At 42.2% G+C, this 72,089-nt stretch overlaps 2 protein-coding genes across 2 annotated transcripts; one reads left to right on the forward strand and one right to left on the reverse strand.

The window, feature by feature from the left end:
* Positions 1-5,224: 5,224 nt before the first annotated feature.
* On the reverse strand, positions 5,225-26,503 carry mrpl27 (mitochondrial ribosomal protein L27). The gene is made up of 4 exons (XM_079261271.1): positions 26,444-26,503; positions 25,222-25,350; positions 23,624-23,691; positions 5,225-5,686 (listed from the first exon to the last, which is right to left on the reverse strand). Exons 1-4 carry the CDS (start codon positions 26,499-26,501, stop codon positions 5,480-5,482), a joined length of 462 nt encoding a protein of 153 aa, XP_079117397.1. The 5' UTR covers positions 26,502-26,503; the 3' UTR covers positions 5,225-5,479.
* Positions 26,504-27,423: 920 nt separating this feature from the next.
* On the forward strand, positions 27,424-50,179 carry eme1 (essential meiotic structure-specific endonuclease 1; the record flags this gene model as incomplete). Its single annotated transcript, XM_079260641.1, has 9 exons — positions 27,424-27,446; positions 28,628-29,301; positions 29,438-29,565; positions 29,669-29,755; positions 36,832-36,953; positions 41,169-41,307; positions 46,423-46,538; positions 46,615-46,804; positions 50,003-50,179. Exons 2-9 carry the CDS (start codon positions 28,647-28,649, stop codon positions 50,177-50,179), a joined length of 1,614 nt encoding a protein of 537 aa, XP_079116767.1. The 5' UTR covers positions 27,424-27,446; positions 28,628-28,646.
* Positions 50,180-72,089: the final 21,910 nt, after the last annotated feature.

The raw sequence follows: 72,089 nt of genomic DNA on the forward strand, positions 1-72,089 counted from the left end.
TTAACAGCATGACTTAGCTTTAGCTCGCTTACCTCTGTTAGCTGGTTAGCTCCTGTTAGCGCGGTTAGCTATTAGCTACAGGCAGGTCGGAGTCCGCTAGATGTCCGTCATCCACCCCGAAGCTCACAATCCCCGTCTCAGCTCCATCTCTTTGGCCATTTTTGTATTTTCCGGGCGAGACAACAAACAAGATGGCGACGGTAGGAACCGCCCACTGAGCTTCAGTTCAGCTCTTCAGCCTGGTTCAAAAATCCATTTTAGGTTTACCAGGTCAGGTTTAGCTTCATGACAGCTGTGGGGGGAGTGAATTTTTTTCTAACTCCTCTGACGCCAGCTTGTGCCCGTTGCTGGCTTGACTGTACTAAGGCGTCCCAGTACAGAACAGCTCTGTACTGGAGATGTTCCTTGTACCAGCTGAGATGTTGGGAGAGAAGATGATGATGCTAAGCGCTCATCCATATTCCCGCCTCCACACACCCCTCCTAAACACCGTCAGAGCAGAGCTCCTTTAAAGACAGACTGCTGCACCCAAAGCATGCAAGTCCTTGACTCCTGCAGCAGTTAGACTGGAAACCAGCACTCCCAGTACACCATGAACACTGTTACTCAATAAAGTACAATTTATTAAATCTTATACTTATTTTTATAATAATTATACACAACCAAGTCAGTTCCTGTTGGAACCTGTGTAGAGTTCCCCCCATGTGAGGTGGGTTCCTTCTCGGCTTCCTCCCACAGTCCACAGACATGAGTTGAGTTTCTAAATTCTCACCAGAAGTAAGTCTGTGTTTGACCAGGAACACCTTACGTCCCTGCATCTGAATAATCTGTTTTCTCGAGAGAAATGATCCCCTTATCATAATAAGACTGTTAAAATAAACTGCATGAGGCGGCCGCTCAGCATCTGTAAAATGATTCAGTTTCAACTGCAGCGTCCTCTTTGTTCCCATTTCAGACACATCTCCTTTTCTCTTGTTTACTGTTAATAAAATATGAGTTGCAAGTCACTGTATTATTTTTATTTAGCTTTTATTTACACTTTACAGTGTTTTACCAAACCTGCTTAAATGTTTAGCTCATAGAAACTCATCCGTTTACAGACCAGAAGCAGAAGGAATAAACTTGTTTCCCTAAACCAGGGCTATACAAGATATTCAGGTGGGCCAGATTTTCAAATAAAAAAATTATCTGAGCCAGTAAATAAAGTAAGGGAAAATGAATCAGTAAAAATAATTTAAAAAAAAAACGTTACATTTACATTTTGAAAAATAAGTAGTTTATCAAATTTTCTATTTTAAATTCAGTCCAACATGACAAGGGCAAATGAACAAAATAAAATAATGGAAAATCCAGTCAGAGCCTATTTTTCTCCTAACTTTAAAAATAAAAAGGTCATATCAAAGTAAACTTCTCCATGTGGTGCCTCCTCACATTATAATCTTTAAAAACCGCCACACACTCATTGCATATTAAACACATCTGTTTGGTGCTCCAATGTGACGGAAAAATAAACAAATACTTATCAGTCCAGGCGGGGTTAAATCTGTGGTTTTTATTGTCAATTTTGTGTTTCGGGACAGAGAGCGACATGCTAGCTAGCGCTACTCTTACAACTTCGAAACACAACAACACGCGTTGGGGTTGATGTTGCTAGGCAACCAAGTGTTGCATTCATAGTCTGCACAACTGTAGGATTGTAGGCTACTTAATCAGCGTAGGAATGACGGAAGGTTCTTGATTAATATCTTTATTGTTTTTCATAAGCTGGGCCACACAGAAGTTGATTCTGGACCACTTGTGGCCCGCGGGCCGCCATTTGAAGAGACCTGCCCTAAACTCATGAGGAGAAAAGTTAGTAATGACAACAATACAAATTTCCCAACATCATGTCTGGGAACATGAGAAAGAACAATACAAAAATGTTGCAATGTTCTCAAACCTGATTAAAACCACAACATGCTGATGTTTCATACACACAGACCTTCATGTACTAGACCGCTAAGAACCAAACATCTCTGTGTGAGTGTTTCACTCATGACAGAACACATAGTGCTACATCATGCTGACATTAGTGTGTTTCTGTATGTTTTCATGCACCAGGAAGAGCCTGTCTGGTGAAAGCTGGCTCTGCTTAAACAGTAACTGAGCTGAGTTCAGCAGTGATCAGAAAGTACAGCAGGACAGAGTTACTGTTTAACTCAGCTCAAACAATAATCACAGTTTCTAAAAGAAGGTAACTGTACTTTGACAGTAGAATGATGGACCAGTGACCACACACACTGGACTGGATTCAGTAACTTAAGTGTTTATGAAGAGGAAGAACACACTCCTCAGCCTCTTGATCAGGTCCACTTTCCAGTTCCAACGAAGTACTGGTAACATGTTTTACTTCTGAACTGTTTTATTTCTTGGTGTCAGAGATTCAACCATGTGTTAAATAACACTCCTCAGAGATTTTCTCCATGTTGACATGAAGCATCACACAGTTGCTGCACATCATGATGAGAATCTCCCGTTCCACCACATCCCAAAGCTGCTCTGTTGGACTGAGATCTGGTGACTGTGGAGGCCGTTGGAGGACAGTCATCATGTTGTAACAGGTAGGCTGTGCTGGTTAAACCAGGTCATGCTGGTACTAAGGGGACCAAAGTGGGACCAGAAAACCTCCCCCCACCATCACACCAGCAGCAGCCTGAAGCCTTGATCCTGACGGCAGGATGGATCCATGTTGTCATGATGTTTCCAGCAGATTCTGATCCTACCATGTGAATGTGGAGCTGAACTGGAGACTCATCAGACCAGCAACGTTTCTCCATCTTCTATTGTCCAGTTCTGGTGAGTCTGTGTGAATTGTAGCCTCAGTTTCCTGTTCTTACTGACAGGAGGGAACCTGGTGGGGTCTTCTGCTGCTGGAGACCATCTGCTTCCAGGCTGGACGGGTTCAGAGATGATGGTCTGGTTGGAACCAGTGCTTACTGGACTTCCTGTTGTCTTTCTATCATCTCTAACCAGTCTGTCCATTCTCCTCTGACATAAACAGCTGGATATTTTCTCTTCTTCAGAGCATCAATCCCAGTGGATCAGCAGCTTCTGAAACACTCAGACCACCTCGTCTGTCTGGTACAAACAGCGATGCCACTTAAATCCTCTTTCTTTCCCGTTTTAAAACTCAGAAAGTCGCCTTCCTCATGTCTACATGACTGACTGCGCTGACAACAAGCTGTTGAACATGTGAAACTGTTGATTTTATTCTCCTTCCTCCACATTTCTCTGTTCATCTTATCTGTTCAGACAGCCACAAAAATCCCAGAAGTTTAGAAGCCAGGTCAGATAACCCCCCCCCATCCATCATCCAGCCCTCTGTATGACAGTGTTCCACCTCCCATCCACTGCACCGGGCTTCACACACACTCCCTTGGCATACCAGCACTCTCAAACACGTTCTCATGGTTTATTTTGAAGTCCTGCTGAGAACCTTTTTAAAGACCAGATAATAATGAGGTGAAGACTCGGTCTGCAGGGTTCTGCAGTGGAACTCCAGCCATGAGGGGAATTTTATCTGTCTTGTGTTCAGTTCAGGTTTCAGCTCTGAAAGTTGTTTGTGAGGAGACAGGAGGGATTGTGCGCCATCTCCCGGACAGGTTTGGTACGACAGCTTCTAAAAGAATGACTAGAAAATGGAAAGATTTTTTCTTTTGTTTTGCAAATTAAACAGCTGTGATAGAAAGAAAAAATAAGAAAATTGAAAGTTAAATAACAACAGCATGTACTTCATTCATTAACCAAGAGGTTTATATTCTGACTTTAAAACTCTGTCAAGGTGTGAACTACATAACCAGGTCTGGTCCTGCAGATCCACCGTCCTGCAACATCTGACTCCTTCATCTGCAAGTCATTCAGCTCTGCAGTTGCCAGGTAACGAGACCTTCATCTGATGCAGGGGTGTTGGAGAGGGGGTGTAGTGTGATAGGTCTTGGGATCCAGACTTGGGCACCTCTGCCCTAAACCAGGGGTGTCAAACGCCAGACCCCGAGGGCCGGTATCCAGCAGGTTTTTATTGTTTCCCGGCACCAATACACCAGCTTTTTGTCAACCTATTTATTCATTTCATTCAGGCGCGTTGGGTCATGGAGACAACAAAAACCTGCAGGATAGCAGGCCTCTAGGACTGGAGTGTGACACCTGCGCTCTCAACCAACACCATCTATCTGAATTTCACCAGAACTGCAAAAACTGAAATCTAAGCAAGATTATAAATCTTAAATTGAGGACACATATGCTTTTTTAAAATTTTTTTAAAGGTAAGATAATTCTTAGTTTTTATGCCAGAGAATTCCTCTTGTTTTAAGAGTATTTTTTTACTTGTTTTGGGAATTCTTGACAAGCCAAATGTTCTTGTTGTTGGCAGATAATTTATCTTATTTCAAGCAACATTTACCTCATTTTTGTATAATTTTTTCTTGTTTTTTAAGGCTGAGTTTTTGCAGTGTAAGGTTAGAAACTGGAGCTAGGGTGACTCCAGTATGGTGTAAACCACTCTGGTGACAGCTGCAGGCAACACACCTGACTCACATTTACGAGTCGTTGTGCAGACCTTCTTTGGCTTTGGATCCATTAAATTATGGTCAAGTGTGCTTCAGCAGGGATACCCTGAAAACCTGTAGGGCTGTGGCTAAACACCTTTACTGTGAACCATTACAAATGATACAAATGAATGAGTGTGTTACTTTTACAGAATATGAAATGATTAAAAGTTGAGTACTGGTGGTGCTGAGGTGGTTTAAGGGGGTCCTAAACTGGTCCCAACACCTCAGCTTCAGATTTAGCTGAAGTTTATTTAGAAAGCACATTAATGGAAGAGCAGCTGCTGGTTCAGCAAAGTGCTGAAAAATAAAACAACACGCAATTAAAAATGAAAAAAAATCTTAAGTAAAAGTAAAACACACAAAGGACATCTCGGTTTTGCTCGAATGCCAGTGGAAAAAGCAGGTTTGAGAGCAGATCCAGTTAGGATGATCACCTGCTTCCCTGTCCTGCATCCAGGAAGATCATGAAGCAACATCGCAGCTTCCTGGACGGTTTCACGACTAACCGTGACTTCTGTACGGACGTGTGCAGCTTCAGATCGTTTCCAACACGATGTATCAGCAAAGACAAAGAAATAAAACCAGATAATGTGATGGAAACCCAACACACACACACACACACACACACACACACACACTGTTAGATAGAAAACTTTAATACAACACAGTATCCAGAAGGACGTCACACTGGTTTAAGTGTGTTCCAGCGAACACGTCACAGATCCTCTCGTGTTCCTCCTACACGACGGATTCACTCTTCACGTTTAGAAAAGATGATTTTAGGTTTTTATGTTGAGTTCCAGTAAATAAAGTCACATGGTTCTTTCTCCCAGTCGGCAGGTTTCCACCTCCTGGTCGTCGCTGGACCCCGTGCTGGGAGTCAACCCTCCCAGTCACACCATGTCCACCAGTTTGAACTTGCCCTCCTGTTTGACAGGCAGGACGTTGATGAAGGTCTTGTAGAGGACGGTTCCTTTGGGCAGCTTGGGGATGATGCAGGCGGCCTCCATGCTTCGCGGTGGGGGGATGTAGACCTCCTTGGTGAACCTGACGTGGCCATCCTCCAGAGCATACAGAGTGTTGTTGGTTCCCATCCCCACCTTCAGAACGCGGAGCGATCGGGAGGCAAAACGGATGGAAGTGGAGGGAAATAAAAGTTTAGAAAAGTTGTTTTCCAAACATAATAAAAGAAAACAAGGCAAAAAAAACGAAGATAAAAAACAGGAAACTGTAACAAACTAAAAACAAAGACAACAAATGGGAGTCAACGTTATGTTTCCATCCGGCATTTTCCGGTAAAATATTTCTAAATATTCTATAAATTGAAAGATAAAACTGAGATGAAAGGTAACTAAAGTGTAAATGGACCAATCAGGACAGGTTTTCCTCCCAGTAAACCAGTAAAAACTAAGTTTTCCTCCCAGTAAACCAGTAAAAACCTAACTTTTCCTCCCAGTAAACGAGGAAAAATTAAGTTTTCCTCCCACTAAACCAGTAAACACCTAAGTTTTCCTCCCAGTTAACCAGTAAAAACATCAGTTTTCCTCCCAATTAACCAGTAAAAACTTAAGTTTCCTCTCCCAGTAAACCAGTAAAAACATCAGTTTTCCTCCCAGTAAACCAGTAAAAACTTAGGTCTACTCCCAGTAAACCAGTAAAAACATCAGTTTTCCTCCCACTAAACCAGTAAAAACTTCAGTTTCCTCCCAGTAAACCAGTAAAAACATCAGTTTTCCTCCCACTAAACCAGTAAAAACTTAAGTTTACTCCCAGTAAACCAGTAAAAACATCAGTTTTCCTCCCAGTAAACCAGTAAAAACCTAAGTTTCCTCCCAGTAAACCAGTAAAAAACTTAAGTTTCCTCCCAGTAAACCAGTAAAAACTTCAGTTTCCTCCCAGTAAACCAGTAAAAACTTCAGTTTCCTCCCAGTAAACCAGTAAAAACTAAGTTTTCCTCCCAGTAAACCAGTAAACACCTAAGTTTTCCTCCCAGTTAACCAGTAAAAACCTAGGTTTTCCTCCCAGTTAACCAGTAAAAACCTAAGTTTTCCTCCCAGTAAACCAGTAAAAACTTCAGTTTTCCTCCCAGTAAACCAGTAAAAACTTCAGTTTCCTCCCAGTAAACCAGTAAAAAAAATCAGTTTTCCCCCAGTAAACCAGTAAAAACATCAGTTTTCCCCCCAGTAAACCGGTAAAAACTTAAGTCTACTCCCAGTAAACCAGTAAAAACTTCAGTTTCCTCCCAGTAAACCAGTAAAAACTAAGTTTTCCTCCCAGTAAACCAGTAAACACCTAAGTTTTCCTCCCAGTTAACCAGTAAAAACCTAAGTTTTCCTCCCAGTAAACCAGTAAAAACTTCAGTTTCCTCCCAGTAAACCAGTAAAAACTAAGTTTTCCTCCCAGTAAACCAGTAAACACCTAAGTTTTCCTCCCAGTTAACCAGTAAAAACTTAAGTTTTCCTCCCAGTAAACCAGTAAACACCTAAGTTTTCTTCCCAGTTAACCAGTAAAAACCTAAGTTTTCCTCCCAGTAAACCAGTAAACACCTAAGTTTTCCTCCCAGTAAACCAGTAAAAACCTAAGTTTTCCTCCCAGTAAACCAGTAAAAGCTTCAGTTTCCTCCCAGTAAACCAGTAAAAACATCAGTTTTCCCCCCAGGAAACCAGTAAAAACTTAAGTCTACTCCCAGTAAACCAGTAAAAACTTCAGTTTCCTCCCAGTAAACCAGTAAAAACTTCAGTTTCGTCCCAGTAAACCAGTAAAAACTAAGTTTTCCTCCCAGTAAACCAGTAAACACCTAAGTTTTCCTCCCAGTTAACCAGTAAAAACCTAAGTTTTCCTCCCAGTAAACCAGTAAACACCTAAGTTTTCCTCCCAGTTAACCAGTAAAAACCTAAGTTTTCCTCCCAGTAAACCAGTAAAAGCTTCAGTTTCCTCCCAGTAAACCAGTAAAAACATCAGTTTTCCCCCCAGGAAACCAGTAAAAACTTAAGTCTACTCCCAGTAAACCAGTAAAAACTTCAGTTTCCTCCCAGTAAACCAGTAAAAACTAAGTTTTCCTCCCAGTAAACACCTAAGTTTTCCCCCCAGTAAACCAGTAAAAACTTAAGTCTACTCCCAGTAAACCAGTAAAAACTTCAGTTTCCTCCCAGTAAACCAGTAAAAACTAAGTTTTCCTCCCAGTAAACCAGTAAACACCTAAGTTTTCCTCCCAGTTAACCAGTAAAAACCTAAGTTTTCCTCCCAGTAAACCAGTAAAAACTTCAGTTTCCTCCCAGTAAACCAGTAAAAAAATCAGTTTTCCCCCAGTAAACCAGTAAAAACATCAGTTTTCCCCCCAGTAAACCAGTAAAAACTTCAGTTTCCTCCCAGTGAACCAGTAAAAACTAAGTTTTCCTCCCAGTAAACCAGTAAACACCTAAGTTTTCCTCCCAGTTAACCAGTAAAAACTAAGTTTTCCTCCCAGTAAACCAGTAAAAACTTCAGTTTCCTCCCAGTAAACCAGTAAAAACATCAGTTTTCCCCCCAGTAAACCAGTAAAAACTTAAGTCTACTCCCAGTAAACCAGTAAAAAAATCAGTTTCCTCCCAGTAAACCAGTAAAAACTAAGTTTTCCTCCCAGTAAACCAGTAAACACCTAAGTTTTCCTCCCAGTTAACCAGTAAAAACTTAAGTTTTCCTCCCAGTAAACCAGTAAAAACTTCAGTTTCCTCCCAGTAAACCAGTAAAAACTAAGTTTTCCTCCCAGTAAACCAGTAAACACCTAAGTTTTCCTCCCAGTTAACCAGTAAAAACCTAAGTTTTCCTCCCAGTAAACCAGTAAAAACATCAGTTTTCCTCCCAGTAAACCAGTAAAAACTTCAGTTTCCTCCCAGTAAACCAGTAAAAAACTTAAGTTTCCTCCCACTAAACCAGTAAAAACTTCAGTTTCCTCCCAGTAAACCAGTAAAAACATCAGTTTTCCTCCCACTAAACCAGTAAAAACTTAAGTTTACTCCCAGTAAACCAGTAAAAACATCAGTTTTCCTCCCAGTAAACCAGTAAAAACCTAAGTTTCCTCCCAGTAAACCAGTAAAAAACTTAAGTTTCCTCCCAGTAAACCAGTAAAAACTTCAGTTTCCTCCCAGTAAACCAGTAAAAACTTCAGTTTCCTCCCAGTAAACCAGTAAAAACTAAGTTTTCCTCCCAGTAAACCAGTAAACACCTAAGTTTTCCTCCCAGTTAACCAGTAAAAACCTAAGTTTTCCTCCCAGTAAACCAGTAAAAACTTCAGTTTCCTCCCAGTAAACCAGTAAAAAAAATCAGTTTTCCCCCAGTAAACCAGTAAAAACATCAGTTTTCCCCCCAGTAAACCAGTAAAAACTTAAGTCTACTCCCAGTAAACCAGTAAAAACTTCAGTTTCCTCCCAGTAAACCAGTAAAAACTAAGTTTTCCTCCCAGTAAACCAGTAAACACCTAGGTTTTCCTCCCAGTTAACCAGTAAAAACCTAAGTTTTCCTCCCAGTAAACCAGTAAAAACTTCAGTTTCCTCCCAGTAAACCAGTAAAAACTTCAGTTTCCTCCCAGTAAACCAGTAAAAACTAAGTTTTCCTCCCAGTAAACCAGTAAACACCTAAGTTTTCCTCCCAGTTAACCAGTAAAAACCTAAGTTTTCCTCCCAGTAAACCAGTAAAAACATCAGTTTTCCTCCCAGTAAACCAGTAAAAACTTCAGTTTCCTCCCAGTAAACCAGTAAAAAACTTAAGTTTCCTCCCACTAAACCAGTAAAAACTTCAGTTTCCTCCCAGTAAACCAGTAAAAACATCAGTTTTCCTCCCACTAAACCAGTAAAAACTTAAGTTTACTCCCAGTAAACCAGTAAAAACATCAGTTTTCCTCCCAGTAAACCAGTAAAAACCTAAGTTTCCTCCCAGTAAACCAGTAAAAAACTTAAGTTTCCTCCCAGTAAACCAGTAAAAACTTCAGTTTCCTCCCAGTAAACCAGTAAAAACTTCAGTTTCCTCCCAGTAAACCAGTAAAAACTAAGTTTTCCTCCCAGTAAACCAGTAAACACCTAAGTTTTCCTCCCAGTTAACCAGTAAAAACCTAAGTTTTCCTCCCAGTAAACCAGTAAAAACTTCAGTTTCCTCCCAGTAAACCAGTAAAAAAAATCAGTTTTCCCCCAGTAAACCAGTAAAAACATCAGTTTTCCCCCCAGTAAACCAGTAAAAACTTAAGTCTACTCCCAGTAAACCAGTAAAAACTTCAGTTTCCTCCCAGTAAACCAGTAAAAACTAAGTTTTCCTCCCAGTAAACCAGTAAACACCTAGGTTTTCCTCCCAGTTAACCAGTAAAAACCTAAGTTTTCCTCCCAGTAAACCAGTAAAAACTTCAGTTTCCTCCCAGTAAACCAGTAAAAACTAAGTTTTCCTCCCAGTAAACCAGTAAACACCTAAGTTTTCCTCCCAGTTAACCAGTAAAAACTTAAGTTTTCCTCCCAGTAAACCAGTAAACACCTAAGTTTTCTTCCCAGTTAACCAGTAAAAACCTAAGTTTTCCTCCCAGTAAACCAGTAAACACCTAAGTTTTCCTCCCAGTAAACCAGTAAAAACCTAAGTTTTCCTCCCAGTAAACCAGTAAAAGCTTCAGTTTCCTCCCAGTAAACCAGTAAAAACATCAGTTTTCCCCCCAGGAAACCAGTAAAAACTTAAGTCTACTCCCAGTAAACCAGTAAAAACTTCAGTTTCCTCCCAGTAAACCAGTAAAAACTAAGTTTTCCTCCCAGTAAACACCTAAGTTTTCCTCCCAGTAAACCAGTAAAAACTTCAGTTTCCTCCCAGTAAACCAGTAAAAACTAAGTTTTCCTCCCAGTAAACCAGTAAACACCTAAGTTTTCCTCCCAGTTAACCAGTAAAAACCTAAGTTTTCCTCCCAGTAAACCAGTAAACACCTAAGTTTTCCTCCCAGTTAACCAGTAAAAACCTAAGTTTTCCTCCCAGTAAACCAGTAAAAGCTTCAGTTTCCTCCCAGTAAACCAGTAAAAACATCAGTTTTCCCCCCAGGAAACCAGTAAAAAAATCAGTTTTCCCCCAGTAAACCAGTAAAAACATCAGTTTTCCCCCCAGTAAACCAGTAAAAACTTAAGTCTACTCCCAGTAAACCAGTAAAAACTTCAGTTTCCTCCCAGTGAACCAGTAAAAACTAAGTTTTCCTCCCAGTAAACCAGTAAACACCTAAGTTTTCCTCCCAGTTAACCAGTAAAAACTAAGTTTTCCTCCCAGTAAACCAGTAAAAACTTCAGTTTCCTCCCAGTAAACCAGTAAAAACATCAGTTTTCCCCCCAGTAAACCAGTAAAAACTTAAGTCTACTCCCAGTAAACCAGTAAAAAAATCAGTTTCCTCCCAGTAAACCAGTAAAAACTAAGTTTTCCTCCCAGTAAACCAGTAAACACCTAAGTTTTCCTCCCAGTTAACCAGTAAAAACTTAAGTTTTCCTCCCAGTAAACCAGTAAAAACTTCAGTTTCCTCCCAGTAAACCAGTAAAAACTAAGTTTTCCTCCCAGTAAACCAGTAAACACCTAAGTTTTCCTCCCAGTTAACCAGTAAAAACCTAAGTTTTCCTCCCAGTAAACCAGTAAACACCTAAGTTTTCCTCCCAGTAAACAAGTAAAAACCTAAGTTTTCCTCCCAGTAAACCAGTAAAAACCTAAGTTTTCCTCCCAGTAAACCAGTAAAAACTTAAGTCTACTCCCAGTAAACCAGTAAAAACTTAAGTCTACTCCCAGTAAACCAGTAAAAACTTCAGTTTCCTCCCAGTAAACCAGTAAAAACTAAGTTTTCCTCCCAGTAAACCAGTAAACACCTAAGTTTTCCTCCCAGTTAACCAGTAAAAACCTAAGTTTTCCTCCCAGTAAACCAGTAAAAACTCCAGTTTCCTCCCAGTAAACCAGTAAAAACATCAGTTTTCCGCCCAGTAAACCAGTAAAAACTCCAGTTTCCTCCCAGTAAACCAGTAAAAACATCAGTTTTCCCCCAGTAAACCAGTAAAAACATCAGTTTCCCCCCCAGTAAACCAGTAAAAACTTAAGTCTACTCCCAGTAAACCAGTAAAAACTAAGTTTTCCTCCCAGTAAACCAGTAAACACCTAAGTTTTCCTCCCAGTTAACCAGTAAAAACCTAAGTTTTCCTCCCAGGAAACCAGTAAAAACTTCAGTTTCCTCCCAGTAAACCAGTAAAAACATCAGTTTTCCACCCAGTAAACCAGTAAAAACTTAAGTCTACTCCCAGTAAACCAGTAAAAACTTCAGTTTCCTCCCAGTAAACCAGTAAAAACTAAGTTTTCCTCCCAGTAAACCAGTAAACACCTAAGTTTTCCTCCCAGTTAACCAGTAAAAACTTAAGTTTTCCTCCCAGTAAACCAGTAAACACCTAAGTTTTCTTCCCAGTTAACCAGTAAAAACCTAAGTTTTCCTCCCAGTAAACCAGTAAAAACTTAAGTTTTCCTCCCAGTAAACCAGTAAAAACTTCAGTTTCCTCCCAGTAAACCAGTAAAAAAATCAGTTTCCTCCCAGTAAACCAGTAAAAACTAAGTTTTCCTCCCAGTAAACCAGTAAACACCTAAGTTTTCCTCCCAGTTAACCAGTAAAAACTTAAGTTTTCCTCCCAGTAAACCAGTAAAAACTTCAGTTTCCTCCCAGTAAACCAGTAAAAACTAAGTTTTCCTCCCAGTAAACACCTAAGTTTTCCTCCCAGTTAACCAGTAAAAACCTAAGTTTTCCTCCCAGTAAACCAGTAAACACCTAAGTTTTCCTCCCAGTAAACAAGTAAAAACTTCAGTTTTCCTCCCAGTAAACCAGTAAAAACCTAAGTTTTCCTCCCAGTAAACCAGTAAAAACTTAAGTCTACTCCCAGTAAACCAGTAAAAACTTAAGTCTACTCCCAGTAAACCAGTAAAAACTTCAGTTTTCCCCCCAGTAAACCAGTAAAAACTCCAGTTTCCTCCCAGTAAACCAGTAAAAACATCAGTTTTCCGCCCAGTAAACCAGTAAAAACTCCAGTTTCCTCCCAGTAAACCAGTAAAAACATCAGTTTTCCCCCAGTAAACCAGTAAAAACATCAGTTTTCCCCCCAGTAAACCAGTAAAAACTTAAGTCTACTCCCAGTAAACCAGTAAAAACTAAGTTTCCCTCCCAGTAAACCAGTAAACACCTAAATTTTCCTCCCAGTTAACCAGTAAAAACCTAAGTTTTCCTCCCAGGAAACCAGTAAAAACTTCAGTTTCCTCCCAGTAAACCAGTAAAAACATCAGTTTTCCACCCAGTAAACCAGTAAAAACTTAAGTCTACTCCCAGTAAACCAGTAAAAACTTCAGTTTCCTCCCAGTAAACCAGTAAAAACTAAGTTTTCCTCCCAGTAAACCAGTAAACACCTAAGTTTTCCTCCCAGTTAACCAGTAAAAACTTCAGTTTCCTCCCAGTAAACCAGTAAAAAAATCAAGTTTTCCCCCCAGGAAACCAGTAAAAACTTAAGTCTACTCCCAGTAAACCAGTAAAAACTTCAGTTTCCTCCCAGTAAACCAGTAAAAACTAAGTTTTCCTCCCAGTAAACCAGTAAACACCTAAGTTTTCCTCCCAGTTAACCAGTAAAAACCTAAGTTTTCCTCCCAGTAAACCAGTAAACACCTAAGTTTTCCTCCCAGTAAACCAGTAAAAACTTCAGTTTCGCAGGTAAGTGACGGGGGAGGACGCAGGTAAGTGACGTAATGCTGTAGGCAAGTAGTGAGGTTGAGACGGCGGAGTCCCACTAGGCAAACGTAAACTATTCATTCATTCATTTATTAATGTGTGCGTTTTGCCAAATTAATCTGAAATTAATTTGAACATTCTCCTAAGTAGGTAAATAGTGTCTCTTTAAGGTGCATTCTGGAGCACAACGAGGAGGATTTGGCCAGCCTGACGGACTTCATAGATCAGTGTTTCGACAGAGTTGTCATGGGGAAGCCAAAGCAAACATCGACCCCAGCCGCATCATCTCAGGCTAAAAGACAGCGGAACGAGGATTCATCCGGAGCCATTTCGTCGCCGGGGAACGACACGACCGATGTTCTTATTTCTATCGATAAAAAGCTCAGTAGTTTCGATGCGCGCTTGAGCCTGGTGGAGATTCTCCACAAAGAGTTTCAGGCCTTGCGGGAATCACTGGAATTCAGCCAGAAGCAAGTGGAAACACTGGCCACAGAAAACGCGGTCCTCAGAGAGTCGGTTAAATCCCTCACCGAGGGATTGACCAGAGTCTCCGAGGAGAACAAGAAGATGAAGGAAGCGGTGCTGGATCTGCAAGCCAGAAGCATGAGGGACAACTTGGTGTTTGCAGGGATTCCAGAACAAGCAGATGAAGACCCCGAGACCACAGTCAAAAACTTCATCCTGACTCATCTAAAGCTCCCGGAAGAAACGGTGGGGAACATCGCCTTTCACCGAGTTCACCGTCTGGGCGGAAGGAAACCCGGAGCCGGCCGGCCACGGCCCATCGTAGCCAAGTTTGTTAACTACAAACAAAAGGAGCAGGTGAAGAGTCAGGGCCGTGAACTTCGGGGCCTTCATTATGCAGTTAATGACCAGTTTCCAAGAGAGATCCTGGATCGGCGGAGAGTTTTGTTCCCTATCAGGAGAAAATCCATCGCCGAAGGAGCTCGCGCTGTCATCGCCGTGGATAAATTATTTATCAATGGACAGTTGTACCGCGACCCAAACATCACTACGTGGCTCTACTGACTTGTTGGTATGTTCCTTAATAATCTTAAATCTTAAATAAGTTATGCCATATTTGTAATACTATGGTTTCAAAATAATTATCAGTATTTTCTCCACCCGTCTCTGCTACACCGTTCTCGTCACGGATGTTTCTTTTACATTATTTTCTTCCTTTGGCACGGTCACTTTTTTCTCTTTTCACTTTTCTTTGTTTGAACCCTTTCACTTTTATCAGTAATGTCACCTACTTCTCTATTTATATGTTTCATGGCGCACGCACAAGATTAAACATCGGACACAACGTTATGCATGATTCACACATACACTCACAGTTCAGTATGAGGAAAGCACACATAGAGACACTTAACGTGCAGATCCAGGTACCGCACACAGCTGACAGGCGCACAAGCAGCGGGTTACACACAGACACACGCTGTGGTAATATGCACATAACCTCCATCTCTGCTGGTTTATGGATACACTGAGGTTTGTAATATGCAGATAGTCTTCGTTTTTGTTGGTTTATGGATGCACTGAGGTTTGTCTCTTGGAATGTGCGTGGAGCTGGTACAAGACAGAAGAGGTTAAAAATTCTTAATCAGATGCGTGAAATGAAGGCAGACATCGTTCTCCTGCAGGAGACTCATTTATCTAATTCAACAATAAATCTTTCAACGGACCAGTTTCCACATGTTTACTCAGCTTGCTATAATTCCAGACAAAGAGGAGTAGCCACTCTTATTAATAAAAGTTTAAAATTTGACATTGATCAAACAATCACAGATCCAGAAGGCAGATTTTTAATAGTTACATTATCTATTCAAAATGTTAAGTTAACTATTGCAAATGTTTATGGCCCAAATGTTGATGACTCCTCCTTTTTTCACTCCCTCTTTACTTCGCTCTATGATCACTTAGATAACACAATCATTGTAGCAGGGGACTTAAATGTTATTCTTGACAAATACAGTTCATCAGGGAAGTATCGAGGTTGGAAATCAGCTGAAACGGTTAAACAGTACATGAAGGATTTTGGTCTTTGCGATGCATGGCGTTCTCATCACCCGACACTGAGAGAATACACTTTCTTCTCTTCAGTTCACCATACCTATTCTAGACTAGATTACTTCCTAATCAGCAGTTCACTCATGAGTGACATATCAGAGATAAAGATCCATCCCATAATCATCAGTGATCATGCACCTGTATCATTAACCCTTAGAAGTAAAAACTGTAAGCCAGCCACTAGAAACTGGAGATTTAATACATCATTACTTACAGATTCTGAGTTTATCAGTTACTTTAAAAGAGAATGGTCCTCATATCTAGAAAACAATAACAGACCAGAAACTTCAGCGTGTGTTCTGTGGGAAGCAGGAAAAGCAGTAATGAGAGGGAAAATAATATCCTTCTCTTCCCATAAGAAAAAGAAGGAAACTTTGAGAACATCAGAATTAGAACTCAGAATTAAATCACTAGAGGAAGCTTACCATGTCTCCCCAGAAGAACACACACTGAATGATATTAGAAAAGCCAAATTAGAACTTAATGAAATAATAGATAAAAGAACACAATTCATGGTGCAAAGACTTCGATTGGACAATTTTGAACATGGTAACAAATCTGGAAAGTTCCTGGCTAACCAACTAAAGGCAAATAAGGAGAAAACAACAATTTCCTCTATAAAAGATTCAGAAGGAAATATCAGCCATGATCCTGACATGATAAACAATACTTTCAAAGAATTTTACAAAGCATTATATTCATCACAAATAAATCCAACAGATGAGAATATTAACCAATTTCTTAGCAGCATCAATCTTCCTAAAATAAATCAGGAAAATAAAATGGCTCTAGATTCACCTATTTCAGTTCATGAGCTCCATGAAGCTCTCCACCGTATGCCAAGTAATAAAGCACCGGGCCCAGATGGTTATCCAGCTGAATTCTACAAAGAATTCTGGACCACACTGGCTCCAACCTTTTACAGCATGGTATTAGAAATAAAGGAAAAGCAAAAAATACCCTCCAATATGAACTTGGCGAATATTTCAGTCCTATTAAAACCAGGAAAGGACCCTACACTCCCATCCAGTTACCGTCCAATTTCATTAATAAACGTAGATCTCAAAATAATCAGCAAAGCTCTAGCCAGAAGGATAGAGAAAATAACCCCTTCCATTATTCACCCTGATCAAACAGGCTTTATAAAAGGTAGACATTCCTACACTAACATGCGCAGATTAATTAACATAATAGATTATTCAACTCTACACAATCTGAAGTCCACAGTTATATCTTTAGATGCAGAAAAAGCTTTTGACCGTGTAAACTGGAAACTTTTATTTGCAACTTTAAAAGAATTTGGGTTTGGGTCATCATTTATTGACTGGATAAAAATATTATACAACAACCCAAATGCATGTGTGAAGACTAATGACAAAACTTCTCCAAACTTCTGCTTACAGAGAGGCACCAGACAGGGCTGCCCACTTTCTCCATCACTCTTTGCCATTTTTATTGAACCTCTGGCAGCTGCCATAAGACAAAACCCAGAAATCAAAGGAATTCAAGCTAAAAATATTGAACATAAAATTAGTCTTTACGCAGATGACATTTTACTTTTCCTTAACAACTCACAAACAACACTTTCTCAAACAATCACACTAATTAATACATTCTCTTCAATATCAGACTATTCTATTAACTGGTTAAAGACTACAGCAATGCCCATTAACTGTGACTTTAAAAACATATCTAACACCACTATACAGTCAGGAAATATTAGTTATTTAGGTATAATAATCTCTCCCAGACTAACCGAACTAATAAAGTTAAATCATGATCAGCTAATAAAAACAGTAGAGGATGACCTTTCAAGGTGGAACCGCTTGCCCATATCACTTATGGGGAGGGTTTCCACTGTTAAAATGATGGTTTTACCAAAAGTTAATTACCTTTTCTCAATGGTTCCCATCAGACCATCCTCCACTTGGTTTAAATCACTAGACTCCCACATATCCAGATTTCTCTGGAAAAACAAGCCATCCCGCATTAGTCTAAAAACTTTACAACAGACCAAAGACAGAGGTGGGTTGGACCTGCCAAATTTTAATCAATATTCCTTATGTAATAGGCTGCAATGCATCTCCAAGTGGCTTAATCCAAGTTCTTTGGATGAGCCATGGCTGGATGTTGAGCAAGCATTGTGTGAGGATTTAGTCATCTCTGATTTACCATTCATCAGCTCAACTGTCAAGTCATATGAGTGTTTTAAAAGCATTAACATCAGCTCCAGTTTAACGGCTTGGTGGGAATTCCTGAAAGTAACCAAGTCTGCGCTTATTCCATGTAAGCTCACACCCATCTGGAACAATCCTGACTTCCTGCAAAACAAAAAGATGATAAACTTCCCTCGGTGGAAGAATAAAGGAGTAAAGCAGTTAGAACATATAGTAGAAAATGGAAACTTTCTGCCATTTGATGCAATTTCTTCACGGTATGAATTCAGCAGCACAAAATTCTTAGAATACCACCAACTTAAATCTATCATAAGTAAGAAATACACCACTGATCAACTAAACTTACAGTTACCTATAAGGGTTGCAGAATTCCTAAATCTTAAGGCCCCGAAGCTACTATCCAAAATATACAGATTACTATTGAAGCTAGAAGATTCCATCTCTCTCCCAACTTCTAAATGGGAAGCAGACTTATCCAGCAACTTCAATCAAAATGAATGGTCACAAATCTGCTCAAACACATTCAAAATGACTAAGAATTCAAGCATGCAATTAATACAATTCAAAATTCTACACAGAACTCATTATACGGGACACAGGATGTTCAAGATAGGTCTGTTACACTCACATATCTGTTCACACTGTACTGACAACATGATTGACAGCTACTACCATGCCTTATGGTCTTGTCCACCTGTCCAGAGATTCTGGCTCCAGGTATGTAAAGATCTGTCAGACTGGTTTAAATGTAATATCCCTGCAAACCCCAAATTGTGCCTATTGAGTCACTTAGGTGAAAATAACATAGGGTTTAATTTAGCAAAACCAATCCTCAGCAGCCTGTGCATTGCAAAGAAAACTATCCTTGTGAACTGGAAAAGCAAACAGAATCTGTGTATCCAGCAGTTTAGAAATCTGTTATTAGATTACATCAGCATGGAAATGATGTCTGCCTCCTCAAAGGATCAGTCAGTTGAATTTCACTCTCTCTGGTCTCCTGTGATCAGCTCCATCACTTAGTGTAGGGGGGAGAGTGTGACCTCATCCCGCTCGGGGCTGGGGAGTGGCTGGGTGGCTCAGGTGGCTATGGGTCTGGGGTGGACCCCTGGACGGGGATCTTGGCTGCTTCATTACTGGGGGGGCTAGGTTTCCAGACCTGGCGGGAGGCCTTGGGTTGATCAATGGTTGGAGTTGCCTTTTGGCGGTGGGGCGAGGTCGCTGGCGGGGGCTGGATCGGCGGGTATTGGCTCCGTGATGGGTGGCCGTGCCGCTGTGGGGTGGGCGGGGTGCGGGTCCTGGGCTCCGGTGCCCGGGGCTGTCCCCTGCTTCTCGGGGATGGGGGGTCGGCCCTGCCGTGGGGGGGTTGGGCTGACCTGGACCTGCCGCTGCAGCGGGGGCGGGTCCGTGCCCTGGTGCCCGGCAGAGGGACCCGGGCCCAAGATAGTTGAGGATGGGGGGGTGCCTGTGTATATATGGGGTGTGTATGGAGGAGTGTAGTGGTACATGAATGTATGGGGGGTAGGGGTGCGTGTATGTGGGAGTGTGTTGAGGCATGTATGTGTGGGGGTGTACGTATGAGGGAGTGCGGTGGTGTATATGCGGGGTGTGTATAGAGGATTGTAACGGTACATGAAGGTATAGGGGGTGAGGGGTGTGTGTATGCGGGAGTGTGTGAGGGGTGTTGGGGTGGAGGTTTAGGGGACTGTGATAGTACATGAGTGTGTGGGGTGTAGGAAGTGTGTGGTGGTTTATATGTGGGGGGTTTATGGGGAGTGTAGTGGAGCATGAGTTTGTGGGGGGTAGGGTTGTGTGTAAGGGGGAGTGTGTTAGGGCATGTAGGTGTGGGGGTGGAGGTTTTGGGGCGTGTGATAGTACATGATTGTGTGGGGGGTTGGGGTTGTGAATGAGGGAGTGTGTGTGTGTGTGTGTGTATGGGAAGGGGTAAGGGCATGTGTGTGGATAATCTGGTGTTAAATGCATGGGAGATAGGGGTGTGTATATATAGGAGTATTGAGATGCATGTGTATGGGGGGAAGTGGCCCGTGTGTAGGGGGGAGTGGGGGGGTGCATGTGTATGTAGGTGTATAGGGGGGTGAAGGGTCATGATTATGAAGGGGGTAGGACTTCAGTGAGAGAAGTGGGGAGTTGTGGTGGTTTGTTCTAGGGTAGGTAGAATGAGAAGGGGTGTTTTGTGATGGGCAGGGGGGTGAGTGGGATGTAGGGTTTTGGAGGTGGACTAATCTTTTGGCCGTGTATCTGTTAGAATGGGTGTGTATGTGTATAGATGTATGTGTGGGTCTGTAGGTGTGTGTGTGTGTGTGTAGATGTGTGTGTATACCAGGCTGATGGTGAGGGGGTGTGAATGTGTTGGTGTGTAAAGGAGAAGGGAATGCAACGTGTCTCTGGGTGGGGGCGTCTCCTAGGGGTGTGGGGGCGGTGGGCCCTTGGTCTGTCTCTCCTTCTCCCGCCCCTCCTCTTCTTTGCCCCCCCCCCCACTTTTGCATGTGGTTCGTTGGTGACTTCTGGGGCCGGTGGCGGCTCCTTTATTGGGGTTGCTGAGGGCCCTGGTTGTTGGGGCAGCTGCCCTTGGCCTGTCCTGGCCTTCGGGGGCCCCGGGAATGGGGGACGTGCCTCGTGCCGCAGGTGGCTCATCTTCTTGAGGGAGGCGCGCTTCCCTCGGGACCTAAATCCCCGGACTCCCCTCCTTCCCTTCTTCCACCACACACAGGCAGGGCGTTGGGAGGTGGACACGTTGATCTGGATGGTGAGAGAGGCCATCAAGGTGGTTTCGATCGCTGCACCCAGCATCGGTTCACCTCCCAGTTTTAATTACACTTAGTCAACATAACACAAAAAACACACACTGACAACACATGGACATATTTTGGGGGGCGGGCCATGCAGTGTGCGGTGGGCGGGGCTGCTTTGGTGGTCCCGCTCCCAACATGATGTGGTTACTTCTTCCCAATTTTAATTGCAAACAACACACACTTCACAATCATTCATAAGCTGGGAGGGAGGGGGTGACAATGGGGTCCTGCCACGCCCCTATTTCTGGGGCTGTGCCGGAGGAGTTTGGGCGGGGGAGTGGTGCTGTTCAGGGGGCCTGGGTCTGGGCTGGCCTGGCGGGGGTGGGACTGCTGCTGGCCCTGGGTGGTGCTGGATCGGCTGCATGTGTGGAGTGGTGGGGGGGCATTGACAGGGGTGGGGGGTAGTTGTGGGGCCCTGATCGGGGCCCTCCTATCCCCTGCTCCCCCGGGGGTATCTCACAGGGGACACGTTGGGAAAGAAAGGTGAGGGCGTGCATGAGCCAATGGATGAAGTGGTGACTGAATGTTAGGGTAGAGGGGGGGTGGGGGGATCAGGGTGAAAGAATTTAGGAAAGTGGATGGCCGCTGGGATAGGAGGAAGGGGGGGTGTATGCAGATGGGTGGGGGTGCGTATGTGGGGTTATGTTGGTGGTACAGGGAAGTGATAGGGTGGGTGTACAATGAGGAGTGTGAATGTGGATAGAGGGGTGTAGGGAGGTGTGTGTGTGTGTGTGTGTAGAGTGGGGTATGCGTGTATGGAAGAATGGGTGATTATAGAGGGAGCAGGGATGTGTGTGTGAGGGGGTGTGTGTGTATAAAGAACGGGGGTAGGAGAGTGTGAGTTTGAGCGTGTGTAAGAGAATGGGTGTATAGGGTGTGTTTAAGGAGGAAGTGTGGATGCGTGTGGGTGTGGGTGGGGGTAGGTGGGTGTGCATGTGTGTGTGTGTGCACATGTGTGTGTGTGTGTGCACATGTGTGTGCGTATGTGTGTGTGTGTGTGTTTGTGTGCGTGGGTGCGTGGAGGGTCTTGGTGCTCGGGGAGCGCTGCTGGTGCGCTGGGGTGCGGCCTGGCTGCCGCTCGGTGGCGGTCTGGGGATCCCGGCCCTCCGTCGGTGTGGGCTGGGCCCTCTGCCTGCGGGGTGGGGGGTTGCTTCTGGGCTCTTGGGGCCGTGGGGCCCGCGCTCTGTCTGCCCTGGGTGGCCGGTGCCCGGCGGGGCCGGTCCTCGCTGGTCCGGGCCTGCTGGGGCCTGTTCCCCCTGACTGCGGGGGACTCTGGCTGGGACCCCCCTCTGCCTCCTCCTGGGTCGGTGCATGGCTGGCTCCGGGGTGGGGCGGTTGGGGTCTGCGCCTGGGGATGGCTGCCGATGGCCCTGGTCTCGGGGGTACTCCTGGCGTGCCTCTTGCCTTTGTGTGGGAAGGGTCACACTGGCATGATCACCTTTTCCGGAACACGTTCCACTCTGCATGTTCTGCATGTGACACAGTCACCGAGTCGTCACGCAGTTTTATTCACTAACAGCAACTAGTTTTCTCATTTCTGTTTGTTTCTCATTTATATTTAACTTTTTAGATTCATAGTTTAGTTACTATGATCTAAAGTTGGCTTGTATGTGTATGTATATGTGTTAATACTGGCGAGTGCGTATATGTTTGTACGTATGTATGTGTGTGTATGTGTGTGCATAGAGGTGTGTGTGTATATGTATGTATGTGTATATGTATATGTGTACATATGTATATATTTGTGTAAATATATATATTATGTGTGTATACGTGTGTGTATATGTATGTGTGTGCCTGTATGTGTGTATGTATACATCTGTAGGTTGTTTTCTTTCTTTTTGTTTTTGGGTTATTTTTTAGTTGTTGTTTTTTTCTCTCCCTTTTCTCTCCCTTTATCTCTTTCCCTTTTCTTATGAGGTGTTTCTTCTCCTTTCTCTTTCTGTCTTTTGTCTGTCCTCTCTGGTCCAGCAGTACAAACTCTACAATTCAAACAACAATACAAAATAAACATAGAAATAAAATAAAAAATCAGAAAGTCAAGGGGATCATTATATCTATAAAGCTTCCCTTGGCAGAGAAAATTTGCTCAGCAGAACACAGCATCCAGACCATCATTCTGCTGCCTAAATGCTGGACAAGACAAAAAAAAAAACCAAAACAAAAAAAAAAAACACTTCAGTTTCCTCCCAGTAAACCAGTAAAAACATCAGTTTTCCCCCCGGAAACCAGTAAAAACTTAAGTCTACTCCCAGTAAACCAGTAAAAACTTCAGTTTCCTCCCAGTAAACCAGTAAAAACTAAGTTTTCCTCCCAGTAAACACCTAAGTTTTCCTCCCAGTTAACCAGTAAAAACCTAAGTTTTCCTCCCAGTAAACCAGTAAATACCTAAGTTTTCCTCCCAGTTAACCAGTAAAAACCTAAGTTTTCCTCCCAGTAAACCAGTAAAAACTTCAGTTTCCTCCCAGTAAACCAGTAAAAACATCAGTTTTCCCCCCAGTAAACCCGTAAAAACTTAAGTCTACTCCCAGTAAACCAGTAAAAACTTCAGTTTCCTCCCAGTAAACCAGTAAAAACTAAGTTTTCCTCCCAGTAAACCAGTAAACACCTAAGTTTTCCTCCCAGTTAACCAGTAAAAACCTAAGTTTTCCTCCCAGTAAACCAGTAAAAACTTCAGTTTCCTCCCAGTAAACCAGTAAAAACTAAGTTTTCCTCCCAGTAAACCAGTAAACACCTAAGTTTTCCTCCCAGTTAACCAGTAAAAACCTAAGTTTTCCTCCCAGTAAACCAGTAAAAACTTCAGTTTTCCCCCCAGTAAACCAGTAAAAACTTAAGTCTACTCCCAGTAAACCAGTAAAAACTTCAGTTTCCTCCCAGTAAACCAGTAAAAACATCAGTTCTCCCCCCAGTAAACCAGTAAAAACTTCAGTTTCCTCCCAGTAAAAACATCAGTTTTCCCCCCAGTAAACCAGTAAAACTTCAGTTTCCTCCCGGTAAACCAGTAAAACTTAAGTCTACTCCCAGTAAACCAGTAAAACTTCAGTTTCCTCCCGGTAAACCAGTAAAAACTTGGCTGAAAAGACTTTTCTGCTTACTGGGGGGCTTGGAGCAGAATTAGATGTTTGAGGACTGAGTTAAGCTATAAATTCTCCATGTGAGCACGTCGCTGTTGAATCCTCTTCTTACCAAACTAAAATATTCTGGTGGAAGACAGAAGCAGCGTTTATATAAAGGTGGATGATCAAAACTCACATTTGCTCCAGGGTGGTACCTCAGCTGCCTCTGCGTTGCCAGGATGTTGCCGGCATGGACCAAGTTTCCTTTCAAAGAAGAGAAAAATCAGAATCTTTCTCTTCGTTTTCCACCCAGAAAAACCGACCGGCCGCTGGGACCGACTTGTTCCTCACATCTCCACTTTTACTGTTTTTATTTCTTACTTTCAGACTTTCTTGTAATCCTTTAAAATAACCTTGAGCAATAATTTGAGGCTTTTATCATTTAAAGCTGTTTAACGGTTTTCTCTCTGGACATTTGTCCAGTTCCCGTCGCTTTTCAGAAACATTTCTCTTCTCTTGTCTCCAGGCAGCGAAGTGTCTGAACATGACTGAGAACTGAGCAAAGAACAGCTTTACATCACGTCTTTAGTGTCTTTGTTACTGGCAGCTCATTTGTTCCAGTTATTTCTGTTGAATCTAGAAAAGGCCTCAACAATCACAGTGTGACAGAAAAAGTAACAAAATGATTCCCAAACAGCTGTAAGCTGGAAACGTGGCGTATCTCAGCATGGTGGCAGAAACTGGACATTTCATTTGTCTTCTTTTAACTGTTATAGTGGCTAATGGGGCACGGTATGGGTGGGTGTGGGTGGGTGTAAGGGGACTGTGGATGTATGTGTGTGTGTGTGTGTATTATCTATTTGATGTAAAGCACTTTGTAAAGTTTGATTTGATTTGATTTGGAGGACAAAAGAAGAGTCTGGACTAAAAACCATCTGAAACACAACAAAGACCTGAAGCAACACCTGAGAGATACATCTGGAGCTTTAGTTAGTCCATCTACAGCTGACTGAAGCCTCATCAGAAACGGTTTCCATGGTAACATGGCTGTCAGGAAGCCGCTCTTAAAGGTAAAGTATGTAAGATTTTCAATCTTTTCAAAATAAATTAACTAATAAAATAACTACAATCATAATTAGAAAGTTTTTGTTAACATGTAGGTTCCAGTCTGTCCATATTTGATGCGTTTATTAAATTACAAGTTTAATTAATGACAAAAAGCACTTTTTTTTTTTAACTGGTAGGCAAACATTTAAGAAGGGTATTTGTCATTGATTAAACTTGTAATTTAATAACACGGACAAACTGGAACCTACATGTTTAAAAAAAATTATCTAATTATGATTGTAGTTATTTTTTAGTTAATTTTTTTAAAAAATATTGAAAATCTTACATACTCCACCTTTAAGGAACAAACGGGGAGAAAAGGCTGAGGTGTGTCACGTGACACACTAACTGGACTGAAAATCACTGGGAACAGCTCTGATGGAGGGATGGATCCTCCCAGAACCTGGACAGAGAAGTGTGGAGAACTGCTCCTGAGTAATACTTCAAGATATTACAAGAAACTCTGTTGAGAAATAATTCTGCTGAAAACAAACATAGCTGTCAGTTCAGACAAACAGTACGATAATATGTCCATTTTCTGTATTTAAACTCTAATATATCGTAGAATATGAACTACGGTAGCAATCAAACAGGCACAATACTGTTCTAAATAGCCAAAAGTTTGAACACACCACTAATAATAACTGGATCTACAAGCCAAGACCAAACAAACTGGATCATTCGTACCATCCTGTTTCTTGAAACCATATCTCCGTCCTGGACTCTTCCCTCCGACATTCTTGCTGCTGCCGCCAGACTTCTTGGAAGCAAAACGCACCGAATCCAGCAAAAGAGACTGACCTGGTAGCAGCAGACCTGAAACCAGCAGGACAGATGTGTTCAGGTCCAATTTACACGCAACCAAAGTCAAGTTCCGATTCATCTAGATAAATATAACATCACTAATAGGTATTATATTAGCAGTTAAAAATGGTTTTATTTATCTAGAATGCAGCACCTGCGTAAAACAACATATAATAATTGTTACTGTTGTTATAGTGCTTCGTTTGATTGACATTTATAGGATAGTTACACACTTGCAGACAAGTCACAAATGAAAACTGAAATGTGTGCAAAACGCCTGAATGCCATCAGCAAATCCAATAAAACGACAACGAAATGACGGATTATTAGATAATAATGTATTTTATAATATTCCAATCTCCATAACCCTGAAAATGACATCTTGTACTACTCTACTGTGAAACCACATTTATTCTTTCTATGTGTGCACACATCTAATTTCTGGTCTGACTTTCAATTAGACTTCTTCTTTTATTGTATCTACAATTTGATGTTTTCCATTTGATTTGATTTGATTTTTTTTCTATTTCGATGGACCTGGATTCTGTGTCCTTTATAAAGCTTGAATTGAATTGAATTGAATAGATCTTAAGAAACATTTGGGTAAAGATTTGCTTTTAAACGAGTCTGACCTGCTGCTTATTTTTAGAAATTCTAACTCCACCAAAAATGAGTCATATATCATCAAGTTGCTGATTATTTTAGCAAAGTTTCACATACATAAAATGAAATACTTGAAAAAACCTAAAACATACTAAAATATCTGTGCAAACTTTACAAACTACATCACTGGTTGATTCCCCTTATACTGTTTCATTTCTTTTCTTTTTTTTAATATTCTTCATGATTAGACTTTGTAAAAACCGACCCATGTAATAACCTTTCAAAAACTTAAATAAATAATAATAATAATAATAATAATAAAAAAAAAAACCTACTCTATTCACTGAACAGCACAGCTAGGTTAGCATTCAATATGTGTTGTTTTAAATAAACAATTTACACAAATATGAACCAGAAGAGTAGCCACATCACTGGTTCGTTTGACCACGATTCCTGCAAATCATTTTATAATTTTAATAACACCGCTTTAGACATTTATTACCTCCCCTGGACTTAAGCATGAAGGACGCCAGCGATGCCATCTTGACGCTTATAGACATAATATCTACATAGATCCGCATCGCATCACGCTGCCGTCTGACGTCTCATCGCGCCGCCGTCTTGGATGGGTCTCCCATGCGGCTCCAATGCATTTATCTGTAAGGTTTAGGTCCAATCACAACTATAACTCCACGAACTTTTACCTGATTGTTCTCACAGTTTGGTTTGTTACAACGGGCAGAGATATTGTTATGATATAGATAACTGTATAACATTAAAAAAATAACGTGCTGTTATGTTAAAATATTTTGATATGTCCCATACTTAGGGATGGTTAGCATCCCTTAGTTAGACTGCTGAGGGACATTTCCCGATACACTGAGCTTCTCTCTCTCTCTTTATCCCTCTCTCTTAAACGCCTCATTGGAGTAAAATGTATAATTTGCATTTAGTAGATTATTCACTGTGTTAACATTATTTATCAACCAATTATGTTGAAAAGTCTTTTTTTTCTGTGTTATATATACACGCCCTGTTAAACAAAAAAGAGTTTTGTGAGGAAACTAGGTTGATTCTGCAGCAAAATTCGAAAGTAGAGACCCATCTAATATGGCGGCTGCGCTGGTTCACTCTCCAGCGCTGAATGAGGCGTCTACGTATGTCTATGTTGATGCTCACCACCGATGCGTCAGATCCTATACGTCACATCCGGAGTCTTTTGCTAACTTCACGGTCTTTCGAGAAAGTGAGAAGTGAACTACGTCTTTGAGGTCGTTACTAAATATCACACCAATCAAAATAGGAAGCGAATAAGTTATGTTCATAAAAAGTATATAAATATATATATATTAGATTTCAGCTGAAGTAATTAAAAAAAAAAAATACAAGTACATTGTCGCTCCAACTGAGACACTAAAAGGAAAAAGTTCATTTGTCTGACAGCTTGTAAATGCACCACTACCCGGGGAAATCAAACGGCGTATCAGAGGTTATTCAACATGCTCGTAGGTGGGATTAAATTAGTATTTTGTAGCTGAAAGTTTGTACAAGCAGGTTATATTCAGTTAAATTATCCGGCCACATGATTAATTTAACCACTATATAAAAGACGTGATTGCTGGAAAGGTCTTTTTTTTTTTTTTTAGATGTGTGGTAAATTGGACTCGGCTTGCTCATGTTATCGCGCCTTTGACTGCTCTAAGAAATGTTAATGCTGTGCCAAACTCAATTTAAAAGTCATTTCTTTCTTTATAAGAACTTCTGTGTAGGTGCCCACAGCCCAGCTAGAAGTTAAACATCCAATTAATTCGGCTGTTTCACCAAGCCATTCCTGTAATGGACTCTCCTTATCTCTGAACACACAAATCCACCGTGGAGAAAGGCTAAAAACTAAGAAAAAGTTACACAATGTCTATGCCGAATTCACCACAGCACCTAAACGTGATGATTGTTATAGGTTTTTGTCTGCCAGGTGACCCATTAACACCTCAATCCTCTGATAAATACTAAATCGGAAGGTTTTTGATGGAAATCTGGTGTAGTTCATGCAACTGAATGAAAAAAAGCCACATTTAGGGGGAAATATTTGCTTTTTTATGGTTTATTCTGTTATAATTCTGGTCTTGTTTATCATTTGCAGTGATTTACCCCAGTGTGAGATGATGGGAATCAGGTGTAGTTCATGCAACTGAATGAAAAAAAGCCACATTTAGGGGGAAATATTAGCTTTTTTTTATGGTTTATTCTGTTATAATTCTGGTCTTGTTTATCATTTGCAGTGATTTACCCCAGTGTGAGATGGTGGGAATCAGGTGTAGTTCATGCAACTGAATGAAAAAAAGCCACATTTAGGGGGAAATATTTGCTTTTTTATGGTTTATTCTGTTATAATTCTGGTCTTGTTTATCATTTGCAGTGATTTACCCCAGTGTGAGATGGTGGGAATCAGGTGTAGTTCATGCATCTAAATGAAAAAGCCACATGTTGGGGGAAAGATTTGCTTCTTTATGGTTTATTTTGTTATAATTATTGTCTTGTGTATCATTTGCAGTGATTTACCCCAGTGTGAGATGGTGGGAATCTGGTGAAGTTCATGCAACTAAAAGAAAAAGGCACATTTAGGAGGAGATAGTTGCTTCTTTATTGTTTATTTTGAAATAATTCTTGTCTTGTGTATCATTTGCAGTGATTTACCCCAGTGTGAGATGATGGGAAGCTACAGCGACTGCAGCAGTGACCAGGATGAGGAGCTGCCTGTGTTTGACTTTCTCCACCCTGCTCGACAAGCAAGCCAAGCCTCTCAGGGAATCGCAGCTAAACCAGATGTGCTGGACTTGGATGACTCTGATGCTGACTGTGCAGCCGGCTCCTCGCCAGGAAAATCTAATGGAGGTGGACGGACGGGGACGGCTGATGTAATGATGATCAGCAGTGATTCTGACGACGATGAACCTTATGTCCCTTTGGCTCTGAGACTCAAGCACAATGCGATTAGTGCTTCCTGCGGCTCCAAGCCTCCGGCCCAGAAAGGTTTTTCCAAGCCGGATTGCCCTCTCAGCTTGCATCAGATGGGAACAACAAGCCCAGAGGGACCAGAGGATCCTCTTCAGCTCCCTGCAGAGAGCTCAGATGCCTCTCCTGCCAAGAGGAAGCCGACAAAGTGGACAGTGGAGGAGATGCAGGCCTCCAGGGAGGAGGCTTTGAGGAGAAAACAGACTAGAGAGAGACAGCAGCGGGACAAGGAGGCACTCAGGCAGGAACAAGAGAGGCAGAAAGCAGAGAAGAGAGCCCTGGCAGAGGCTGCCAAAGCCCTCCGGCCAGAGGAATGTATCAAGCACATGGTGGTGGCTGTTGATCCAGGTGAGGAGAAGGCAGTAAATAATACCTAACAGAGCCTCTTTAGAGAAGCAGATTTAGTGGAATAAATGAGAGGAGATAAGCTTAATTTGTGTGTGTGTGTGTGTTTGTGTGTGTGTGTGTGTGTGTGGTTTTGCAGCTCTCTTACAGCTGGAAGGAGGTGGGACTCTGCTGGCTTCAGTGCAGGCTCTGGGCTGCAGCTGTGCCATAGAGAAACAAGCCATCCCACGCAGTGTCAGCTGGACGAGGAGAGTTCCTGTTGCTCAGGTGAGAAGACAAACTAATCCCACTTGAGCATGACCACTTCAGGCACACATTTAGTTACAAAAACAAACGCATTAACACCATTTATGATCCCTCTGTATCCCAGCTGGATGGAGTGTGTGTCCCAGAGACTCACGTGGTGTTGCAGATGACTGTGGAGGACTTCATCACTCTGATCCACAGCTACATACAGGTGTGTTGGTGCTGCTGATGCTGATTTAATGCAGCAAAAACACCACAGCTACTGTAAAAAAGGGCCCATATAGAACATCAATGATGGGGTATGAGGCTCGGACCTGATGGATGCTGCTTGCGCCTTTAATTTATATTATTCTTTTAGCTTTTTGTCAGTCTTACAAAATAGAGATTTAGTAAAAAATTGACTTTGAATTTAGACTTTTTCAACAACTGCAAATGAAAAAAAAAAGTTTTAAATGGACGAAATAATATATTTTATGACCTGCATCACCTGCTTTGTACAGTTGCAAATCAGTGGTATTGACCTTATATTCAGTAAAACCAAAGTCTGTACAAAGCTGACGGTGGAGGAGGTAAGAAACGTTACCAGGAACATCAGCATGTGTTCTTTGGGAGGCAGGAAAAGCAGTAATGAGAGGGAAAATAATTTCATTTTCATCACATAAGAAAAATGAGAGTTCAAAAATATCTGAACTAGAGCTTAAAATAAAATCACTAGAAGATGCCTACAAGGCTTCTCCAGAAGAGCAAGTGCTGAATCACATAAGAAAGGCTAAACTAGAGCTGAATGAAATAATTAACCAAAAAACCCAGTTTTTGCTACAAAGACTTCGCTTAGAGAATTTTGAACATAGCAACAAATCTGGAAGATTTCTCGCAAATCAATTAAAAGCAAACAAGGAGAAAACAACCATCTCCTCTGTTAAAGATTCAAGAGGAAATATCCTCCATGATCTTGATGGAATAAATGACACATTTAGGGATTTCTATAAAACATTATATTCCTCAGAAACAGATCCATCAGACAACAGCATTGAGGAATTTCTCAGCTACCTCAATCTTCCAAGGTTACAACAGGATCAGGAAATGGTTTTGGACGCACCCATTTCAGTAGGGGAACTACATGAAGCTTTAAAACACATGCCCAGCAATAAAGCTCCAGGACCAGACGGTTTTCCAGTTGAATATTATAAAGAATTTTGGTCTATACTAGCACCCACTTTTTATAAAATGGCTTCAGAAATTAAGGAAAAAGGTCGAATATCTCAAAACATGAATTTGGCTAGTATTACAGTAATATTAAAACCAGGAAAAGACCCCAAACTCCCATCTAGTTATCGTCCAATATCACTAATGAACGTAGATCTTAAAATAATCAGTAAAGTGCTTGCTACAAGACTAGAAAAAATAACCCCACTTATCATACATCCTGATCAAACAGGATTTATCAAGGGACGACATTCCACCACTAATACGCGCAGACTAATAAATCTAATTGATTATGCCACCATACATAACCTGGAAACTACAATAATCTCTCTAGATGCTGAAAAAGCATTTGACAGGGTGAACTGGAAATTCTTATTTGCAACATTAAGAAAATTCGGGTTTGGCTCATCGTTTATCGACTGGATAAAGATACTGTATAGCAATCCAAATGCATGCGTCAGGACAAATGATCAAACTTCTCACAGCTTCAGATTGCAGAGAGGCACCAGACAAGGCTGTCCACTCTCCCCCTCACTTTTTGCAATCTTTATTGAACCCTTAGCAGCTAGCATTAGACAAAACAAAGACATTAAAGGCATTAACTGTAGAAATATGGAGCATAAGACCAGTCTTTATGCTGATGATGTATTACTTTTCCTTCAAAATTCACAATCATCCATCTGTCAGACAATCGCACTCATCAATAAATTCTCATCAATTTCTGAATATTCCATTAATTGGTCTAAAACCACCGTTCTACCCATCAACTGTTCCTTCCATAATACTCCGGACACTGCTTTACAGTCAGGAGATATTAGATACTTGGGAATAAACATCTCACCCAGACTGTCAGACCTTACAAAGCTAAATTATGTCCCTCTACTAAAAACAGTTGAGGACGATCTCACACGGTGGAAATCTTTACCCATATCACTAATGGGAAGAGTTGCAACTATAAAAATGATGATTCTACCTAAAATCAATTATCTGTTTTCAATGATCCCCATTAAACCTCCATCGACCTGGTTTAAATCGCTGGACTCTCATGTCACTAGATTTCTCTGGAAAGACAAACCACCACGGATTAGTCTAAAAACACTCCAGAAGACTAAAGATAGCGGTGGCTTAGACTTGCCTAATTTCCAAAATTACTTTATAAGCAATAGACTACAATACATCTCTAAATGGCTTAAACCTAGCTATCTAGATGAACCATGGCTTAATATAGAAGAAGCTATGTGTGAGGATATGGCAATTTCAGACCTGCCATTTATCAGCACAGCTGTCAAACGCCAAAAATGCTTTAAAAGCATTAATATCAGCTCCTCACTAATGGCCTGGTGGGAATTTCTTAAACTAACCAAATCCTTGCTTATTCCCTGCAAACTTACACCTATTTGGAACAATCCCGACATCCAGCAAAACCGGAAAATGATAAACTTCCCTCAGTGGAAGAATAAAGGAATAAAACAGTTAGAACATTTAATAGAAAACGGGAACTTTCTCCCTTTTGATACAATTACTTCACGATATGAAATCAGCAGCACAAAATTCTTAGAATACCACCAACTTAAATCTATTATAGGTAAGAAATACACCCCTGATCAATTAAACTTGCAGCTACCTATCAGGGCTGCAGAATTCTTAAATCTCAATGCCCCGAAACTGTTATCCAAAAGATATAGATTACTATCAAAGCTAGACGATTCCATATGTCTCCCAACTTCTAAATGGGAAGCAGACTTATCCAGTAACTTTGACCAAAATGAATGGTCACAAATCTGTTCAAATACATTTACAATGACTAAGAATTCAAACATGCAACTAATACAATTTAAAATTCTGCATAGAACTCATTATACAGGACACAGGATGTTCAGGATGGGTCTGTCACAATCAAACATCTGTCCACACTGCACTGGCAACACAATTGACAGCTACTACCATGCTTTGTGGTCTTGCCCACCTGTCCAGGAATTCTGGTTTCAGGTATGTAAAGATCTGTCAAATTGCTTCAAATGTAACATCCCTACAAACCCCAAACTGGGCCTACTGGGTTACTTGGGTGAAATTAACATAGAATTTAATTCTGCAAACTTAATCCTCACCAGTTTATGTATCGCAAAGAAAACTATCCTTCTAAACTGGAAAAGCAAACAAAGTCTGTGTATCCAGCAGTTCAGAAATCTCTTATTAGATCACATCAGTATGGAGATGATGTCTGCCTCCTCAAGAGATCAGTCAGCTGAACTTTATTCCCTCTGGTCCCCTGTGATCAGCTCCATCCCTTAGTATGGGGGGAGAATGTGACCTTATTGCGCTCGGGGTTGGTGGCCGGTTGGGGTTCTCTGGGGGCTGTGGGTCTGTGGTGGGCTCCTGGGGGGGGGGGATTTTGACTGCTCCATTGCTGGAGTGGCTAGGTTTCTAGCCCTACTGTGGACCTGGATGGGCCAGCGGCTGGAGTTGCCGCGCAGCGGCGGGGCGAGGTCGCTGGCGGGGGATGGGTTGGCGGGCGTGACTCCGTAACGGGCGCCTGTGCCGCCGTGGGGTGGGCTGGGCGGGGTCCCGGGCTCCGGTGCCCGGGGTTGTCCCCTGTCTCTTGGGGGTGGGGGGTCGGCTTGTGCCGGGGGGGGGCTGGGCTGACCTGGACCTGCCGCTGCGGCGGCGGGCAGGTACGTGCTCTGGTGCCTGGTTGCGACCCTGGGACTTGTTGAGTGGGGGGTGTTTGATAGTGTGGATGGGATGTGAGTGTGTATGGAGGGATGTGTGTAGGGGGTGTGCGTTGAGGACTGGTGGCGGTACATAGGTATGTGGATGTGTGTGGGTGGGGAAGTGTGATGATGCGTGTGTGGGGGGGGGTGTCGTGGTGTCTGTGGGGGGGGGGTAGTGCCGTGTGTGTAGGGGAGTGGGGTGATGCGTGTATTTGGGGAGTGGCGGTGGTGCATGTATACGGGTGTGTGTGTGGGGGGGGAGGAGGGGGGAGGGGGGGCGTGCTGTCTGTGTGTGTGTGGGGGGGGGCAGGGGTGTATGTATGGGGGAGTGGGTGGTGCATGTGTGTGGTGGGTTGGTGGATAAGTGTAGATATGATGGATGGGAGTGGGGGAGATTTGGATGTGACGTGGGGGTCAGGAGGATGGTTTTAAGGGTGGGCTGAACGGGTGGCTGGGTGGACCTGAATGTGTCCGGAAGTGTGTGTGTGTGTGTGTGTGGCTGTAGGTTTGTGCTGAGACAGTGTGAAGTGCAGATGTGTGGACAAGGGGGGACTTCATGTCCCCAGGTGGGGGTGTCCTCTGTGAGTGAGGGGGCGGTGGACAATCGGTCTGGGATTCCCCTTCTGCCGCCCCGCCTCCTCTTTGTCCTCGTGCCCCCCTTCTGCATGTGGTGAGTTGGTCCCCTCTTGGGTCGGTGATGACTCTCTGGTTAGAGTCGCCGAGGGCTCTGGTTACGGGGATGGCTGTCCCCGGCTTGTCCTGGTCCTTGGGGGGCCCTGGGAGTAGGGGGCATGCCCAGTGCTGCGGGCGGCTCACCTTCTGGAGGAAAGCTCACTTTCCTCCAGACTTAAATCCCTCAACCCCTCTTCCTCCCCGCTCCCCATCACACACAGGCAGGGTATTGGGAGGTGTGCACGTGGCGCTGGGTGGTGAGAAAGGCCATCAAGGTGGTCTTGATCGCTGCACCCAGCCTCGGCTCACCTCCCAGTTTTAATTACACTTAGACACCAAACACCAAAACACTGACGACTCACATGATTAGGGGGAAGGGCATGCGGTGTATGGTGGGCGGGGCTGCTTAGGTGGTCCCTCTCCCAACACCGCGTGGCACTTCCCTCAATTTTAATTGCAACTAATACATACTTCACAATCAGTCATAAGCGGGGGGGAGGCAGGGACGATAGGGTCTTCTCATGCCCCTGCTCTCGGGGCTTTACTGGGGGGGGGTACGGGTGGGGGAAGAGTGCCGTCCATTAGACCTGAGTCTGGGCTGGCCTGGCTGTAGGAGGGTTGTCGCCGGCCCTGGGGGGGTGCTGGGTCGGCTGCATCTGTGGGGTGGTGGGGGGGACGCTGGGAGTGGTGGGCGGTAATTATGGGGGCCCTGATCGGGGCCATCCTGTCCTCTGCCCCCTCTGAGGCATCTCACATGGGACATGATGGAGGGGTGAGGTGAGGATGTGTGGGAGTGGGTGTATGGGGTTACAGATGGATGGTGGGTTGGCTGGGGGGGGATTAGGGTTGGGGATATAGGTGGGTAGGGGATAGGGATGTGTGAGGATGAGTAGATGTGTGTGTGGAGGGGTATGTTGGCGCGTGGGTTGTATTGGGGTGTGCCTGTGTTGGAGGAGTGAGGGTATGTGTGTGTGTGTGTGTGTGGGGGGGGGGGGGGGGGGGGGGTGTATATGCGGAATGGGATGTGTGAGTGAGGGTGAAGTTTGGAGGGGGGCTATGGGTGGTGGAGGGGTGTTTGGTGGGGCATGTGTGGTTGGGTAGAAGTAGAGGGATGGGGTGGCAGGGTGTGAGCGTGTGTGTGGGGGGGGTGAGCGTGTGTGGGGGCGGGGGCGATTGGGGTTCGTGTGATTTGGTATGGGTGAGTGAGTAGAGGTGGGGTGGGGTTGTATATGTGATGGATGATGTGCATGGATTGCAGAGGGTTGTGTGGATGGGGGTTGAGAGGGGAGTGCGTGTTTTGGGGGGGGGTATGCATGTATATGTGTGAGGGGAGTGCGTGTTGGGGGGGGGGTATGCATGTATATGTGTGTGTGGTTTGGTGGTGGGGGGGTGGTGTCCTGTACCCGGGGGCGCAGCTGGTGCGCTGGGGTGCGACCTGGCTGCCGCTGGGTGGCGGTCTGGGGATCCTGGTCCTCCGTCGGTGTGGGCTGTGCCCTCTGCCTGCGGGGGCGGGGGGCTGCTCACGGGCTCTTGGGGCCGTGGGGCCTGCACTCTGTCTGCCCTAGGTGGCCGGTGCCCGGCGGGATCGGCCCTTGCCGGCCTGGGCCTGCTGGGGCCTGTTCCCCCTGACTGCGGGGGACTCTGGTTGGGCACCTCCTTCGCCACCTCCTGGGCAGATGCATGGCTGGCTCTGGAGTGGGGGGGTTGGGATCTGTACCTGGGGGTGACTGTCGGTTACCCGGGTCTCTGGGTTCTCCTGGCCTTCCTCTAGCTGTAGGCCGGCGGGGTCACATTGGCATGATCACTCTTCTCTAAACACGTTCCACTCTGAATGTTCTGCATGAATGTTCTGCATGTGTCACAGTCACTGATCATCCAGCAAGTTTATTCACTAACAGCAGGTACCTCTCTTTCTGTCTTTTTGACTTAACTTGCTAGTTTCTGGTCCTCATGATTGTCAACGGTTTTGTTCTCCACGAATCTAGAGTTGGCTTGTGTGGGTGTATATATTTATGTGTGTGGGTGGGTATGTGTGTGTACTTATGTGTATGTGTATGTATGTATGTGTATGGATATGTATATATGTATGCATATGTGTGAGTGTATGTGTATGTATGTATATATATATATATGTGTGTGTGTATGTATGTATATGTATGTATGTATATCTATCTTTATGTATGCATGTATGTGTACATGTGTGTGTATGCATGTGTATGTATGTGTATATGTATGTATGTATGTATATATGTATATATATAATGTATGTGCGAGTGTATATACATATATATGTAGGTGGGTATGTATGTGCATATACATGTATGCATTGATCTCTTTCTTTTGGTTTTTTTTTGTTTTTTTATGTTCTCTTTTCTGTTCTCTTTCTGCCCCTTTCCTGTCCTTTCCGGTCGGGTCCAGCAGCATAAACTCTGTAATACAAGCTATTATCCAAAACAAATTGAAAAATAAAATAAGAATCAAGAAATACAAGGGGATCATTACATCTACAAAAGTTCCCCTTGGCAAAATAAATTTGCTCAGCAGAACACAGCATCCAGAACATCAGTCTGCTTGCTTAAATGCTGGACAAGACAAAAAAACAAAACAAAAAAACAAAAAAAAAAAAAAAAGAAACGTTACCAGATGTAGCAGAAGAAGCTCCTTCTAAACAGATATTTAACTTTCCCGTCTGACACAGGAAGAGAGGCGGGGCAGGTCAGACTCTGGTCCCACTCTGACGTCTTGGGTCCAGGATCAGCAGAAACGTAATCCTACCAAGACCCTCAGCCTGGCGGTCGTCGACCTGGACAAATATTTCAGGTGGGAACGCTGAACATGACTTTTAGAATCATCAAATGAACCGTGCACGGCTACAAAGGTTCTTTTTGTCTTTATTCCAGCCATAGAAGACTAGAGCTGCACAATTAATCGTTAAAAAAACGTGATCTTGATTCATACGATCTCATTTTCAAATGACGAGTTTAAAAAAAAACAAAAACCAAAAAAACCACGAATGTAGCACATTTCGAACTGGGACATCACCTGCATCAAAACAAGCGCTCCCTCTTTCTCCTTCAACAAACGACAATGGCGGATCCTTACACCATGTGACGCAGATGCCGGCTGGTAGGAAAAAAAACTTTCCGATTTTCTCGCTAAATCTTGCGACTTCTTTTGTTAAAAGTGACCAGCGGCAAATCTATCGACTCTTACTGGAGTTACTGGAGACGTTTCTGGTGTTTTGGCGACTGACATGAAAGCACATATTGTTTAGCAGTTACTGTCAGGAGCGAGCAGCGGGAGCCTCTCCCCGTCATAAAGCACAAGTTCACGTGCGCAGTCAAAATGAATAGTGCATGTGCAAATCCACCTCTGATCCCAGCCTGGCTTTCAGAGTCGGATGTAAACTGACATCATTTCTGTTGTCTCTGTTTGGTCCATTTAGATTGTTAATGTCCAGTTGAAACTGTCTGTCCAGTAAGGAGTTTAAAAAGTTTTTTGCCAACATATGTTCATGTTTTACTCTGAAAACAAACCAAAAGTAAGAAATCTACAACAAACAAACAAACAACAACAAAACGAAGTAACTCTGCCAAAGTGTCTCTTTTGGGTCACTTTGCTGCTACAAAGTAAAGAAAGTAGCTATTGGTTGTTCTAAAAGTCGCTGAATGACGTCATCGCCTAATTTGCATAATTGCGTGTAATGTAATGGACGTTGTAGGAGAGAGGAATAATGTTGTGGGAGAAACAAGAGGTGAGTCAAAACCACCCTAAATATGTTTAGTACTATGAATAAACTCTTTTCTGTTGTTTTTTTTTAGAAAAAAGTTTTTCTTTAATTTTGCCATTGAAATAGGATATCACTTTAAAAAAGTATATTTTAAATATCTTTCGACCCACATTGCATGAATCACTTTTCGTCCTCCATTGTCAAATGTCAGAATATCAAATTTAACCTGTTGTGTGAAATTTCTAGCTTCATGTCCATCCCTCCTGTTGTTTATAATTTAAGAAACATACCGACCTCTCATCACCTCATGCACAGAAAAAGTATGGTTCAAAAATGTTACTATTAAAATTATTCAAAGGTTGTGTTTGTAAGAGAAGACAAGAGAGACATTTATTGTTTTTATGTTCAGTGTCAGCTGTTGCAAAGTTAATGTGCTGGTAATACGTGCAATAAATATTTATATTGGGAAAAAAAATCGTGAGAGAATCGTGATCTCAATTCTAAGCAAAAAAAAAAATCGTGATTCTCATTTGATCTCGAATCGTGCAGCCCTAGAGAAGACCATTATTTCCTTCTTTTCTCATCACTTCTTGATCTTTGGCTGCTCCTGATTGGACGTTACCGTGAGTTTAAGCTCTCTGATTGGTGGAAAGTCTGACAGGAAGTGTCTTCATCATCATGTCCAGGTGAAAATAGAGGTCTCTTAGTAACATGATGGTGATGAAGATGAGATAAATAATGGTGTTATCATGGATCATTGTGGATTTATCAGTGTTTCTGAATAAACACATGTTGTATCTGGATTATAAACCTCCTGGATGAATAGAAATGTCTGGAAAACGTCTGTAGATCATCTAAAGTGTCAGATATCCACCACTATTTATTTACCACTATGAATTGTTTCCCATTCTGTGTTTGTGCTCCAGTCCTGACAAACACAGTAAAACCATGTTGTGTCTGAGCGTTCTGACCAGACGGCAGCTGTTTAGTTTGGTTTTTACAAACTAGTAGCCGTGTTAGCCTTAACAAGGAAAGCCAGCAGCGTTGTTGACTCTTTTCTTGTTGTTCTGCCCTTAAAGCTGCAGATTAAATGTGAACAACAGCTATAAATGACAACATAATGCAGGGATTTGCAAATGATTTAAAACTGAACTGAAAATGATCCGAAAAACAAACCAAAAAAATGACAAAAACAACTTTTTGTTGTTTTTTTTATTGTGTTCAGATTTGGAATATTTCACAACTAAGCTGTTATTATAAAGTCTGGATGGTATTTTGTGTATTTGGATGGTCGGGATTGTTTCCTGCTTACACATAAAAAGGACAACAGAAGCCATTGAGGCCATTTATCATTCATGCCATGGAAAACCTGGCATTTCTCTTCCTGTGACGTTACAGTCAGGAAGTTTTTGGATGACTGCGTTTTACTGGAGTACTTCTATTCTGAAGCAACGCTCCTCTGATGTGTCTGGATATTGTTCGTATTAAGCCTTGTTTCCACCAACCGGTGCAGGACGGGAAACTGTAACGTTTCTGCAACCAACCATAACCCTACCTGACAGGCAAAGTGTCCGCCAGGTAGCGATGGAGGCCTCAGGTGTAGAATAGCTTAAAGTCCATGAAACAAAAGAGAAAAATGACGCTCAAATCAAATCAAACTTTATTTCTTGAGCACTTTTCATGCCACGGGCAACACAAAGTGCTTTACAAGATAAAATCAAGTCATAAGGATTAAAACAAACGGTAGATGAAAAGACATTCAGAAACCATAAAGATGCAAACTCTTTCCACACACACACACACACACACACGACGACAGAAAGCACATTTCTCGAATAACATCATTCCCTGAATACTGTCTCTTTAACTGAACGCAGATATAATTAATAAAACACATAAAACATTAATTGATATAATTCTGACTTGCTCATCCAACAGTTCATAGATGCTTCATAACGTCATTTTAAACTAAAGCATTTAATTAACCAAATAAAATCAGTTTGTCTAAACAAGGAGCCGTTGCTGCTGGTTTTACGCCAGCTCACAGTGGAAGTGACGCTTTTTCTCAACCAATCAGCGGATTGCAGTGTGCTCGGCTCCACCCTTTCTGGTCCGATCGGTTAGTCTGGTACACCCACAGGACGGGTTGAGCCTGATGTTCAGAGGTGTATAATCATGGCGGCGCAAAGTAAAAGTCCTTTCCAGCAGCTGTTCCAACCTGTCAGGAAAGCAGCTGAATTTATTTAGCTCAGCTCCACTGCAGGTAGATGAGCCCGTTAGTGAAAACACCTGCTCCAAATGCACAGGTAGACACAAGAATATGGCAGGGCTTCATAACACCTGGAATTATACACCTCTGTGATAACACTGCACTATTCCCAGTTTTCAGTTTTCGTGTGTGGAAATGCCAAAAAAAAAAACCCAGTGTCAAACAATCTGGTGGAAACAAGGCTTTATTGGCTGTTTCCTCTGAACTCGACCTGATCAGACTCACACCTGCAGCTGCAGAAACACTAAATAAAATCCGGTTTTTAATTTCCTGGAGACCAGACTGTCCTTTAGAAATCCGGCTGGAACAGATGAGCTGACTTCACAGATTCTGCTGCTTCAGAGGATTCACACTGACAAATACAAACCGCATGTTCAGACCATCCCACTTCCTGATGTCGCCCTGCATATAGTTTCAGAGATGTTTGCTAAATTATACTTATATGAGCCCGTTGACAGCAGTTACCTTCATCCTATTATGACAGATGTGGCTTTGGCAGCTGGGGAGACGAATACCTCCCACGGTGAATGTCTACGACGGTGGAATATTAAAACCTGCTCTGAGTGCTGCTTGCGTGCAACATATGGCAGCATCAACACACGCACTGCTGTCTGGAGACGTGCTGCTGTCTGTGGAAGCTGCCAGGATTCAGCCAAAACGGGGGGGGGGGGGGGATGTTCAGAGTGGTAAATTACAACGGGAATGTCTCGGGGAGGTGGTGGGGTGAACCCAAATGCAGGACGGGAGGCAGGAATGCTGAATCAAGACGTATTTAATGTCCAAAAAACCCAAATGCAAAACACATCAAAAGCATAATGGAACAGAAACTGAGAACATAAAGCAAGCGGTATGAATACATGGAGGAAGAAACTAGGAACAGGTGAAGGAAATATATATACAACCAGGTGAGGTAATGAACAGGAAACTAGAGATGAGGGAACTAAACAAGGAAAACTACAAAATAAAACAGGAAACTGGAACTAAAACGACAAGAAATCCAAACTATGACAGAAAAAAAAATCTCTTTTGGTCTCAGATTGCAGAAGTCCCAGAACCTGAAGAGGTTTAAGGAGGCCGTTACAGGTGAGGAGGCACGAGGAGGAAGAGCGAGGAAGAAAAGGAGGAATGATGGAGCGGAGGTTCTGCCGGAAGTGTCCCGTGTTGAAGTAGAGGAGGTAAGATGGTCACATGGTGACGGAAATGAAAAAATCATTTAAAAATTCCCCGAATTTAAAATAGAAAAAGGAAAAAAAGCACAATTTGTAATAACGACCAACAATGTAGCCATGGCAACCAGCGGATTGGATCAGAACTTCTCTGATTAAATCCTGTAGATGGAGACAGTGGAGAAGAGAACCTCGATCAGAACCAGGACCAAAAACGTCCATTAGAACCAGACCCAGGAACAAAACCCCGATTAGAACCAGAACCAGGAACAAAAACCTCCACTAGAACCAGACCCAGGAACAAAAACCTCCATTAGAACCAGAACCAGGAACAAAAACCCCGATTAGAACCAGAACCAGGAACAAAAACCTTCTCGAGAACCAGACCCAGGAACAAAAACCTCCATTAGAACCAGACCCAGGAACAAAAACCTCCATTAGAACCAGACCCAGGAACAAAAACCTTCTCTAGAACTAGACCCAGGAACAAAAACCTCCATTAGAACCACAACCAGGAACAAAAACCTCCATTAGAACCACAACCAGGAACAAAAACCTTCTCTAGAACCAGACCCAGGAACAAAAACCTCCATTAGAACCACACCCAGGAACAAAAACCTTCTCTAGAACCAGGCCCAGGAAAAAAAACCTTCTCTAGAACCAGACCCAGGAACAAAAACCTCCATTAGAACCAGACCCAGGAACAAAAACCTCCATTAGAACCAGACCCAGGAACAAAAACCTTCTCTAGAACCAGGCCCAGGAAAAAAAACCTTCTCTAGAACCAGACCCAGGAACGAAAACCTCCATTAGAACCAGACCCAGGAACAAAAACCTTCTCTAGAACCAGACCCAGGAACAAAAACCTCCATTAGAACCAGACCCAGGAACAAAAGCCTCCACTAGAACCAGACCCAGGAACAAAAACCTTCTCTAGAACCAGACCCAGGAACAAAAACCTCCACTAGAACCAGACCCAGGAACAAAAACCTCCATTAGAACCAGACCCAGGAACAAAAGCCTCCATTAGAACCAGACCCAGGAACAAAAACCTCCATTAGAACCAGACCCAGGAACAAAAACCTCCACTAGAACCAGACCCAGGGACAAAAACCTTCTCTAGAACCAGACCCAGGAACAAAACCCCGATTAGAACCAGACCCAGGAACAAAAACCTCCACTAGAACCAGACCCAGGAACAAAAACGTCCACTAGAACCAGACCCAGGAACAAAAACCTCCATTAGAACCAGACCCAGGAACAAAAACCTCCACTAGAACCAGACCCAGGAACAAAAACCTCCATTAGAACCAGACCCAGGAACAAAAGCCTCCATTAGAACCAGACCCAGGAACAAAAACCTTCTCTGGAACCAGACCCAGGAACAAAAACCTTCTCTAGAACCAGACCCAGGAACAAAAACCTCCATTAGAACCAGACCCAGGAACAAAAACCTCCATTAGAACCACACCCAGGAACAAAAACCTTCTCTAGAACCAGGCCCAGGAAAAAAAAACCTTCTCTAGAACCAGACCCAGGAACAAAAACCTCCATTAGAACCAGACCCAGGAACAAAAACCTCCATTAGAACCAGACCCAGGAACAAAAACCTTCTCTAGAACCAGGCCCAGGAAAAAAAACCTTCTCTAGAACCAGACCCAGGAACAAAAACCTCCATTAGAACCAGACCCAGGAACAAAAACCTTCTCTAGAACCAGACCCAGGAACAAAAACCTCCACTAGAACCAGACCCAGGAACAAAAACCTTCTCTAGAACCAGACCCAGGAACAAAAACCTCCACTAGAACCAGACCCAGGAACAAAAACCTTCTCTGGAACCAGACCCAGGAACAAAAGCCTCCATTAGAACCAGACCCAGGAACAAAAACCTCCATTAGAACCAGACCCAGGAACAAAAACCTCCACTAGAACCAGACCCAGGAACAAAAACCTTCTCTAGAACCAGACCCAGGAACAAAACCCCGATTAGAACCAGACCCAGGAACAAAAACCTCCACTAGAACCAGACCCAGGAACAAAAACGTCCACTAGAACCAGACCCAGGAACAAAAACCTCCATTAGAACCAGACCCAGGAACAAAAACCTCCACTAGAACCAGACCCAGGAACAAAAACCTCCATTAGAACCAGACCCAGGAACAAAAGCCTCCATTAGAACCAGACCCAGGAACAAAAACCTTCTCTGGAACCAGGCCCAGGAAAAAAAACCTTCTCTAGAACCAGACCCAGGAACAAAAACCTCCATTAGAACCACACCCAGGAACAAAAACCTTCTCTAGAACCAGGCCCAGGAAAAAAAAACCTTCTCTAGAACCAGACCCAGGAACAAAAACCTCCATTAGAACCAGACCCAGGAACAAAAACCTCCATTAGAACCAGACCCAGGAACAAAAACCTTCTCTAGAACCAGGCCCAGGAAAAAAAACCTTCTCTAGAACCAGACCCAGGAACAAAAACCTCCATTAGAACCAGACCCAGGAACAAAAACCTTCTCTAGAACCAGACCCAGGAACAAAAACCTCCACTAGAACCAGACCCAGGAACAAAAACCTTCTCTAGAACCAGACCCAGGAACAAAAACCTCCACTAGAACCAGACCCAGGAACAAAAACCTTCTCTAGAACCAGACCCAGGAACAAAAGCCTCCATTAGAACCAGACCCAGGAACAAAAACCTCCATTAGAACCAGACCCAGGAACAAAAACCTCCACTAGAACCAGACCCAGGAACAAAAACCTTCTCTAGAACCAGACCCAGGAACAAAACCCCGATTAGAACCAGACCCAGGAACAAAAACCTCCACTAGAACCAGACCCAGGAACAAAAACGTCCACTAGAACCAGACCCAGGAACAAAAACCTCCATTAGAACCAGACCCAGGAACAAAAACCTCCACTAGAACCAGACCCAGGAACAAAAACCTCCATTAGAACCAGACCCAGGAACAAAAGCCTCCATTAGAACCAGACCCAGGAACAAAAACCTTCTCTAGAACCAGACCCAGGAACAAAAACCTCCATTAGAACCAGACCCAGGAACAAAAACCTCCATTAGAACCAGACCCAGGAACAAAAACCTCCACTAGAACCAGACCCAGGAACAAAAACCTTCTCTAGAACCAGACCCAGGAACAAAAACCTCCATTAGAACCAGACCCAGGAACAAAAACCTTCTCTAGAACCAGGCCCAGGAAAAAAAAACCTTCTCTAGAACCAGACCCAGGAACAAAAACCTCCATTAGAACCAGACCCAGGAACAAAAACCTTCTCTAGAACCAGACCCAGGAACAAAAACCTCCACTAGAACCAGACCCAGGAACAAAAACCTTCTCTAGAACCAGACCCAGGAACAAAAACCTCCACTAGAACCAGACCCAGGAACAAAAACCTCCATTAGAACCAGACCCAGGAACAAAAGCCTCCATTAGAACCAGACCCAGGAACAAAAACCTCCATTAGAACCAGACCCAGGAACAAAAACCTCCACTAGAACCAGACCCAGGAACAAAAACCTTCTCTAGAACCAGACCCAGGAACAAAACCCCGATTAGAACCAGACCCAGGAACAAAAACCTCCATTAGAACCAGACCCAGGAACAAAAACCTCCACTAGAACCAGACCCAGGAACAAAAACCTTCTCTGGAACCAGACCCAGGAACAAAAACGTCCACTAGAACCAGACCCAGGAACAAAAACCTCCATTAGAACCAGACCTAGGAACAAAAGCCTCCATTAGAACCAGACCCAGGAACAAAAACCTCCATTAGAACCAGACCCAGGAACAAAAACCTCCATTAGAACCAGGAAGGGTGACCTTCTGCCTGGATCGGGTAGATGTGGAGAGGACGGGGGGATCCTGCTGGGAATGAAGAAGAGAAACATAAATAACGTCAGATATTTCTGCATGGGGAGTAAAGAGCATAGAGGAGCCCAGTGCATCATGGGACGTCTCCCAGTGCATCATGGGACGTCTCCCAGCAACCTCGGCCTAAAGCAGCAGAACTAAAGGGATGGATCAGGGTCACCAAACCAGACCTGACTAGAAGATTTATCAGGAAGTTTGAAGATGATCTGAAGGTAGAGAGGAAGTCTGCTTCCTGAAACCACACTGGGATCCGGTTCCACATTTTGTCTGTAAATCATCCAATTTCACATCTTTTTCAATGTCTGTTTTTTTTGTTTTTTTTTAAAAATTAATTTAGTTAGGTTTTTTTTTTGTTTGTTTTCTTTGGGATTCACATCTAAAATTTTTCAAATTAAATAAGTTTGACCATGAAACAATACAATTGATAATAATTCATGTTTCCAGATATCACCAATTCTGCCATGTTCTCATTCTGACTGGCTTGGATTTAAAATCCACGGTCAATATGAAACTATAAAAGATTTGATAAACTTACTTTGGTGAAACAGTGATGTTGTTACAGCCTCCTTCCAGACTAAGTTTCACACTAACATGGCAATTAAAACATCATCATTACGATGATTAGCAGCTGATTTCACCAAAATATAAAAGTTCCACAAAATTCATACCAGTTTAAAAATCGGTCAAATATTTCTGTATTATTGTTTTTTATTGTTAGTATTTAAAAAAAAAAAAAAAAAAAAAAAGGATGTTAGGGGTGGCAGTGGTTCAGGTGGTAGAGCAACTTGTCTTGCAACCTGCCGGTCGGTGGTTGGAGTCCTGCTCCCCTACGCTGCTGCAGCCATGAGGAGGTTACGATTGGTCTCTGGGATGATTCGCTGTGGCGATTCCTTCAGAAGGACAAGCCGAAAGGGAAACCACAACAAAATAGGATTAGATCATTTTTCTCCCAAAAACACGAGTTGTAAAACTTTATTTATTAAAGATTTATTCAGCACTGATCATGCATTTACTTTAACAAAAGCTATTTTAAATAAAGCTGTAAATGAACTTTGGAATGAGGGAATCCATCGTACTACACAAAGGCATTAATATAAAATGTACAGAAGAAATACGTTGTAATACCTTTAAAATGATCATTAATATAAAATACTGAAATATAATAAAGTATCTAAATATGTAAAAGAGATGAGAATGAAAGACTGAGTAAATCTCCAGGTCTGATTTTACCTTCTCAGGCTGTTGTTCATCTTCAGCTCCACACCGGTGTCTCTGTCCACTTTTTATCCACCTGGAAGGACTTCTCAGACCACATCACCATGGCGACCAAAGCAGTTGCAGAAGCTCCTTTCAAGTGAGCATCCTCAGGTCTTCACGACTCCGCCGCCAGATCAGACAGTCATTTCCCACATTTCTGCATTTGTTTCCAGGCGAGAGAGAGAGAAGACGGGCTTCTCCTTCTACCTGGAGACGGAGTGGGCAGGAGGCCATCGGGTGGACAAAGCCGGGAAAGGCCTGCTGACGGTGTGGAAGAGACAGATTCAGCAGTTCAACAGAGTCAGTCCAGACATGGCTGCTGCCATCCTGGCAGCTTATCCCTCCCCACAGCTGCTCAAGAAGGTACATTTACACACACACACACACACTCACACACACACACACACTTTCACTGACTTGTTAATTACCTTTTTATTCATAGCAGAACATTTTAATATGATTACGTGACGTTTTAATGAAGATGTGACTCAGTTTTCTGTTGCCTTTGAGCTGCAGTTCAGCTTGCTGAATATAAAACCTTTTATGTTCATTTATTTATTTTCTGTACCACCTGGTCCAGTTAAGGGGTTGGAGGGGAGTTGGAGTCATTTCCAGCAATCATCAAGCAAGCGGCAACCTCCGGCGGTTAAAAGTGAAGCCTATGCGGAAGTTCTAAAACCTGCAGTTTCCCCTTCATCCACTAGGGGCTGCAAAACAGAGCAAATCTCCATAGACTCCCATGTTAAAAAGACCAACTTCACAGCAGAAATAAACATGTTTACAGCCTGGTACAAAAATCCATTTTAGGTTTAATAGATCAGGTTTACCTTCATGACAACTGTGGGGTGAGTGAATTTTTTTCCAACTCGCCCGTTTAAAAGTAATTTAATCTCAAAATTCGGCATATTTAGGGGCGTGTCCTTTTGATTGACAGGTACCCGATCTCCCGCTTCAAGTCAGAAGAACGTAGAACAACCATGGTTTTTAGCCGGTTAACAACGTGACTTAGCTTTACCTCGCTTACGTCCGTTAGCTGGTTAGCTCCTGTTATCTCTGGGTTAGCTCGGTTAGCTCTTAGCTACAGGCAGATTGGAGTCTGCTAGATGTCAATCATCCACCATGACGCTCACAGCCCCCCTCTCATTTTCCGGGAGAGACGACACGCCAGATGGCGACGGTAGGAACCGCCCACTGGGCTTCAGTTCAGCTCTGCAGAGACCTACGGATGATGTCACGGCCGCAAAGAGTGTGGATCCAGCATCTGCACTCTTTACAATCCAGCTTCAACATGTAGAGTTTATTCAGACACCCTATGGCCACATTCCTATCAGCCTTTTTGACCTGAATTGTTGTCCATTTGCTCGGAAAATCAGCTTTGTTTGGGGATATTTTAAATGTGCAAAACAAATTCGGATTCAGACCAAAGAAGCGGATTCAGACTGTCTACAAACACAGGTCTCTACAAAGCATGCACGTGTGTTGGATGATTGATGGTTCTGGGCGTGAAAGATCTGATAGAAATCTGATCAACCAGACCACCAGGATCTGATGCAGATCCTACACACATCAGGGTTTTTTATTAAATAAATAAATTATGTTATTATTCAGGAAATTAGGCTCTGCGTTCTGGTCTAATAAATTTCACTAGAGATCTTGTTATAAGCTGCTGATTTAAATTAAAACTTCTGATTTAATCACAACTTTCAGTCTTCCTGCATCCTTTAAGCTGCCATGAGTTAAAGGACTAGTGCAACCACAGCTGTAAACAATAATATTACTTGTGATGAAAACCACCTATACTGTTGTTAAATGAGAATGTTTTACATTTCTTTAAAAATCTGGATTTATGTGGGTAAAAAACCCTCCTCCTACAGGTTAAACCAGGTGTTGTTTCTCATGATGTGGGGGTAAACTTGGGCTGAATCCCATTTCATCTGGGTCCTACCACTTAACCCTGCCTACCCGTTTGCATGTAGGTGTAGGGTGTCCCAGAGGGGTAGGGGGGAAGTAATAGGGCTGTATACCCTCTTCAAAGATTTGTTTAGAAGCAGACTTCAAACGTAGGAATGAAAAATTTCCCAAAATGCCAAGCAGATCACCGGCAAGATGGCTGCTACAGAGTCGGAAGAAATTCACCAATGTGTGGTTCCTATTGATAAAGTTTTTAAATTTAAGACAACCACTGAATCATCTAGTTCAGAGGTACCAACTCTGGTGCTGAGGACAACCATCCTGCAGGTTTTAGTGTTTCTCTACAACATTCAGACAGCAGTGAAACATGCCGCCTGGTTTTACTGATCTGTAAGATAAAATCAAACCATTTCGGCGAGGCAAGGCTAAATAAAACTTTTTTACAGTTTTTACTAGGGGTGTGACGATATGCTTTTGTCCGATTCGATTCCGATTTTTTGGTTGCTGATTTGATTTAAATTGTGATTCTCAAACAAATTGATTAAAAACAAAAAAAAAATGTATAAAACTTTTTTTGTTGCTCGTCATTTTTCTTCATTTCAATGAGGAAAAAACAACACAGCAGCCAGATCATCATTCTGCTGCTATAATGCCCAAGAACACAAGTAAAAAGATCAATAAAAAACAATAAAAGTGACAAAAGTTGTATAGTGCATTCATTTTATTTATTTGAAAAGAAAAAAAAAGATTTTTTTTTTTTAAAAATTGATTTTAAAATTGTGAAGAAAAACATCCAGATTTCCGATTTTTCAGTTTGATTTTCCCACCCCTAGTTTTTACACTGGATAAATTTGTAAAAGTAGGAAATTATGTTAAATCAACAAGAGAGACTTCAAGTAATAAAAAAAAAAAAGAGAACAAACTATGATGGAGCATATCTGTCCCAGCTTAACCAGTAATAGTAATAACAAATGGTGGGTAATAACGAGACCACAGTCTTTTGCATGTGCCAAAATATTATTATCTAATATAATGAAGTATAAAGCCAAACAAGTTCCAACACCACTTGGAAACTTTTCATCCTGAACACAAAGAAAAGCCTGCAGGTTAGAAATAAACTATCCAACTATCATATAAACCAAAGTTGTTTCACTAAAGCAGCATCGTCTCGTAGAAAACTCCTCTCACCTAAAGCAGCTCGCAGAGATTCCTGCTTTAAGATGTTTCACACTAAAGCAGAAGAATGGATAATAATACTGACACGGTTTTAATTCTAGTTACCTTCAATACAGCCACTAAAACTAAAGACGTATTTCTTAGTATGTTGAAGTAGTTAATGTGACGGGAGGGGGGGCTCGACATTAGTGTCGTCGATGAAAAGGAGCCCTGCTGAAAAAGTTTGGAAACCACTGGTTTAGCTGAGCCTGTACTGCAGCCACGATGAAGGGCCCAATTATTTAGAAATGTTTTTTCTGGTTTAATTTTTTAACATTACAGAAACCTTCAAACCGAACGGAGGTGTGAAAATGTTTTAAATCAGCTGTAAATAACTTTTCATGTTGTCCACCATCATCACTTCTTCTGTTCCGTGTCAGATTCTCCTGGTATTCCAGGAAACAAAAGAAACAATGTTTTCTGGTTTGTCTCCAGGCTTACAGCCAGTGCAGGTCAGACAGCGACAAGGCGTCTCTGTTGTCCGACCTGCTGATCCGCAGAGGGGAGGGCGTCACTTCCACAACCAGAAGGATTGGTCCGGAGCTTTCCAAACGCCTCTACCTCATGATGCATTCCTGTGATCCAGAGCTCACGCTGGACTCCAGCCTCTGATCTTGGTGCTTTATCTTTGTGTCGGTGCTCAGACTTGGTAATTAGCTGCTAGTTCATTCATTCAGTCAGATTTCTTTCTTTTATCATTATATTAAAGCTTTGGAGGACTATAAATTTAATTTTACATGTCAGAATATTCTGCCTCATCATGCTGCTCTTTGGTTATTAAAGAGACATTTTAATACTTTTCATGCTGGGTTTTATTCTTACAGTTTGTGTGGTCAGACTGAATTTATCTGCTTCCAGTTACATGCAGGGGATTGCAGATATGATGTACTTTCTAATTTAGGGAAAAGTTGCAACCTGCCATCTAAAGGTTTTTATCAGAAATATAAAAATCTTTCAAGAACGATTCAAGTTAATGAAATTAATTGGACAAAAACACTCATACTTTAAAAAAAAAAAAAACTAAACAAAAAAAACTAAAAAAGTCTACAGAGCCAATGTGGGAGGAGCCACAAACATCACCACAGTGAAGCATGGTGTTGGCAGCATCATGCTGTGGGGATGCTCACCAGGAGAAACTGGGAAACTGGTCATAGTTGGGGGAATTATGGAGATAAATCCAAGGGATATCTGTATGAGGGATCCAGAAACTTGAGACTAAGACTGAGGTCCATCTTCCAGCAAGACAATGACCCTCGGGATCCTGCTGGAGAAGCATCGAGTCCAAGCTCGGATGTCGATCCAGCTGAGAATCTGGGTCAGGACTTCAAAGTTTTGTTCACCAGCAGGATCAACTTAAACTCTCCATTTTTATCTGAGGAGCCGTCGGCAACGGCTGCATCCAACTGGACTCTCAGCTGTCTGATCAGCACCTACCTATGATGTCCTCTACTGTTGGATTTCTTGCTTGTGATGTTCTCGCTCTCATATGTAAGTCGCTTTGGAGAAAAGTGTGCTAAATGACTAGAAAAGGAAAGTAGAACAGATGGAGCAGTTTTCCTTTGAGCAATGGGCCAAACCTGCTGAAGCTGGACAGATGAGCTTGTAGAGACCTCGACCGACTTGCAGCTGATTTTAAGGGAGGTAAATATGAGCCAAGTGAAAAAATAAACAATGCACAACGACAATTTTCCCAGTCCAACCTGTCCAAATATACTGAACAGTTTTCAGCCAACTGCGTCCAGATTAACTTGCAGTCATAAAAATGTGGTTTGTCTTGGTAACGATGTGATTGGCTGCAGCCCACACATGTTCTAACTCCTGTCTGTATCTTTTTATCTGTGCTGGCTGAGCCTTGTTTGTGTTGATGGTGTGCAGAGGTAAACGCTGCCACCGATGTGCTCCACTTCATTTTGCAAGGCCCCACGGCTCATCTCCACAGCATTAGCAAAGGTGGAACCAGACCAAGATGTGACAAGAGTCTGGAAGAGGTGGAGAGACGGATGGGTAACAAGCTGTTAAATGGGCTCAACAGAAGAGCAACATGCCTCCCTGCAGGCCGTGCAGGCAGAGAGGCCATGGTGAAACGGATCAGAGCGAGGACAAGACAGCGATGTGGAGGACAGACCTTGGAGATGGAACTAGAGATTTACAACACTGTTAGGGTGCGATTACTCACATCAGAGGCTGCTGAGGTCATGTAGATGCTTTGATCCCTCACAGGCTTTCTTGGTTTTAGTGCACATCCTCATGTTTTATATGAAGAGAACAAATGCAGACATGGTGACAAACTGTTACATCGAAGAAACTTGAATGAAGAACCTCAGAATGTCTTAACTAGCTTTATCGTGTTAGCACAAAAACTGAGCATCAGAATGAAGAAGATAGAGGGTTTAAGAGACTTTTGTTATACACAACCATCTCCAGGGTTTCCAGAGAAGGTCTGAAGAGAAGAAAACATCCAGCGAGCAGCAGTTTGTCTGGACCAGAATGTCTGCTTGATGTCAGAGGAGAATGGACAGACTTTTCTTCACTTTGGTCCCCTTAGTCCCAGCATGACATGGTTTAACCAGCACAGCCTACCTGAGTCCTGCTGCCGACCATGTCCATCCCTTTCTGAGCACAGTGGAGCATCTTCTGATGGAAACTTCCAGCAGGATGATGCACCATGTCACAAAGCTCACATCATCTCCAGCTGCTTTCTTCATCATGATGACGAGTTCACTGTCCTCCAACGGCCTCCACAGTCACCAGATCTCAGTCCAGCAGAGCAGCTTTGGGATGTGGTGGGAACACAAATCTGCAGCATGATGCACTGGGCTCCTCTCTGCTCTCTTTACTCTCCATGTAGAAATTTCTGACGTCATTCATTCGTGTTTCCCTCTTTCTTTCTCAGTAGAATCCCTGGATTGGGCCGGATGCTTGCTTGTTCCCCCCTCTTTCCCCTTCTCTCCACCCCCAGCCAGTTCAGACAGATGCCCGTCTTTCCTAGTTCTGGTTCTAATGGAGGTTTTCCTCTCCACTGTTTCCTCATGCAGCCCTGAATGGAGGATTGAACGAAAAAGGAAGTTTTATTCATGTGAGGTAGTGTGTCCAAGGTTGAAGATTAGACGTAGATAGAATCAACATTCCTGGGATTTTCTTAAAGATGAACATTTATTTTCCACGAATTGTCCATCATACAGTTCAAAGATCAGGGCAAGCAGTCACCAGTTTCACATCTTTTCCTTCCCTCTCTCTCCTTGCAAACTCCCAAAACTGATTACTTATATACCCCATTAGACACACACCTGATTTGATTTAGCTGAAACCATTTCCCCATATCACTATCCCCAGCAACCTTATTCTACACCAATAAACAAACCAAATTCCTAAACAAACAAAAATACACAAAAGGAATACCAGTTCTAATACATTGTTTCAAATAAACCCAGACTTAAAGAAACTACAGAAGAGGAAATCCTCCGCTTGGTTTCTCCCAATCAGCTAGTCTTGGAAGTCCCTCACACCTGCAATGAGGAAGTGCTGGGTTGGCCATTTCCCAACTCCTGTCCTGCAAGGTGGAGTTACACAAAGAATAATGTTAAATGGTAACACAATGAAAAATGCAACACAATGCAAACACTAACAACCCGGGATAGTAAGTGCAGCATGGTTACCTGGCAACAGAAATAACAAAATAAAGTTAAAGAAATATGAGAAAAGGTCAGTGTTGAACAATGACAATCTCACCCACTTTGTCACAATTCATTCTGTAGGTAATTATTTCTGTGAACTGGGTTATATGAACACAGTTATATAACGAATATATATAACGAATTAGTTTTAATTCGATTCTAACTGGAACCAAATGAACTGAATTGGATGTGTGGAAATACACAGTTACACTTGTAGAGATTTTAAAAAGTCCCCTTACTAATTTAATGAAGATTTGCCTACATTTGATGCTTTAACTCAAAGTACCAAGCAGACTGAACTGAGGAACTGATGAAATATTATATTAGTTATCAAAAGAACTAGAAGTTGAAGAGCTCACATGAATTATTTTGGGGGGAATTTGATTGGTTTGAAAAGGTCCAGGCAGACTAAATGCTTAATTTGGTTTGGATGTAATACAGATTCATCTCTGGTCATCTTGTTTAACTTTAAAAGTTTGTTTAATATCAAACAACATAATTATGATTTTGGATTTTGAAACCATGAGGCTGAAAGGTGGTGGGATTGCTGCTGGAGACTTCATGCAGGTATGACGGTGTTGAGTCACCAGGGGGCAGACTTGCACCACAAATCAAACCCCTGTGATCCAGAGCAGAGGCAGATGGTGGCTGATAGAAAAACATCAGTATGTGTCAGTATTTTACAGGCTGGATAAATGATCAGACCGACAGAAAATGCATCATGTAAACTAAAGTAGAGGGGAAAGACAAATATTCTGAGAAAGCTCTACTGAAGATTTTGATAAATGGTGTTGTGAGGTTTAGGGAGGATTTCCTGTTTGCTGCGATAAGATTGCAAAGTGAAGGGTGTGTCAGTTAGGGTTTGTTTCCATGTGGGAGGCCGAACAGCTGGTGGCTTGCCTTGCTTTTCACTGTAAGAGGTTGCAGTGTGGTATGAGGAGGGAGTGTCAATGTGGATTACTGAGAAACAGGTTCTTCAGACCCTGCTGTGTGCCCCTATTAATAATATATCATCATGAAGCGCTAATGTTAGGGGGGATTGGGTTGTCTCCATATGTGCATGCACAACAGGTCGACATGTTTGAATGGCTGCTTGGTGAATAACCTCATTTAATTATGAAAGACATATGAAGAGGAACTTTGAATGAGGTCTTTTATCATGGTGCCTCTTCTGAAAGAATATACAATTTACATATATTCATCTCTCTCTCTCTCTATATATATATATATATATATATATATATATGTGTATATATATATATATATATATATATATATATATATATATATATATATATATATATATATATATATATATATATGTGTGTATATGTGTGCGTGTGTGTGTGTATGTGTATATTTTTTTTGCAAATTCATATAGAAACTTCATTGAAGGTTTAAATGGGTAAAAAAAAAAAGTTTTAATGTAAAAGAATATTTTTTTACATCTTTTTTGATTTTGACACAATTGCATTTTTTTCATTTAAAAAATGGAAATTTTCCTCTTTTCACTCTGACACATGACCTCACACACTCCAAATCTGACCCTCAAAATTATTCTGAAAATTTCTCAAACAAACTTTTGTCATGCCCACAGTTTTTCCTGTACATGTACAAATTATAAATAAAAATGTTGGCATTTTCCACAGCATTTATTAAACATAATAATCATTATGATAAGTCTCGTGGTTTTTTATTAAATCACCTCAGAGTGCAGGAAAGCCCCACTTCAGACTCCATTTACTGTCATTATATTTTCTCTCAGCTGAAGAGGTGAGGGGTGTTTTTAATGTGTCATAAAAGCCACATAGAACTCAGTAGAATGACAGGAATTAATCAGACCCTTCTGCTGCTCATGGTTCACGTTTTTCTTTTTTTTTTTAATGCAACTTGTTTTCATTAATTGTTCGAGGGACGCATCGAGCCATAAATCAAATAAGAGCTCAGAGTTTTTGTCAAACTTTTTGTTGTCATAGCAATGGCAAGCAGCAGGCACAGTTGTGTGTGAAACATCGTCACACACACACTTCCCAGAAACAGGAACACATAGTGATTCAGAGGAACAGGATGTGTTTAATGAACCATCCAGTTTTTGTCTGATTAAATGAACATCAGATGATAAAATACACACCTCTTCTCTCACACAGATAAGCTCCATTTCCACTGAACAGCTCAGTTCGGGCCGGTATGGTTCACAAATTTTAAAAGGGTCTAGCCAATTCAGCTGAGCAATCACATTACACTGTTGGACCCCCACAGTGCATACGAGGAACAAACAATGGAAAAGAACAACTACAGGACTGTTTGTGGTTCCAGAGGCGACCAGACCTTATTGTTGCTTGCAAACATACATTTCCTTTTATCTTTCCGGTGGCGACTGAACCGTGGACTGCACTGCAACATTGTGTTGGTTTTCTGCTAGCTTTTGTCGTGGTCTGTGACATTTTTCTGTCCGCCCATCAGACCATTGCATCACAATGCCAGTAGCCTCGCCCTAACTGTTCCGTACCATTTTCTACAGACCTACAACCGAAGGGGAGCTGTAAATGGCATGGATTGGTTGGAGCATTTTATAACGGAAATACAGTAATAGTGCACCCAACTGTAACAGCCCAGACTGACCCGCTCAGTGGACAGGTGGTTATACATGCCTGTATTTTATTTTCATGTCTTTCCACATCACACAGTGGCTGTTTTTATCATTCAGCATACATCTCTGGACTTGTTTACTTGTAAACTTGTAGAACATCAACAGTCCAAGCTCAAGTATTATTCCAATCTACAGTTCACATCCAGAAAACTCCAAAACTTACTTGATGTGTACCTGCTCTGCCCATTTAAACAAGCATGCATCTGAAGTGACTTGTGTGGACTTTGGGCAGCCCATTTACCCAGAACGCAATGCGACAGAAACAAAAAAAAAGCATAGGAGAAAACTCTGAATTTTAAGTTTGTTTTTAAATATTACTTTTGAAGAATTTCAGATAATGTGTGTTTTAATTACTTTAGACAGTATTTATGTTTTTTTCCCCTTAATTTTATGGTAATGCATCCACTGCTTCAAATTCACTTCTTCCTCCTGAGTTTCAAAAGAGAACAAACCAGCAGCAGTAATGAGCACTGCTCAGTCCATTTTAAAACATTTTGTACCTTTTGGGGCAAATTTATTTTCAAATGTATTCTTTTCTGTGGCAACGACTACAAAACCACCAAGCATACCACTGATCATTCATTCATTATCCTAACCGCTAAATCCAATGAATGGTCGTAGCTGGAGTCTATCCCAGCAGTCTTTGGGTGAAATGCAGGGTACACCCTGTGACTCACCAGTCCATTGCAGGACCACACAGTGACAGACAACCATTCACACTCACATCACTCCTATGGGCAATTTTAGAGCAGTCAATTAACCTAACATGCAGGTCTTTGGACAGTGGGAGGAAGCTGGAGTACCTGGAGAGAACCCATGCATACGCAGGGAGAACATGCAAACTCCACACAGAAAGGCTGCTGTCCAAACCAAGGATCAAACCAGCAGCCTTCTTGCTGTGAGGCCACAGTGCTAACCACCATACCACCATGCAGCCACATACTGCTGATCCAAATGCAGAACGAGTGATTGAGTGTGTTCGTCCATCCTTGAAAGTTACTTCCAATTAAGACTTGTTGAATCTGTACTAGTACATGTACAAGTACTCTACGGATGGTATGTCTGTTTGCAGCCCCTCCCTCACAGTCATTAGTACTGGCTCTGTCATCATACCAACCTGTTACACAGCAGCTGCTTCTCTCTGACATTTTTCTTCATGGCATGTTGGATGCAGCTATATGAATATCTCTAATGTAGTTCCTGTGGTGAAACACGGTGGCGGCAGCACCATGCTGTGTGGTGCTTCTGAGCATCAGGGACGGGGAAACATCTCAGACCTGAGGGGAAGGATGGATGAAGCAAAATATAAAATCCTTCATGACACAGTCAGGGGCAGCTGAGTGGATCAGCAGGAGCCCAGTCTTTAACCCCACTGAACATCTGTGGATAGACCATCGGACAGATGTTCAGCGATATCCTCCATTCACAAGTGGAAGGGCTAGATGGGATCTGTCAGAAAGGATGGGATAAATTACCCAAATCCAGATGTGCAGAAATAGTAAAGATTCACACAGGGACACCTGGAGCTGTAAGTAAAGCCCAGGAGGCTTTAACCAAGTTCCTGAACAAGCCTCTGAGCACTTTTTAATGGAGAGATTTATTAAATAAGTAGAAATGTCAACTTGTTGTGGGTCATTAAGAGCATATAGTTGGAGACAATACCAGTTTACCCACTAAAAATGAATCTACAATAAAGGGCAGAATTAGAGGGTGTCAGAATCATTTCTGAAAATGATTGCATGGCACAAAACAATGATTTAATTTGAAAAACCTCTGTTGCTAGGCAACAATAGATCTGACAAAATTGATAATGAATCCAGCAAACACTTGCACAACTTCTGCTTTCATTAAGCACATTAAAATCATACTTATGCTGACAGAATATCATAGTACATGACTTGGAATGCATTTTAATAAAGATTAGTTGTTTATAGGAAGCCAACATCTGCTTCAATGACTGATAAAACGTTCCAACGTTTTGTATTACTGTCTCCTGAGGTTAGATTACAACAGTGGAAATTACTAACAGGGTAGCCAAGTTGCTGAATTCTATTTCACCTCAGTGGATTATAAAGAATTCTAAGCTGCCAGACTTTTTTTCGTTTTTTTGTAACACAGACGAAGAGAAGTGGCCAATCACTGCTGATTTAGCCACACTTTATAGGATCCAGGGTTTAATTATGTTTTCAATCAATCTAAAGATCTTACTATTGACTTATCAGGCTCTTCATGGCCTCCAACCTACCTGTTTACTCTATCTGACCTGTCAGTATCATATGAGACTGTAGGTCTAGACTAACATAATCAGCTGGAGGACTTAATGTTTCCAGTCAAAGTTCCTGGAGGAGATCAGGTCAGCCGAGCCAGTGACCCTTTTAGTCTTGGAGAGATTTTCTCTATGTTAAAGTAAAGACAAACAAATCAACATAGAGATGAAAAAGTGCAAGGAGGAGTACAGGAAGAAATGATAAAGCAGCTACAGTACAGCAACGTGAGGGATGTGGCCAAGAATGAAAAACAGCAGGAGCTTAAAAGGGGATCAGACTGATGGAGGTCTGGACAGGGATAACGAACTTAACATGTTCTTCCTGCCTCCAGCCCTACAGAACAAACACCATTCATGATCCACAACTTTCCTGTCACACCTCCACGATGTCACCCTGCAGCTTAGACATCAACACAACCTCCTCTGTCTCCTCCTTTAGCCTGTCTGTCTCCTGCAGTCAGGTGGAAAAACTGAATTATTGTTATTTTCGCACCTCAATAATACCTTTCAGGACTCATTGCAAACACAGACCAGAAGCATCTAGAACAGGAACGTCCAGCTCCAGTCTTCAAGGGATACATGGAAATCCTGCAGGTTTTCCATGTACCTCTGTTCCCAACACACCTGACTCAAACCAGTCAGTTACTGGGATACATGGAAAACCTGCAGAACAGCAGTAAATGTGGACCAGCTTTGGACACCCCTGAAGATCCTTTAATGTCTGAACCAAGATGTTGCAGATTTTTTTAGTCTACGGTTAAATGTGCTGAATCAGATTAGTATGGATTATTTTTTATCATTACCACAAAGTCTTATTAACTTCCTGTTGACAAGCTGTTCACACACTTTATAAATATAGCAGCAATAAACCCAAATGCAAGCATAAACTGACAATGTAACATTTTTTTTACATGTTTATTGAAAAGAAGGAAAAACAAGAAATATAAATAATCACAACAATATTGACATAAAAAGCCATAGTTTGCTAAAAGGCAAAGTACAATACATATTTACTCAATAAAATATGGATAACTATGACATAATTAACTATATGATACATGACACAAATACCAAGCATGCTGAAAAATTTATTGCATTATAATAAATGAGTTAAATGAAATTTACTTTATTACAATGCACATGAAGGAAGAGATAAATACATATTTAATATATATCAGTGTGAAATATTTATGAACGAATACAGTAAACAGATCCATCATAATGAATAGATGCATAAACAGGTTGTTATCAGTAACCTGAATAAATATTTGATACAAATATTTCTTTTCAGTCACAGGATCGACTCGTCAAAGCTGAAACAATACCCTGATGTGCTGCTGAAAGACGCCTTCATGCTCTCCTGGGGCAACATCAACATGCTGGTCCACATGTTATTCCATATCATGGATGAAGCCATGAAACTGAACACCTTAACACCTTACAGCGACAGCCGACGTATGTGCCATGCATGTAGCTGAAGTTAGCAATCCTTCATGGGATAATTCCTTCCTCCAGCTACTGTAGGCCTTTGCTGACCTGACCATCCTCTCTATGGTGAGTATGTTGCAACAGATGTGTGCTACATCACAATTTTCCCTCCTGCTGAACCACAAGCTCTTCCTGTCAGTGAAATGCAAGGTGTATGTGACAGCAAAGGGAATTTTTCTTTGGACATCCCCAGTGAAGGAGCCTCTCTATCCCCAAGTTCGCCCCTTTCTTCTTGGACATGGGGTTACCCAAGCCTGCACCATCTTATGATGCTGTGCTGCTAGCACGTAGGAGCACATACAGCATCATGAATTATTAATATGAGTTTTTCTACAGACCAATGATTGATGCAGTAAGTATTTCCAAGAGAGCCTCAGGAGGAAACCTCAGTGTGCTGCACGATCTATCAGATAAAAAACAGATAGTTTTTCATTTAAATGTCTGGTTGAACTCAGGAAAATGAGATTTAGATGTAATTTGAATTAATACTTCACAATTAATACCCCTGATTATTTGTACTTGCATAACGGCCTGGGAATGCATGATCAATTTCTGTTGACAGGTTACAGTGATGTGGGAAAACTTGCATAACCACTTTATTCTTACAAGAATATGAAAAAAAAAAACCAAATCTTTGGTTTCTGACTAGTGTTTGTTTATTTTATCACTTACTGCATGCTTTAGATCCCTTACCTCCTGAACAATTTATAACTCATGATGAAACAAGCAAACATGCGGAGCCTTTTAAATAAAACACGCTTTTCTAGTTATACCACCATATCAGTGGAAACCTGCCGCTGAAAACATGAATGCATTAGCTTAAGCCCCTTTAGAACAGAGGTGAAATGATTTGATGACACTCATACAGACCTCGAGCTGTGGAAAGTTCCCTAAACCAGCAAGTATTTCATGTGAAAGGTCAGTAAAGAGAGACAAAACAACAGATGGAGATACTGCAATGTTGACAGGGCACAAGATACTGGCAGAATACATGGAACAAAGTAGCCAACATAGTGTACAGAAGCATCTGTGCAGAATATGGACTGAAGAACTCCAAGACCCAATTGGAGACACCTCCCAAGGTGGTGGAGAATGAAAGAGCTAAGATCCTGTGGGACCCACAGATTCAGACCGTCAAAATGGTGGTGGCCAACCAACCAGACATAGTGATGATGGATAAGCAGCAGAGAAAGGACATAGTGATCGATGTATCCATCCCCAACGATGGAATTGTCAGACATCGGACATCTCCATCCAGGATTTGTGAAAACATCCATCAGGGGGCAGTGAAGAGTTAACCTTTGAGTTACAACGTCAGTTTCAAACAATAACAAACATGGCATTATTGGAGGAGACGTTCATTCTCGGAAAGAGACAAGAAGAAGCAGTGCGGTAGACAGAAGTGATCTGTGCAACCATTAAATATGTCAATACATTTTACGGGTTGCACCTCAGCTATGCTGGTCAACTTTATTCTGTTTGCTCCATCAGGATACGGATATATGGAGCAAATTATGCATATAACTGATGCAGAAAACGAACCAAATCCTCATCTTAACGTCTTACCAGCAGCAGAGGTCAGTCATAAATCAGACAGATTAATAACTGATCAGACGTCCATCGGTGATCCTCGGCTGGATCTGGGAGCTGAAAGCTAATCTCATTAATTTTACATTTGTCTCCTCGTTCGTAATCTGCATGCTGGGTGTTACACCGGAGAGAGGAGTTTGTTTACTCCATGCAGTTTCAGAAATCACAAGGTGAGTCCCTGGTGGAGCCAGAACTCCATCAAAAATACACAAACACAGCAGCTCTGAGCGCTTCAGGACTTCTCCTAAAGACACTGCAGGAATCAAACTGGACCCCTGACTCCCTCCTCCAGATTCTATATTCTCTCAAAACTAGCAAACACAGCAGCAGGGGCATTAAAAGAATCCATTTAGATGCCATTTAAATAGTACGATGCATAGAAACAAACTGTGAAAAGCTTTTGATCGAATACTTGAAAACACTCAGTGCTTCACACAAGCCCAAGAAACAGTTTCCTAATCGCAGACAGGCAGTCAAGGGCAAATAAATGGAAATAAGAAGAGGAATGCACGCTTCTAATGTGCACATAACCCAGCAGAGGATGCATGTTGTCCCCTGTCATTTAACAGTCAACAAGCAAGTTGTTATGCGTCAACAGCTGGCTCGTCTTCAGCAGACTGAAGGCCCTTCACAGAGCTTCTTTCAGTTCAGACACAGCAACTCCTTGGACCCGAAGTGGCTCACTCCCTACAGTCCTCCAAATGCACAGCAGACTGTGACAGGTCCTTGAAGTGATGTGCAAGGCCTGTTCAGTAAACCTGCTGCAAACTGTAACGCTGTGGGACAATGTCCTCTCTTTATGCAGCTGCACAGCAGCACAATACAGAGAGGAGACAAGCGTCCTCATCCTCACAGGGAGATAAAGAGGCAACAGGAAAGAAAGACAAGAGGACTGAGAAAAACAGAGAGTTTGTGTTATGCCATTCATCATAGCTTCTTTTCTGCTGGCCTGCCTCCCTCCCCAGCGAGCCACAGAATGACAAAGACTGGACAAAAGAAACACAAACACAGGAGGGAAGAAACAGGGACATGAGACGGAGATCGTCCTCTGCTCCATGAAAGCAGATCCCACTGTGTTTACAGTAGATTCAGCTGGTTTTATCTGCAAGCCAGGAAGGAAGTATGCTTTTATGTGTGTATGTCTACAAAATATTAGGGGTGAGTCATGTTGAGTGATCATGCAAGTGGATCAGAGGCATATCAAGAAGGCCCAAAGTCCAGGGTGGACTAGCTCGTCACCTGATAATGACCAGTATGGACTCCAGCCTTCCAGCGACCCTGCCTGCCTTTTTTTTTTAAGCAAGTGACCCTCTTTTGCAGCTCATCCACTGGGTTCTGCATTTTGTACAAACTGTTGTAAGAAACACACGAACTGCTGTGCAAATGTTAATTCTGTAGTGAGAAACATACAGGAGAAAAAATACAATCCATTAAACATGCTAGTATGAAGCTTTAACGTTTGTCTGACTGGTATGTGGCACTTGTAGCTGAGTTGTAGCCTGCCTGTTTCGCTGCTGCTTGTCTCTTTTGATTGTGATTGAAGAGTAGGCACAACAGGAGTCAACAACTCCTCCCTCAACACCTTCCAACAAGGTTTACGCTTCATACTGACTTGAACAAATGGTATTGAATGCAGCCTTGGCCCCTGTTGTTACTCTCTATTAGCTAAACCTTTGCCCAGACCCCTGTTTACTCCCTCCTGTCCACCCCATTACCCTCAGAGAAGTGGAAGATCAATCACTACAGCCATCACCTTATGAACACTGCCAAAAAGTGCTCATCGTGAGCGTAATAAAAGAAATCCAAGGCTTAGGAACATGGAAAGAACCTTGCAGGGAATTCATGTTATGTAAATATACTGTGTCGTGTTGACTAACAGGAAAATAATGAGGTGATTATCAAATACAGATTTGCTTTTACAGCTGCCATTAAGTCAGTTAATGTTGCTGATGTCTCGATTACATTTGAATTGCTAATTTTTGACAAGAAGCACAAGAGTGTGTTCAAAAACTGCAAAGTCATTTTCTTCTGCCAGGACTGGCTGAGTGCTTTGTGTGTCAACAGAGAGCGATGTGGACTGCTAGATAAATTCAGGCTTCAGTGCCACTTTTGAGGCGACCCTGACAGAAAATAAATGGCAGTCAGCTGAGGAGAGGCTATCTCAGCTCAGGACTGACTGAGCAGTCATTAACTGCAGTGATTTTTTGTTCCGTTACTGCTGCTGCTCTTTATAGCTGAGGATCCACTGGAGATGGTTTTTAATGCAAACTGGACTTTTGTTGTGGGAAGAAAATCCTGAGTTTTGTTTTTATCAGTGTGAAGATGAAAAGAGGCAAACCTGAGAGAGAGATAAAGAGAGAGAAGAAGCTCAGTGTATCAGGAAACGTCCTTCAGCAGTCTAAACCTATAGCAGCATAACTAAGGGATGCTAATGATTCCTAACTATAGGACTTATCAAAAAGATAAGTGTCAATTCCCTTGAAGCACAAGCAGACACAAGTGGCTTTCTTACTACTGGTTAATTTGTAGACTTCTAATGGCACCATGAAAACTGAACAAAAATATTAAAGAAATAATAAACAGTGTCAATTTGACATATAAACAACATGCACAGCCAGTAAACAACATTTTACTAAAGTAAAATATAAGTATACAAACAAATACCTCGCTGGCTGCATGCTCCTTGCAAGGGAACTATTCAGTCCTTCAGAAATGTCCCAGTCCAAATCTTTCACCCTGCAGCATCTCATTTCTGCAGGTGGTTGCACCCTGCTTATTGTCAAGTTCTCATGTGAGCAGCCCAACAGGAAATAACTTTAGGTGTACCAAAATAAAAGCACAAATACTTTACACTTCTTTAAGTCTGTGATAAATGAAACTTGAAATTCCTAATTATTAACTAATTACAAAGCTAACACAAACAAACAATATTGGAAATTAAACAACTATTCTAAACAACATGATTATCACAGTTACAATCCCACCAAATCACACACTCTTTTATGTGGGATTTCTCTAAATTTCCAGCATTTTAGGTGTAAGAAAATGTTCAAATCTTCAACAGTCCTCTGTAAATCAAAACAGATTTTCAAGCAAGGTATTAGCTATCTTGTTCTGCTCCAAGCAGAGTAATAACCTTATGTATGGGTCTTTCCAGAAATGCATTCTTAATTATGGGTTTCCCTTTCTTATCGACTGTAGTGTCTTTCACTAACAGCTTCACTCTTCTGACTTTACTGTCTGACCCTAAATAGACTTCCGTGATCCTTGCCAATTTCCATTCACAGTGTGGTGCTAGATCATCCAGGAAAAGAATAATGTCATTCACCTTCTTCTGTTCCATTTTTGTCTTTGTTGTAAGTTCAGAAGATATTCTTTCTTCCATCGAGTCCAGACCTTGTTAGCCAAATATTGCACTTGTCACCATCTCTTACGAAGATCCTCACTTACAAACTGTCCTGGTGGGGACAAAATGACTGTGGATTTCATTGTAAGAATGTGGTTCGGAGTTAAGGGTTCAGGCCCAGATGAATCATTTAAGTGTTGTGCAGTGAGTAGCCTGTTGTTAATGATGAATAATCAATGATGAATAATAAGCTGTTCTTAACACACATAAGGCTTTTCTTTAGGGGAGCAACATTATCCAAAGTTGTATGCACTGAAGCTATTATAGTATCAATATGCTGATCATTCTGAGCAGGAGTAAAGCTTGAAGGGGGACTCTGAGTCATGTTAGCACATGGTAGAGGAGAAAAAATTGATTCAATTGTTTGCGTTTTGTAATAATATTGTATGATAAACATCTACTATAGTAGAATTTATTTTTGGTCAGTGAGTAATCAAATAAAGTGAATTCAAAGGTTAATAAGAAGTGATCAGACAAGACAGGGTTTTGAGGAAATACTTGGAGCTTGTCACTCTCAATACCATACGTTAGAACAAGATCAAGAGTACAACCATGAGAGTGAGTGGCTCCAGTGGACATTTTGTGAAAACCCAATTGAGTTTAGAATAGAGCTAAAAGAAATGTTTAAACTTTCTTTTTCACCATCAACATGAATTCTAAAATCACCTAATACAATTACTTTATCAGTAGTAAGCACTAACTCTGAAATAAAGATCTGAGAAGTCCGTCAGAAACTCTGACTGAGGTCCAGGTGGGCGATACACTAATGCGAAAAGGAGTGGTTTCTCTAAATTCCACTGTGGATGAGATGAATTTAATGTCAGGAATACAACGGATTTATATTTAATTTGAGCTTAGGACTAATTAATAATTCTGACTGAAAAATAGCTGCAACCACACAGACGTTTATGTAATCTGTCACACACTCAGTCACTGCATTGATGTTGTCTCAGCTGTTTGGCCAAGGTCTGCTTAAGCACAAATGCAGGAGCATGGATGGGAAAGCACAAGCATTCAACAGACTTTTGCCGAAACCCAGGCTTAAACCACAGACCTTTAGATCTTCAGTCTAACGCTCTCCCAAGCTGAGCTATTTTGGCTACGGTTGGTAATACAAGTGCGCTGAAAAGAGAAAATATTCACTGACCAGAGTGTGGCTTGACAACGATGTTACAAGCAGACATGTCAACACAAATGGACTGTCATACACACTTCACAACTTGTAATTGAAGCTGTCAATTGAAGACTGCAAAGCCTTTACTGAATATTGAGGAAAGGGTTTGCCAATCCACAAAAGGAAAGACAAGCGTGAATTCACCGTCCAGGTAGACGACAGTGGTTTGGGTAGAAAAAGCTTTCAACGACCTGTAATAAATATCTCGCAAGACATGAATGAGTGTTTAAAAAAACAAAGACCCTTGGGCATGTTTAGATTCTATTTTGTCAGAGGCAAAGGAAAATAGTTAGCCAGGAGCAAAGAGGTGTTACAGGTCATATTTCTGTGCCTGAGCAGGGGCTTGAACCCTGGACCCTCAGATTAAAAGTCTGATGCTCTACCATCGGAGCTCCTCAGGCCCTTTTTGTAGGAATTCTGTGTGTGAAATTTTTTACAACCCTTTTCTCTTTGTAGCAAAGCAGACTCCTTGTCTTTCTGGTCAGGATGCTCGTTTTAATGGGTCCTTGTGATTCCACTGACAAATACAGAGAAGGTAAAACAACATCTTTCTTACAGGGTATGAGTTGACTTGGCAAGAAAATTTGTTTATGTACTTTTTATGTCCAGGCTTACCTTCCACCCATCTTCTCAGTGCTTTGGTAAAGAGCGGTAAGAGGTGTCTCGTTCCCGTCTTCACAAATGAAAGATTGGGTACTTTGTTGCCAACCGTTGGCATGACAGATCGTTGATGGCCACTTGAAGTGGCGGCATTTAAGAATCAATGGCAAAGGTTCTTGTAGAGCAGCACATATGGTTGGAATTGTCCAGGTCATCTGCAAACTAGAGCTGCCAAAGTTTTTTTAAGGGTTAGACGAAGGTGCAAATTAAGTTGGGCCTCCAGTAAAATGAGCCACGAAAATTGGGGCGTGAGAAGAAATTGCTTTGAACTGACAGCTGGGTCCAATTTGGTGTATCCATAAACGGAACTGATTCCACAGACAATGGGAAGCTCTTTGACTCATTGAGTGGTTTTGATTGGCCAGATCGTTTAAGGTCATGATTTAAAGTGTTTCCAATTTGCAAGAAGGTCAGTGTTTGTTGTTTTGGGGGTAAACAAGGAGAGGCACAAGGTCCGCTTAAACACAAATGAGGGGTATGGAATGGAAAGTGTCCAACAGCCTTTTGCCGAAACCCGGGCTTGAACCAGGGACCTTTAGATCTTCAGTCTAACGCTCTCCCAAGCTGAGCTATTTCGGCTACGGTTGGTAATACAAGTGCGCTGAAAAGAGAAAATATTCACTGACCAGAGTGTGGCTTGACAACGATGTTACAAGCAGACATGTCAACACAAATGGACTGTCATACACACTTCACAACTTGTAATTGAAGCTGTCAATTGAAGACTGCAAAGCCTTTACTGAATATTGAGGAAAGGGTTTGCCAATCCACAAAAGGAAAGACAAGCGTGAATTCACCGTCCAGGTAGACGACAGTGGTTTGGGTAGAAAAAGCTTTCAACGACCTGTAATAAATATCTCGCAAGACATGAATGAGTGTTTAAAAAAACAAAGACCCTTGGGCATGTTTAGATTCTATTTTGTCAGAGGCAAAGGAAAATAGTTAGCCAGGAGCAAAGAGGTGTTACAGGTCATATTTCTGTGCCTGAGCAGGGGCTTGAACCCTGGACCCTCAGATTAAAAGTCTGATGCTCTACCATCGGAGCTCCTCAGGCCCTTTTTGTAGGAATTCTCTGTGTGAAATTTTTTACAACCCTTTTCTCTTTGTAGCAAAGCAGACTCCTTGTCTTTCTGGTCAGGATGCTCGTTTTAATGGGTCCTTGTGATTCCACTGACAAATACAGAGAAGGTAAAACAACATCTTTCTTACAGGGTATGAGTTGACTTGGCAAGAAAATTTGTTTATGTACTTTTTATGTCCAGGCTTACCTTCCACCCATCTTCTCAGTGCTTTGGTAAAGAGCGGTAAGAGGTGTCTCGTTCCCGTCTTCACAAATGAAAGATTGGGTACTTTGTTGCCAACCGTTGGCATGACAGATCGTTGATGGCCACTTGAAGTGGCGGCATTTAAGAATCAATGGCAAAGGTTCTTGTAGAGCAGCACATATGGTTGGAATTGTCCAGGTCATCTGCAAACTAGAGCTGCCAAAGTTTTTTTAAGGGTTAGACGAAGGTGCAAATTAAGTTGGGCCTCCAGTAAAATGAGCCACGAAAATTGGGGCGTGAGAAGAAATTGCTTTGGGCTGACAGCTGGGTCCAATTTGGTGTATCCATAAACGGAACTGATTCCACAGACAATGGGAAGCTCTTTGACTCATTGAGTGGTTTTGATTGGCCAGATCGTTTAAGGTCATGATTTAAAGTGTTTCCAATTTGCAAGAAGGTCAGTGTAGGTCAGTGTTTGTTGTTTTGGGGGTAAACAAGGAGAGGCACAAGGTCCGCTTAAACACAAATGAGGGGTATGGAATGGAAAGTGTCCAGCAGCCTTTTGCCGAAACCCGGGCTTGAACCAGGGACCTTTAGATCTTCAGTCTAACGCTCTCCCAAGCTGAGCTATTTCGGCTACTGTTGGTAATACAAGTGCGCTGAAAAGAGAAAATATTCACTGACCAGAGTGTGGCTTGACAACGATGTTACAAGCAGACATGTCAACACAAATGGACTGTCATACACACTTCACAACTTGTAATTGAAGCTGTCAATTGAAGACTGCAAAGCCTTTACTGAATATTGAGGAAAGGGTTTGCCAATCCACAAAAGGAAAGACAAGCGTGAATTCACCGTCCAGGTAGACGACAGTGGTTTGGGTAGAAAAAGCTTTCAACGACCTGTAATAAATATCTCGCAAGACATGAATAAGGGTTTCAAAAAGACCCTTGGGCATGTTTACAGTGTATTTTGTCAGAGGCAAAGGAAAAGGCACAGGAAAATAGTTAGCCAGGAGCAAAGAGGTGTTACAGGTCATATTTCTGTGCCTGAGCAGGGGCTTGAACCCTGGACCCTCAGATTAAAAGTCTGATGCTCTACCATCGGAGCTCCTCAGGCCCTTTTTGTAGGAATTCTGTGTGTGAAATTTTTTACAACCCTTTTCTCTTTGTAGCAAAGCAGACTCCTTGTCTTTCTGGTCAGGATGCTCGTTTTAATGGGTCCTTGTGATTCAACTGACAAATACAGAGAAGGTAAAACAACATCTTTCTTACAGGGTATGAGTTGACTTGGCAAGAAAATTTGTTTATGTACTTTTTATGTCCAGGCTTACCTTCCACCCATCTTCTCAGTGCTTTGGTAAAGAGCGGTAAGAGGTGTCTCGTTCCTGTCTTCACAAATGAAAGATTGGGTACTTTGTTGCCAACCGTTGGCATGACAGATCGTTGATGGCCACTTGAAGTGGCGGCATTTAAGAATCAATGGCAAAGGTTCTTGTAGAGCAGCACATATGGTTGGAATTGTCCAGGTCATCTGCAAACTAGAGCTGCCAAAGTTTTTTTAAGGGTTAGACGAAGGTGCAAATTAAGTTGGGCCTCCAGTAAAATGAGCCACGAAAATTGGGGCGTGAGAAGAAATTGCTTTGAACTGACAGCTGGGTCCAATTTGGTGTATCCATAAACGGAACTGATTCCACAGACAATGGGAAGCTCTTTGACTCATTGAGTGGTTTTGATTGGCCAGATCGTTTAAGGTCATGATTTAAAGTGTTTCCAATTTGCAAGAAGGTCAGTGTTTGTTGTTTTGGGGGTAAACAAGGAGAGGCACAAGGTCCGCTTAAACACAAATGAGGGGTATGGAATGGAAAGTGTCCAACAGCCTTTTGCCGAAACCCGGGCTTGAACCAGGGACCTTTAGATCTTCAGTCTAACGCTCTCCCAAGCTGAGCTATTTCGGCTACGGTTGGTAATACAAGTGCGCTGAAAAGAGAAAATATTCACTGACCAGAGTGTGGCTTGACAACGATGTTACAAGCAGACATGTCAACACAAATGGACTGTCATACACACTTCACAACTTGTAATTGAAGCTGTCAATTGAAGACTGCAAAGCCTTTACTGAATATTGAGGAAAGGGTTTGCCAATCCACAAAAGGAAAGACAAGCGTGAATTGACCGTCCAGGTAGACGACAGTGGTTTGGGTAGAAAAAGCTTTCAACGACCTGTAATAAATATCTCGCAAGACATGAATGAGTGTTTAAAAAAACAAAGACCCTTGGGCATGTTTAGATTCTATTTTGTCAGAGGCACAGGAAAATAGTTAGCCAGGAGCAAGGAGGTGTTACAGGTCATATTTCTGTGCCTGAGCAGGGGCTTGAACCCTGGACCCTCAGATTAAAAGTCTGATGCTCTACCATCGGAGCTCCTCAGGCCCTTTTTGTAGGAATTCTGTGTGTGAAATTTTTTACAACCCTTTTCTCTTTGTAGCAAAGCAGACTCCTTGTCTTTCTGGTCAGGATGCTCGTTTTAATGGGTCCTTGTGATTCCACTGACAAATACAGAGAAGGTAAAACAACATCTTTCTTACAGGGTATGAGTTGACTTGGCAAGAAAATTTGTTTATGTACTTTTTATGTCCAGGCTTACCTTCCACCCATCTTCTCAGTGCTTTGGTAAAGAGCGGTAAGAGGTGTCTCATTCCCGTCTTCACAAATGAAAGATTGGGTACTTTGTTGCCAACCGTTGGCATGACAGATCGTTGATGGCCACTTGAAGTGGCGGCATTTAAGAATCAATGGCAAAGGTTCTTGTAGAGCCGCACATATGGTTGGAATTGTCCAGGTCATCTGCAAACTAGAGCTGCCAAAGTTTTTTTAAGGGTTAGACGAAGGTGCAAATTAAGTTGGGCCTCCAGTAAAATGAGCCATGAAAATTGGGGCGTGAGAAGAAATTGCTTTGGGCTGACAGCAAGGTCCAATTTGGTGTATCCATAAACGGAACTGATTCCACAGACAATGGGAAGCTCTTTGACTCATTGAGTGGTTTTGATTGGCCAGATCGTTTAAGGTCATGATTTAAAGTGTTTCCAATTTGCAAGAAGGTCAGTGTTTGTTGTTTTGGGGGTAAACAAGGAGAGGCACAAGGTCTGCTTAAACACAAATGAGGGGTATGGAATGGAAAGTGTTCAACAGACATTTGCCGAAACCCGGGCTTGAACCAGGGACCTTTAGATCTTTAGTCTAACGCTCTTCCAAGCTGAGCTATTTCGGCTACGGTTGGTAATACAAGTGCGCTGAAAAGAGAAAATATTCACTGACCAGAGTGTGGCTTGACAACGATGTTACAAGCAGACATGTCAACACAAATGGACTGTCATACACACTTCACAACTTGTAATTGAAGCTGTCAATTGAAGACTGCAAAGCCTTTACTGAATATTGAGGAAAGGGTTTGCCAATCCACAAAAGGAAAGACAAGCGTGAATTCACCGTCCAGGTAGACGACAGTGGTTTGGGTAGAAAAAGCTTTCAACGACCTGTAATAAATATCTCGCAAGACATGAATAAGGGTTTCAAAAAGACCCTTGGGCATGTTTACAGTGTATTTTGTCAGAGGCAAAGGAAAATAGTTAGCCAGGAGCAAAGAGGTGTTACAGGTCATATTTCTGTGCCTGAGCAGGGGCTTGAACCCTGGACCCTCAGATTAAAAGTCTGATGCTCTACCATCGGAGCTCCTCAGGCCCTTTTTGTAGGAATTCTGTGTGTGAAATTTTTTACAACCCTTTTCTCTTTGTAGCAAAGCAGACTCCTTGTCTTTCTGGTCAGGATGCTCGTTTTAATGGGTCCTTGTGATTCAACTGACAAATACAGAGAAGGTAAAACAACATCTTTCTTAGAGGGTATGAGTTGACTTGGCAAGAAAATTTGTTTATGTACTTTTTATGTCCAGGCTTACCTTCCACCCATCTTCTCAGTGCTTTGGTAAAGAGCGGTAAGAGGTGTCTTGTTCCCGTCTTCACAAATGAAAGATTGGGTACTTTGTTGCCAACCGTTGGCATGACAGATCGTTGATGGCCACTTGAAGTGGCGGCATTTAAGAATCAATGGCAAAGGTTCTTGTAGAGCCGCACATATGGTTGGAATTGTCCAGGTCATCTGCAAACTAGAGCTGCCAAAGTTTTTTTAAGGGTTAGACGAAGGTGCAAATTAAGTTGGGCCTCCAGTAAAATGAGCCACGAAAATTGGGGCGTGAGAAGAAATTGCTTTGGGCTGACAGCTGGGTCCAATTTGGTGTATCCATAAACGGAACTGATTCCACAGACAATGGGAAGCTCTTTGACTCATTGAGTG

The sequence above is a fragment of the Telmatherina bonti genome, assembly GCF_933228915.1.
Source record: "Telmatherina bonti genome assembly, chromosome: 21".
Lineage (NCBI taxonomy): Eukaryota > Metazoa > Chordata > Actinopteri > Atheriniformes > Telmatherinidae > Telmatherina > Telmatherina bonti.

Excerpts from the sequence above, each read along its gene's own strand:
- mrpl27 (XM_079261271.1), bottom strand. The coding sequence starts at position 26,501 with ATGTCTATAAGCGTCAAGATGGCATCGCTGGCGTCCTTCATGCTTAAG. Across the intron at positions 25,351-26,443 it reads CATGCTTAAGTCCAGGGGAG|GTCTGCTGCTACCAGGTCAG; the intron begins GTAATAAATGTC and ends TGCTGGTTTCAG. Across the intron at positions 23,692-25,221 it reads TGGTTTCAAGAAACAGGATG|GAAACTTGGTCCATGCCGGC; the intron begins GTACGAATGATC and ends CTTCTTTGAAAG.